General features: G+C 43.4%; 2 protein-coding genes across 9 annotated transcripts in view; one reads left to right on the forward strand and one right to left on the reverse strand.

The window, feature by feature from the left end:
- The first annotated feature begins 14,048 nt into the window (after positions 1 to 14,048).
- Positions 14,049 to 53,725, forward strand: ZNF157 (zinc finger protein 157). 5 transcript variants are annotated; one of them, XM_040468768.1, is made up of 6 exons: positions 14,049 to 14,622; positions 16,226 to 16,432; positions 28,000 to 28,078; positions 48,397 to 48,523; positions 48,819 to 48,914; positions 50,523 to 53,725. In XM_040468768.1, exons 4-6 carry the CDS (start codon positions 48,475 to 48,477, stop codon positions 51,743 to 51,745), a joined length of 1,368 nt encoding a protein of 455 aa, XP_040324702.1. In that variant the 5' UTR covers positions 14,049 to 14,622; positions 16,226 to 16,432; positions 28,000 to 28,078; positions 48,397 to 48,474; the 3' UTR covers positions 51,746 to 53,725. The 5 variants fall into 5 exon arrangements, with proteins under 5 accessions (XP_040324702.1, XP_040324701.1, XP_040324706.1 ...); XM_040468767.1 differs by lacking the exon at positions 28,000 to 28,078; XM_040468772.1 differs by lacking the exons at positions 16,226 to 16,432; positions 28,000 to 28,078 and having other exon boundaries at positions 48,733 to 48,914.
- Positions 53,726 to 67,295: 13,570 nt separating this feature from the next.
- The window catches only part of ZNF41 (zinc finger protein 41), a 46,311-nt gene continuing 41,907 nt past the window's right edge, over positions 67,296 to 71,699 (reverse strand). For all 4 annotated transcript variants that reach the window (XM_040468700.1, XM_040468697.1, XM_040468699.1 and 1 more), the window contains exon 5: positions 67,296 to 69,850. In XM_040468700.1, coding sequence (XP_040324634.1) covers positions 67,830 to 69,850 — 2,021 coding nt within the window. In that variant the 3' untranslated portion in view covers positions 67,296 to 67,829. The remainder of the gene's footprint in view (positions 69,851 to 71,699) is intronic.

Raw genomic sequence — 71,699 nt, forward strand, 5'->3', positions numbered from 1 at the left:
AATGCCACCTTCAGCTAAAGACAAAAGAAGTAAAGCACAGTAAACAGGGGTAGGGTTCTTATGCAGACTTAAGTCACTGTCTTCTCCATGGATAAGAGTTTCTAGAGATTGAGTCACCCTGGTACAACAAGGAAGACACTTTTATAAGTGGAGATTTCCTTTATACATGTAAATGTCTCTTACCAAATGGTAACTTCTACTCAATTTTCAGAGTTTCACCTGTGTCTGCTCTTTCTTGAAAATAAGCGGCTTAAATAATTCCCCTGCCAAAGAAGAACCTTTTGGGGTGGTAAAGTGTGCTCCCCTTAACTTACATTTCTAACTGTAGTCTCCATTAAGATTTCATCAACAGGTTTTGGTACCACAGTTCATGGGGCTCCTATATCAAGGAGTCCTGGAAACTTCTCCACCCCCTGACCATTTTACCTACTCTGCTACAATAAGCTTTTGGGTCTTCAGTGAGGGATCAAGCCAAGGGACTATGATCCTTTTGTCAATTTTTAAAAAATATTTTATTTTTTATTTAAAAAAAACCTTTTTTTCAACGTTTATTTATTTATTTTTGGGACAGAGAGAGACAGAGCATGAACGGGGGAGGGGCAGAGAGAGAGGGAGACACAGAATCGGAAACAGGCTCCAGGCTCCGAGCCATCAGCCCAGAGCCCGACGCGGGGCTCGAACTCACAGACCGCGAGATCGTGACCTGGCTGAAGTCAGACGCTTAACCGACTGCGCCACCCAGGCGCCCCAAAAAATATTTTATTTTTAAATGCTTATTTATTTTTGAGAGAGAGAGAGAGAACGCGTGCGTGAGAGAGAGTGGGGGAGGAACAGAGCTAGAGGGAGACACAGAATTGGAAGCAGACTCCAGGCTCTGAACTGTCAGCACAGAGCCAGACTCAGGGCTTCAACTCACGAACCGTGAGATCACGATTTCAGCCCAAGTTGGACACTTAACCGACGGAGCCACCCAGGCGCCTAAGATGTTATTTTAAGTCATCTCTACACCCAATGTAGGGCTCAAACTCACAGATCAAGAATTGTACACTCCACTGAATCGGCCAGGGGCCCCCTTTTGTCAACTTTTGACTTGATTAATCTGCCTAAGCATTGTCCCATGGAATTGCTTTAAACTGGGGTAAATAAAGCAGAATTGTTTGGGGCTCTTTAATATTGGGGCACCTGCGGGGGGGGGTCCCTTTGGCCCACCCAACCTTTGGTGGTGCTGTAATAAAACCTTTGTTTTATTCCCATCAATGTCTGTTTTATTCATTCCATTTCTTAATAACCATCAAAACAGGTCTATATTGCTGGGATGAGAGTCCTGTGACTCTCCCCTTTCTGTTTCCTCTTTGTTTTGCTTTTATAATTTTTGCTTTATTCACCTGACTTTTACATAACTGTTGAAAAACATTTCTACCTGGTCGGGATGAGGCCTCAGAATCCCCCCCTCTGAGTCTCCCCATTCACTTGTTAATTAACCTAATGTTTCTATTAGCATCTTTAAGATCCGGGAGGAGAAACTGAGACTGCAAATTCGCTAAGGCTTCCGGAATTGTTTTTAAGTTTTGCAACAATAAGGTTGTATGGGGTTTACCCTGTGAGGGGCCCCGCTTGAATCACAGCATTTCCCTTGACGTGGGTAGTGAGCTCTGAGTCCTGTATCAACCCAAACTTGCTTTTCCACTCTGTGGCACTCAAAAACCCAAGACCCAGCTCCTAAGTAAGTTATTTGCATAATCCGTTTGGTAAAGGCTCCTTGGGAAGCTAAGGGTACCGATCTACAAAATGAAACAACTCCTTCCCACTGATACCCCCACCCCCCCAATTTCAATAGTTTCTTGGCTTTGCCCTCCCCCCCATCTTGATTTTTACCTTGGGGTGGGGGGGCCCGCTTTGAGGCTAGTGGCTGAGGCTCACTGAAATCTGAGCTTGGACTAGCCTCAAAGTCTGACCCAGCGTTGTCTTCTTATTTTTTGTTTGTTTGTTTCGCTATTGTAAATTACAATAACCAAGGGATTGAATATTTTGCCTTTTTCTTATGCGCTTGCTTGTTAGTTTCTCATTGCTTCCTTATGCGTTCAGTGAACAACTGCTTGGGAGTTGGATCCATTTCTAAATTTCATTGGTAATCTCTTTCCAAACCACTTGTTTCCAGTCGGGGCCATTCTTAGCAAATCTCACTTGTCTGACACCAACAACGTTTGGTTCCTGGACCCAATGTGGGGGGGGGGGGGGGGAGGGGATTCTGACACAACACCAAGCCATTCTGATCCTATTTACCCGGAGATAGCACCGGATTCTACAGATTAAGGGTTCAGTCCTATAAGACTCCCCCTCCCCCCCTTCAGATGGCAGTCACAAGCTCAGGTTACCTGTACTTATGACCAACTGGCTATAAACCAGAGGTTCCCACGACCCCTCCTAAGGCTCAGTCAATTTGCTAGCTCGCATAACTCACATAATTAGCAGCTCACATAACTCAGAGGGACATTTTACTTACTAGATTACCGGTGTTAAAAAGAAAACCACTGGCCCAAAGTTAAATCACTTAGGGTTGAGGCCCTGAGTCAGGAAACCAAGACTTAATACCTAACCTAACTGCAGTTTCAATCCCCTGGTAATGTCACCTTTAACCAGTCAACATGGGAATCTCCTGGGCAGCACTAGGAAATGTACTGATAGACCCCTTCCGTTCCCCCTTAGGAGGGTGACCTTGCCTAAAACAACAGATTCTTTGCTAATATTTTCCTTTTTCCTACTCCCTCTCTACCTTTAAAAACCTTTCCCTTTCTGTAGCCCTTTGGAGCCCCCCTCTTCTTGGTAGACCCGATGCTACTCAATTCATGAATCAATTCATAAAGCCCATTAGATCTTTAAACTTTAGTCCATTAAAAAAAGGAAATAAAATGTACACGATTGAATTTTTGTTACTGTTTTAAAATGTATTTATTTATTTATTTATTTTGAGAGAGAGAGAGAGAGAGAGAGAGAGAGAAAACGCGAGCAAGCATGAGCAGGGGAGGGGCAGAGAGAGAGGGAGAGACAGAGAGAGACGCCGAGAGAATCCCAAGCAGGCTCTGCTCTGTCAGTGCGGAGCCCTACTTGGGGCTCGAACTCATGAACCATGAGATCATGATCTGAGCCGATATCAAGAGTCAGATGCTTAACCGACTGAGCCACCCAGGGGCCCCTTTATTTTGTTGTTTTTAAATTTTTGTTATTTAACACCGGTTTATTACAGCCGGACGGAAGAGATGCATAGGGCAAATTACGTGGGAAGAGACAGAGTTTCCATGCCCTCTCTAGGAGTGCCATTCTCCCTGAATCTCCATGTGTTCACCAACCCGGAAGCTTTTTATTTCCTCTTCTTAGCTGAGGATACTTTCACCAGATACAGAATTTGTAGTTGACAATTCTTTTCTCTCAGCACTTTGAAAAATGTGATGCCTCTTCCTTCTGGTCTCCACATGAGAAATATACTGTCATTTTTGTTGAAAAATTGTTTTTCATTACAAAAAATGGGGATATAGGGGCACCTGGGTGGCTCAGTCGGTTGGGCGGCCGACTTCGGCTCGGGTCATGATCTCACCATCCATGAGTTCGAGCCCCGCATCGGGCTCTGCGCTGACAGCGCAGAGCCTGGAGCTTGCTTCAGATTCTGTGTCTCCTTCTGTCTCTGCCCCTCTCCCCACTAGCACTCTGTCTCTCTTTGTCTCAAAAATAAAATAAAAACATTAAAAAAATCTAAAAACGGGGATATAATTGACATATAACATTGTGTGGGCTCAAGGGGTATAAATGTATTGATTTGATACATTTATGCATTGCTGTATGATCACCACCATAGCATTAGCTAATACCTTCATTCTGTCCCATAGTTACCATTCCTTTTTTGTGGTGAGAACATTTAAGATCTACTCTCTTAGCAATATTAAGGATATGATATAGTATCATCAGCTATATTCATTATGCTGTGCATTAGATCTCCAGAACTTATTTGTTAGTTGCAAGTGTGTACCCTTAAACAACATCTCCCTAATTGTCTCACCCACTCTGCTGTCATTTATTTGTTTGTTTATTTATTTAAAAAATGTTTTAAGGTTTGTTTATTTTTGAGGGAGACAGAGACAGAGCATGAGTGGGGGAGAGGCAGAGAGAGAGAGGGAGACACAGAATCCGAAGCAGGCTCCAGGCTCTGAGCTGTCAGCACAGAGCCCAACATGGGGCTCGAACCCATGAACCTCGAGGTCATGACCTGAATCGAAGTTGGACGCTTAACTGACTGAGCCAGTCAGGCACCCCTATTTATTTATTTTTTTAAGTAGGCTTTATGACCAGCATGGAGCCCAAAGTGAGACTTGAACTCACGATCCTGTGATCAAGACCTGAGCTGCAACCCAGACCCAGAGTCAGATGCTTAACCATCTGAGCCACCCAGGCATCTCCAATCTGCTGTCATTTAAATTGGTGTTCCCTTAGAGGCAATGCTTTGTCTCTGGTTGCTTTCAAGATATTTTCATTGTCTTTAGTTTTCAAAAGTTTCGTTATGATATATCTTGACGTGAACTTTTTTGGGGGTTTATCCTGTTGAGATTGCCTCGGCTTCGTGGATCTGTAGGTTTGTGTCTTTTGCCAAATTTGGAACATTTCATTACTTCATATACTCCTTTGGGGGCTCAGTTGAAAGAGCGCATGACTCTTGATCTTGGGGTTCTGAGTTCGGGCCCCACGTTGGGTGTAGAGATTACGTAAAAATAAAATCTTAAAACAAACAAACACCCAAATACTATTTTGGCCTCACTGTCTTTCATACTTTTGGGACTTCCATGATAATGAATGCTACGTCTTTTGTTATTGTCTCATAGTTCAATAGTTTCCGTCAATTTTCTCTCTGTTATGATTGGATTGATTCTCTTGATCAGCTTTCAAATGTATTGATACTATCTTCTGTCATCTCCACTCCACTCCTAAGGCTATGAAAAAAAGGACAACAGGCCCCAAATGGAGTCGTTTGTGCTAAACCCACATCACCAAATGGAGACTTAATAGCTAACCTAATTGTAGTTTCAGTCTTTCCCTGGGATGTAATCTAAACCAGTCAGTCTGGAATTTCCTGGTCAGCACTAGTGAGGTAATTGCTCATAGACCCCCAAAGGAAGGTGACCTTGCCTGAAACAATTTGCTCTCTAGTAACTTCCTTGTCCTGCCTACTAATACTTATAAAAAATCTTCTAGTTTGTGCAGGTCCTTTGTATTTGCTGGATGGAACGCTGCTAGATTCAGGAATCACTGAATAAAGCCGATGAGAGCTTTAAATTTACTCAGATGGATTTTGTTTTTTGCAAAGCCCATCCAGTGAGTTTTTCATCTCTTTTATTGTATTTTTCAGTGCTGTAATTTCCATTGGGTGTTTAAAAAACAACTTCTGTTTCTTTGCTGAGGTTTTTCTTGTTTTGCATGTGTTCTAAGAGAGTTTGTGGAATGTAGAATTGATTGTTGAAACATCTGATGATGGCTGCTTTAAAGTCCTTGTCTGATAATCTGAAATTCTGAGTCATCTCACTGCTGGCGTCAGTTGATTGTCTTTCCTCATTCAAGTTGTGATTTTCTTGGTCCTTGGAATGATGGATAATTTTCCATTGTATCCTGGGCATTTGTCTATGATGTTAGGAGACTCTGGGTCCTATTAAAATCTTTTATTTCAGCGGCCCGTTACCCGGTTTAGCATGAAGGTTTTGACCTAGTTTTTGTGTCATAGTTCCAATGGAAGTTTGTTTTTCTTTCTTTTTTTTAAGTTTATTTGTTTATTTTGAGAGAGAGAGGGAGCACAAGTGGGGGGGGGGGCACAGAGAGAGAGAGAGAGAGAAAGGGAGACTCCCAAGCAGGTTCCACGCTGTCAGCACAGAGCCTAACGCGGGGCTCAAACTCATGACTCGTGAGATCATGACCTGAGCCAAAGTGGGACGCTTAACTGGCTGAGCCATCCAGGCGCCCTGGAAGTTTATTTTTCAGAAAATTTGTGGTGCTATTTTCATCTGCTTGGTCTATCTGGTATCTCTGGGGGTTCCATTTATTTCTGCTGGTTTATACCTGAGGGGGTGGAAAAGATTTCTACAAGCCAGACCTCCGGGTGTCCCCCCCGTGGTAGAGGGATATGATGGGCTCCTGTGACCAGTGCCTTATGGTTGCTGAAGGGGAATCGTAGGCCCGCAAGGTCAAAGTGGCATCGGGGCCAGGATGCTTGTGGTGGCTGAGTCCCTTTTGCTGGTTCCTCCTGCCTGCCCCATTATCTCCGGTCACGTGACAGGTTTTCCAAGTCTGCCTGCCTGCTTGGATTCTTCGTGCTGATTTCACCCACTTGCCTTGTGCTTCCTGTTGGGAGAAGAAAATCTCAGGTCTGGGAGGCCTTCAAGGTAAAAGAAGTTTTCCTCTTGCTGTGGCTGCATCCGTCCTACAGCTTCCCCCTGCCTGTGGCAGTGCTGGTGGGAGAGGGCAGTCTCAGGCCCAGTAGAGAAAGAGAGAACTTCTCTCTTATTATAAACCGGCTCCCAATCCATCCCCTTGTGGTTACTGGGCTTGCCTCGTGTGGTCAGAGGGACTTCCATTTGATCCAGGGGGGAAATGAACCTACTTAAGCTGCCTCATGTTGCTCGGTTGGATGTCAGGAAATGCTGGGCCCAAGTTGCCTTCTGTTGGGTGGGTGATGATATGGGAAACAAAGGCAAAAGAAAAAATTAAATTGCCTTGCTACTTACAGCCCACTGACAAGTCCTTGAAACAGGCAGAATGACCTGGGGGGCGCCTGGGGGGCTCAGTCGGTTAAACCTCTGACTCTTGATTTCAGCTCAGCTCATGATCTCACAGCTCATGAGTTCGAGTCCCACATTGGGTTCTGTGCTGACAGTGCGGAGCCTGTTTGGGATTCTCCCCCACCCCTCTCTCTCCAATAAATGAATAAATAAAACTTAAAAAAGAAAAAATGACCTTCCTCTGTACCTCAGCTGCCTCGATGTTGATACTTTGCTAAGGGCAAAAGGCAATCTTAGCCCAATCCCCCAAGATCCTGTGAGTCTACTCTAAACATAGAAATTCCTTTGGAAATTTCCTTTATCTTTATTCCAACAAGATGTATGTTGGCAATCATACTCCAAGCATATGGCTCACTGATTAACATCTGAAGGGTCTCATGACTGAGGTTTTACTAAACATTAATAAGTGACCTTTTCCTAACAATAGCTGGCCCCCTCAGGGCCTTGGAAACCTTGTTTCCAAAATACCTTGGAGATTTGTGCTGTCTCTAATCTCCTCTCAGCTTGAAAGTATATAATTGGCCACTCACACCCTAATGCAGCTCTTTCTGCCCGTGGATTCTGTCCCCATGCTTTAATAAAACCACCTTTAAAAAAAAATGTATTTATTTGAGAGAAAATGAGCACAAGCACGGTAGGAGCAGAGAGAAAGGGAGACAGAATCCCAAGCAGGCTCTATGACATCAGCACGCAGCCCGATGCAGGGCTCGAACTCACGAACCTGAGCCCAGATGAGGAGTCAGACACTTAACTGTGCCACCCAGGCACCCCAATAAAACCGCCTTTTTGCACCGAAGACATCTCAAGAATTCTTTCTTGGCCGTCAGCTCCGAACCCCAACATTTCCACATCAGGGGGAATATAAGATGCCCTTCAGTTGTGCTGTACCTCCATTCCTGGGATCCTAAATGAATTCACTTTTTTTTTTTTTTTTTTACCACCCTTCATCCCTTTTCTTTTGATGTTTTCTTCTTTCATTTCTAGGGTTGATAGTTGTACTTAGCAAGAGGGAACAGGGAGAAATGGGCCTATGCTATCTTGTTGGGACTGGAAACTTCCATTTTTTAAAATATTTATTTATTTTGGGGAGAGTGCAAGTGGGGGGAGGGGCATAAAGAGGGGTCAGAGGATCTGAAGCGGGCTCCGAGCTAACAGGCTGACAGCAGCGGGCCCGATGTGGGGCTTGAACTCACGAACTGCAAGATCACAACCTGAGCCAAAGTACGATGCTCAACCTGAGCCACCCAGGTGCCCCTGGAAACTTCTGTTTTTTAACCATCCACACCTCAGGTCTGAACTCAAACCCAAGCTTCTGTTAACTCTTCCACCATTAGTGCTACTTTATTCTGTCCTTGAACGTGGACTTCTGTCAACAATCTTTTGTTGATCTTTTACAGATCTTCAACCCTGGTCTCTATGAGCCATGGTCTCTACCGCCCATGCCTACGTGGTCTACAACTCAAAACCATGCCTGTTTAGGGGCGCCTGGGTGGCGCAGTCGGTTAAGCGTCCGACTTCAGCCAGGTCACCATCTTGCGGTCCGTGAGTTCGAGCCCCGCGTCAGGCTCTGGTCTGATGATGGCCCAGAGCCTGGAGCCTGCTTCCGATTCTGTGTCTCCCTCTCTCTCTGCTCCTCCCCCATTCATGCTCTGTCTCTCTCTGTCCCAAAAATAAATAAAAACGTTGAAAAAAAAATTTAAAAAAAGAAAAACAAAAAAAAACCATGCCTGTTTAACTTGACCACCACCAGTGGCACATTGTCTAGAATTGTGCCACGTGATATGGCAGACACTAGCCACATGTGGTTATTCAGCACTTGAGATGAAGCAAGTGAGACTGAGAATTGAATTTTAAATTATATTTATCTTTATTAACTAAACATTTAAAATAGACAATTCAGTTATTGGAAAACTTAAAAAAAATTTTTTTTAACACTTATTCATTTTTGAGAGGCAGAGACAGAGCATGAGCAAAGGAGGGGCAGAGAGAGGGGGAGACACAGGGTCCGAAACAGGCTCCAGGCTCCGAGCTGTCAGCACAGAGCCTGACGCGGAGCTCGAACCCACAAACTGCGAGATCATGACCTGAGCCGAAGTCGGACGCTCAACGGACTGAGCCACCCAGGCGCCCCAATTATTCGAAAACATTTAACATATGTTGGGACCAATTTGTGAGTATTAATCTGTTTTCAAATGTAAATTTTATGAAATCTAAATACACATCAAATATTTCTGGTGAAAATTTAGTATTTTGTAACATGTTGCAGGTGCATCTGACTTCTCAGACTTATTACAACCAAAAGAATGCCAAATATCCCATTAGTAATTTTAAAAGTTGACTACAAGTTGAAATGATAATGTTTTGGCTTTGTAGTTTAAATAAAACCCATCATTACATTTCATTTGTTTCTTTTTCTTTTTAATGTGTCACCTGTCTGCAGCCCCTCATGCCAAGTTTCCTCCTCCTCCTCTTCACTTGGGTTGAGGCTGCTGTTTTGCATCAAAGTGATTTAGATTCTCTAGGCAAGAGTGAGAGGCTTCATTCTTATTGGTGTCATTTGGAACAGCAGGGTTATTTCTGCGTAGTAACATGGATGCTCACATTTTGCTGGCCATGGAAACCAAACCCTGCCTCTCACACGGAGTCATTGGCCAGCCGCACCCTCTGTCCAAAGCAATCTCAGGCCTTGCCCCCGCCCACTTCCACTTCCCTCCCATGGCATCATCTATCTATACCCCCTCAGACTATGCCCTGCCCCCTCCCTGCATTGGACAATGGAGACTTCTGCTGATTTACAGACCCAGCAGCCTTATTTGAGTGGGGAGGCCAGAGCCTGATTCTTCTGCTCAGCCATTCGTTAACTGCACCTTCTGTCTACAGCTTCTCAGGTGTCACTTTGGCCGCCTCATTTCACTTGGCATTGGGGGTTGCTACATGGTAACAGTTTACCATAGGCTGAGGAGGCTGAAGTCCAACTTCTCCTGCAGTCATTGGCTATTTGTCTGTAGCTAGTCAGGCTAGACCCTGACTCTCCTACTCGGCACATAGCAACAGGGGCTTCTCCCTAGTAACAGGCTTGCTGCTTCATCTCATTGGCCACCAGAAACGAGACCCCACCTCTCCTACACAGCCATTGGCCAGCTGTACCATTTATCTGCAACCCACGGACTGGGTCTAGACAAGAGAGCTCAAATTGCTGGTTTCGGTTAACTCTTCCACCACCGCCGTTCCTCCGGTTGGCACTTGAACTGGTCATTTGTTATCTAATCCAGCTTCATCGATGACTCCGGTCAAAATCTAAAATCCAAGCCCTTGTTGACATTTCTATCACCCTGGACCAATTTCCAACCCTATCTACTATGGTTCCAGTCTGACTCAGAGCTCTGATAACTCTTCCACTATCAATGCTTTTCTGGCATGGTGTAGCATTCAGCCTTCAATTAATTATTTCTTAATCAATGCCCCTTTGATCTGGAGCTTCAACCCAGATCTGTTAAATTAGGACTGATCTCAAACTTGACCTCGGTGAACCCTTCCAAACTTAATGACCTTGATAAAGCCTACCTGATAAAGACCACCAGGCTCACATCCATAGTTTGACCATAATGGGTTTATTAACTGGCTGCAGCAAGGGAGACCACACACCATGAGAACTGCGGGGGAAATCCCTCAGTCTTGGGCCAACAAGGATGGTAGATCACCCTGGTCTTGGCAAACAAAGGGGGAAATGGGATCACTGCAGGATTTGGGGGAAGAGCTGAGTTTAGTTAAAATTCAAAGGAAGCAGGGTTTTGATGAGCCCAAAGCAAAGCAAGTTGGTATGTAAAAGAGTCAATGTTCAGTCTGGACGGTGACGTGGATTCAGGGGCCTTTTTATTTAGAAACACTAAAGTAAAAATAGATGTGACACGTTGACTCCAGTTGCCCCTTATTTGAGCCTCTGAACATGGGCTGGAAAGTGAAGCTGTTCTTCTATGTTAAAGTGACTTGGATCCTCCAGGCACCAGGAGGATGTTTTATTCTTATTGATATAATTTCAAATAGCCAAGTTTCTGATAGTCTATGATTTTAGAGAAAAAGTTTTCCCAGCAGGTTTGGGACAAGGATGAGGCACTCACCTCAAAGTGCAAAATGTAAGGGAGTACCAGAAAACCTCAGTAATCGAGATAAATAACATTTTAGTGCAATGTTTTCAGAAGTCAAAATTAATGCAGAAATCCATGATGAACAAAATACCAAAACTTTAGATGCCTGTATTAGTTATCTATTGCTGTGTCTAATATCTCATTAGTAGATAATAGATATTAGTAGGTAACCAATTACCCTGAAACATAGAAGCTTAAAGAAAACATTTATTATCTCACAGTGTCTGTGGGGTTAAGAACTTGGAAGTGGCTTGGCTTACAGATCCTGCCTTAAGGTCTCTAACTGATGTTCCGGTCAGGTTGTTGGCTGGGGCTATAGTCACCTGAGGCTGGAGGCTGGCTCATTCATATGGCTATAGGCTAGGAGACTCAGTTCCTCACTGGCTACTGGTAGGCGTGGTTGGCACATGGGCCTCTTTTCAAAGGCTGCCTGAGTGTCATTATGACATAGCAGCTGGCTTCTCCCTGCGTGAGTGATATGAGGGATGGAGCGAGAGAGAGAGAGGGAGAGAGAGAACAATATGGAAGCCTCAATCTTTTCTCATCTCATCTCTGAAGTGACAAACCATCACTTCTGACCTTGAACCTTAGGCCTCCATTAACTATTCCATGTCCATATTTTAGGAAAATATGAAATTTTCAGCATCATCAATCTCCCTGGTTTGATCTAAAACCATCTGTTAATGATTTTGCCAGAAATCCCCATCTTGTTTTACGGGCCGTTAGCCCAGTCTTGTCAGCAGCCTTCCACCGTGAATGAACCTCTACCTTCAATGGTCCTCAGGTCCAGTTCTTGAAATTGGGCCTCTGCTATCCTTCAAACACCATTTCCCCTCTGGTTTGAACTGGAACCCAGACCCTCTGCAACATATGTCTGTTTTGGAAGTCTAATCAAAAGGACATTGATGGTAGAAAAGTTAACTATGGTCCAATAGTTGAGACATGGATCAGAGAGGCATTGATAGTGGAAAATTAACATATGACTAGTCTCTTTGTCTATCAAAAAAGGGCACATATGATAAAAGAGCATCTTGGATTCATGGTCAGAATACAGGGACACAGATGATGAAATCATTAATAGAACACATGAATTTAGATCAGAAGAATGCAACATAGGTATTGGTAAAGAAAGGCCCAGGTTTGAGATCAGCCCAGGAGGCATTGATGCTGGAGGTTAGCGGAATCTAGGATTTGAGTTGTTGGCCAAAAGTCATGACAATAATAAGTTATGGAAATTTCTTTAGAAGTGTGTGTCTTACAGCAATGTTCTCACATTTGCTACTCTGTCTTCCAGTCAATTCACAAATTCTGAGAGGCTGACACTCTAACTCTCCAGATTGTTGCACTGAGGCCCAGAGAGAAGATCTGAATATCCTTAGGACACACAGCAATCCACGCCCAAGCTAACTAGGCTTAGCACACAACACAAATCTGTTGTGTTTGAAATGCCTTCAGTAGGGAAAAGAGCCCTCCACCTCTTGTCAGAGAAGGCCTGCAGGACGGTTACATGTAGAAATAGGTTTTATTTTTTTTAAGTTTACTTATTCATTTTTTTGAGAGAGAGTGCGTGCGTGGGAAAGGGGCAGAGAGAGAGGGAGAGAGAATCCCAAGCAGGCGCCATGCTGTCAGCACAGAGCCCGGCGCTGGGCTCGAACTCACAAACCACAAGATCTTGAGCTGAGCGGAAATCAGGAGTTGGTCGCTTAACCAACTGAGCCACCCGGGTGCCCCAGGAGTAGGTTTCGAAGAATGTTTAAGATAAGGGTTCAGAGGTGAAGAACCCCTAGAATCCTCTCTTCTCTCCCAAGAGTAAGTAGTAACTCCTAAATTCCCATATAAGAGAGGCTAAGCGGCTGCAACCTGGTTGACAGGAGGAGTTGGGGGTGTGTCTTGGAGATGTAGTTTCAGCGAAAGTAAGCTTATAACGTTTTCTAAATATTTTTCTATTAACGATTTGCTTAAAAATATTAGTTGTCCTCTCTAAAGAAGACATCCGGATGGCCAACAGGCACATGAAAAGATGCTCAGCGTCGCTCCTCATCAGGGAATTACAAATCAAAACCACACTCAGATATCACCTCACGCCAGTCAGAGTGGCCAAAATGAACAAATCAGGAGACTGTAGATGCTGGGGAGGATGTGGAGAAACGGGAACCCTCTTGCACTGTTGGTGGGAATGCAAACTGGTGCAGCCACTCTGGAAAACAGTGTGGAGGTTCCTCAAAAAATTAAAAATAGACCTACCCTATGACCCAGCAGTAGCACTGCTAGGAATTTACCCAAGGGATACAGGAGTACTCATGCATAGGGGCACTTGTACCCCAATGTTTATAGCAGCACTCTCAACAATAGCCAAATTATGGAAAGAGCCTAAATGTCCACCAACTGACGAATCGATAAAGACATTGTGGTTTATATACACAATGGAGTACTACGTGGCAATGAGAAAGAATGACATATGGCCCTTTGTAGCAACGTGGATGGAACTGGAGAGTGTGATGCTAAGTGAAATAAGCCATACAGAGAAAGACAGATACCATATGTTTTCACTCTTATGTGGATCCTGAGAAACTTAACAGAAACCCATGGGGGAGGGGAAGGAAAAAAAAAAGAGGTTAGAGTGGGAGAGAGCCAAAGCATAAGAGACTCTTAAAAACTGAGAACAAACTGAGGGTTGATGGAGGGTGGGAGGGTGGGGAGGGTAGGTGATGGGCATTGAGGGGGGCATCTTTTGGGATGAGCGCTGGGTGTTGTATGGAAACCAATTTGACAATAAATTTCATATATTGATATTAGTTGTCCATATCAAAGGCTATTGTTATTATTATTTATTTCTAACTACTGTCATTTTAGTGGGGTAATGGAGGTAATGGAGATTGAGGGGGATTCAATTCCCCTCGATACCAATTCCAGCACATCAAAACAATGTACCACCATGCCTCTCCCCACTCTTCTCCAGTGGTATCGCCCAGGAGGGGGATCAACAATAACCTGAGTTTCCCCCCTCTTTCCAGTGGATCTCCAAGGAGAGGACTATACCACCCCGACTCCTTCCCTTTCTTGCCCAGAGGTATCTGTCAGGAGGGGGACTGTACCATTTTAATTTCTCCTTTCCTCTGAGTGACATCTTCCAGGGGGGAACTAATCTTGACTTTTACCCCTCTCCTCAGTGGTATCTTCCTTGAAGATGAGGGCACATCTCCCCTGCCCCCCGGCACTTCTGCTTCTGTCACGTTTGCACAGACCTATAGAACCCAGTTCCAAAGACCAGCTCTTCTGGAATGCTTGCCTTCAGAAGGTTTCTACCCCTGAACAACGCCCCCCCCCGCCCCCGCCTTCGGTGGAACAGCCCACTGTACGGAATGGGCGCTAAGATGGCGGCCCCCATGGAGGAAAGCCTGGGCACAGCCATATTCCTCGCCCAACAACGCCACTCGTGGACATAGTCTCTGCCGATCCCTAACTGCACCTTGCTCGGAGTGAGTAGACCACAGCATCACAGCCCTTACGATCGTGTGCGAGAACAACCACGCAGAAGGGGCACGGTCAGGGGTGAGGACAGGAAACGGAAGTGGCCCTCAGAGGACGTTTAAGTCCTGTTGGCGCGCGACGCTAAAGCGAGTGCACGAGGTTTTGTGGCGTGACAGTCATCAGTGAGTTTTGAGGTGATGGCTTTGTTGGCTTTTGGGAATGAGGAATTGTCAGTTTGTGAGGTCCATTGGTGGGGAGTTAAGGAATCTGGTGAATAGGAATCTGTGCAGGTCAGGGATAGGGGATTCTGGGGTGGTCAGGTTTTTAGATAGCTTGCTGCTTCTTGTTGTCAAGTCTTAATAGAGTGTGTGTTTAGGTTTTTCCTTATCAGTCTCCCCAGAGATTTGCTAATCTTATTAGCCTTCACAAAGAACCAACTTTTGGCCTTGTTCATCCTCTCTGATGTACCTTTGTTTTCTATTAATTTCTACTCTTATCTGTACCATTTTCTCTGTAACTTTTTAAGTCGAGACGTTACTTCATGAATGTTCACCCTTTCTTCATTGTTAAAAACCATGTAGAACGTGAATTGCTCTTGAAGAATCTCTTTAGCTGCATTCCACACATTTTGTACACACCATCTTACTATTATTGAGTTTTGTGTTTCTTTTTTGTTTATTCTTTACATTACTTTAATATAATGCTTTTGGCAGGGTTGACATTTTTATTACATTTTCTTATCCAAGGATATGGTATATCTGTGTGACTATTTTATATTTGTCAATTTTTGTTTAAATCATACTCGTCCAACTCCTTAAGTATATTTTGTGTATTTCTTGCTATCATTATTAATGGATTTTTGTTTTCCCGTTTTCATTTGTTTGATTATTGTTGCCATTACAGAGGAAAAATTATCTGCTCTTATAATTTTACCTGGTATCCAGCCCCTTATCAAACTGCTCTGAATGCTAGTAGTGTCAGGTTTTCTTTGTGTAAAATCATATCACTGGCAAGGAAAGCCACATTTCTATTAACTTGCAACATTTATTCTCCTTGTTTCATCTCTCATAGAGCCAGCAAAACAATTTTGAGTCGTGTCAGACATCCCTATCTTGTTCGTAATTTTAACGGCAATAGCGTCATCATTTTACCTTTTAGTATAATATTTCAGGGCTATGCTTGGTAGATGATTTTTTGTGATATTTAAGTGATTTACTTCTTTCCTAGTTTTAGTTGGAGTTTTATTAGTAATATCTGCAGAATGGTGTCAAATGCTTTTCTGGTGTAATTTAATAGCAGCATCCCCCCCCCCATGTATTGATTAATAAATAACATTAATGTTGAATCATCTTCTGGAAAGAAGAGGTTAAGAGCTTCCTGTAGAAGAATTTAAGAGGGATTTTTCACCCTATAAGTGGCAAAATAATTAAAGAGGGCAGAAGAGAGACCTTTCATTCAGGTTTCCAGGTTTCCTGCCTCCGCAGTCACCCACTAGGTCCCCATGGACAAGTCCTTCCTCTGTCCACCTCATAGGGCTTTAGCACCATTTGTTGCCCCAATTCTGCCCTCCCCACAAACCCCGATCTACCCTGAACCTGGAATTGAGGAGTAGGCTGGCTAGGTAAGGTGTGAAGCTCCCTAGGGAGCCACCCCAGAATCAAGGACTCTGAGGTCATCAGTGTGACTTCAGATATCATGATTGTTTTCATAATCCACCCTAACACTCAGAGTGGGCGGTGCTGAATTTTGTGGTGTGAATGTAGAATGACACTGATGACATGGATACTGTCCTTTTAGGATTTCTTGGTGTCCCTGTGGAGCTGTTGAGTTTCCTCCTTACTGGAGGCTGCGGGATCTTCCATTCATTCTGACCGCAGCCCACATACAGACTCCCCTCCAGCTTTGGAAGGTGGGCTGAGACCCAGGGTGAACATGCCAGCTACTGGGAAATCACCCCAGAGGTTCCCTGCCCTGGTTCCAGGACAGCCTGGCAGATCCTTTGAGGTAAGGAGGAGGAGCCTACTTAACACATTTTTTCTTTTATTTTTTTAAGGTAAATTTTAATTTTGAGATCACTGTAGATTCAAATGCAATGTACCATTTACACACTTTTCTCCAATGGGAACATCATGCAAAACCTTGGTACAGTATCACAACCAGGCTATTGACATATGGAACATTTCCATCACCACAAGGACCCCCTCATCTTGCCTTTTGCATTTTTTTTAATGTTTATTTATCTTTTGAGAGAGAGAGAGAGAGACAGAGCGCAAGTGGGCGAGGGGCAGAGAGAGAGGGAGACACAGAATCCAAGGCAGGCTCCAGGCTCCGAGCTGTCAGCACAGAGCCCGTCGCGGGGCTCGAACCCACGAACCGTGAGATCATGACCTGAGCCGAAGTCGGGCGCTTAACCCACTGAGCTGCCCAGGCGCCCCTCATCTTGCCTTTTAGTAGCCACTTCCTTCCTCCCCCTACTCCCTCCTTGACTCCTGGCTGTCACTAATCTGTGCTCTCATTCTGTAATTTTGTCATATCAAGCATGACATAGGAATGGAATCATACACTATGTAACCTTTTGGGACTGGATTTTACTCAGCGTAATTCTCCGGAGATTCATGCAGATTGTTGCATTTACGAATAGCTTGTTCTTTTTTCTTGCTGAGCAGTATTCCATGGTATAAATGTACTGCAGTTTGTTTAACCAACCTCTAGTTGAAGGGAATCTGGGTTGTTTCCAGTTTTTGGCTATTATGAATAAAGATCCTGTGATCATTTGTGTGAGGATTTTGTAGGAGATGAATGACAATTGCTGGATTGTATGCTAAGTGCATTTCAAACAATTAATGGACTTAATTTCTGTAGTACAGTTTTAGATTTGCAGATTAATTGAGAAAAGAGTACATGCAGATCCATTACCGCTCTGTATTCCCCTACAGTTTCCCCATTATTCTTTTAAATGTTTATTTATTTTTGAGAGAGAGAGAGAGCGCGAGCGAGCGCGAAGGGGAGATGCAGAGAGAGAGAGAGAGAGAGAGAGAGAGAGAGAATGAGAATCCCAAGCAGGCTCCGTGCTGTCAGCATAGAATCCAACGCGGGACTCAATCTCACGAACCATGAGATCATGACCTGAACCAACATCAAGATGGTGACCTGAGCCGAAATCAAGAGTCAGACCCATGTCCGACACTTAACCAACTGAGCCACCCAGGCACCCCTATAACTCATTTGTTTTTACCACTGAATAATATTCCATTGTATGAATGTGCCACAGTTTGCCTGTCCATTCACCTATTGAAGGACATCTTAGCCGTTCCCAGTTCTTGGCAATTATGAGTAAAGCTGCTATCAACATTCATATTCAGGTTTTTATTTTATTTTAGTTCTAATTTTTTGAGAGAGAGAGAGAGAGAGAGAGAGAGAGAGAGAGAGCATGTGTGTGCACGAGACGGGGAGAGGTAGAGGAGCCCAGTGTTGGAGTCTATCCCAAGACACTGGCATCGTGACCTGAGCCGAAATCAAGAGGCAGACGCTCAACCCACTGACCCAGCCGCCCCTATATGCAGGTTTTTGTGTCGACGTAAGTTTCCAATTCACTTGGGTAAATAACTAGGAGTGCAACGATAGGTCGTATGGTAAGACTGGCTTTGTGAGAAACTGCCAAGCTGTCTTCCCAAGTTCTTCACCATTTTGCATTCTCACCAGCAATGGACGAGAGCATTCCTGTTGCCCCACATCCTCGTCAGCATTTGGTGTTGTTGGGTTTTTGGATTTTAACCATTCTAGTAGGTGTGTGATGGTATTTCCTTGTTTTGATTGCAATTCCCTAATGAAAAATGATGGTGAACATAGTTTGTACGTGCTCATATGCCATCTGTATATCTTCTTCAGTCAAGTGTCTACTCAGATCTTGTCCATTTTTTTAATTGGATTGGTTGTTTCCTTAGTGTTGAGTTTTAAGAGTTGTTTGTATATTAAAAAAAATTTTTTTAACGTTTTATTTATTTTTGAGACAGAGAGAGACAGAGCATGAACAGGGGAGGGTGAGAGAGGGAGGGAGACATAGAATCTGAAACAGGCTCCAGGCTCTGAGCTGTCCGCACAGAGCCTGACACGGGGCTCGAACTCACGGACCGCGAGATCATGACCTGAGCCGAAGTCGGACGCTTAACCGACTGAGCCACCCAGGCGCCCCAAGTTGTTTGTATATTTTAAATACAAGTCCCTTATCAGACATGTGTTCTGCAAATACTTTTCTCTCATTCTTAAGCTTGTCTCTTTATTTTCTTAATGGTGTCCCTTTTAAAAAAAAAAAGGTTATTTATTTATTTTGAGAGACAGAGAGAGCGAGCTGGGGAGGGGCAGAGAGAGACAGAGAGAGAGAGAATCCCAAGCAGGCTCCTACGCTTGTCAGCTTGGAATCCGACGTGGGGCTTGATCTCGCGAACCGTGAGATCATGACCTGAGCTGAAATCAAGAGTTGGATGCTTAACCAACTGAGCCTCCCAGGCAGGCACCCCACAGTGTCTTTCATAGAGCAGAATTTTAAAATCTTAATAAAGTCCAACTTGTCAATTTTCCTTTTATGAATCATTCTTTTGGTGTTGTATTTTAGAACATCTCCAGACCCAAGTCACTTAGTTTTTCCCTTGTTATCTTGTAGAAGTTTTATAGTTTTACATTTTGCGCATATATGTCTAATATCCATTTATTTTTTTCTTTACTTATTTATTTTTTTCTTTCTTTCTTTCTTTTTTATAAATTTTTTTTAATGTTTTATTTATTTTTGAGAGACAGAGAGAGACAGCATGAGCAAGGGAGGGGCAGAGAAAGAGGGAGACACAGAACCTGAAGCAGGCTCCAGGCTCCAAGCTGTCAGCACAGAGCCTGACGTGGGGCTCGAACTCACGAACTGCGATATCATGTCCTGAGCCAAAGCCCGACGCTCAACCGACTGAGCCACCCAAGCGCCCTCTTTTCTTTTTTTTTTTTTAAAGTTTATTTATTTATGAGAGGGCCAGCATGAGTGGGGGAGGGGCAGAGAGTGAGAGGGGAAGACACAGAATCCGAAGCAGCCTCCAGGCTCTGAGCTGTCAGCACAGAGCTCAACGTGGGGCTTGAACCCATGCAAGATCATGACCTGAGCTGAAGTCGACACTTAACCGACTGAAACACCCAGGCGCCCCGTTCTTTATCCATTTATTTATTGATCGACACTTAGGTTGTTTCCATAGTTTGACTATTATAAATAATAATGAAATAAGCATAGGGATATATATATATATATATATATATCCTCAGTTTGTTCTCTATAGGTAAGTGTCTCTTATGGTTGGTTAAGCATCTGACTTCTGCTCAGGTCATGATCTCGCATTCGTGAGTTGCAGCCAGCATCGGGCTCTCTGCTGTCAGCCCGGAGCCTGCTTCGGATCCTCTGTCCCCCCTCTCTGTGCTCCTCCTCCGCTTGTGCTCTGTCTCTCTCAAAATAATGAACATTAAAAAAAGAATCTCTTTCTTTTCCCCTTCCCCTATGTTCATCTGTTTTGTTTTTTAAATTCCACAGATCAGTGAAATCATGTGGTATTTGTCTTTCTGTGACTGACTTCTTTCGTTTCACATGTCATTACAAATGGCAAGATTCATTCTTTTTGAGGCTAATACTCCATTGTATATTTATACCACATCTTCTTTATCCATTCATCAGTCGGTGGACTCTTGGACTGTTTCCAGAGTTTGGTTCCTGTTGATAATGCTGCTATAAACATCAGGGTGCATGTGCCCCTTCGAATCAGTATTTTTGTATCCTAAGATCCATTTAGAGTTAATTTTTGTGAAAAGTATAAGGACTATGTCTGGAGTTCTTTTTTTTTTTTTTGCATATGGATGTCCAGTTTCCACCCTATTTGTTTTCTCCATTGAATTGCCTTTGCTCCTTTGTCAAAGATCAGTGGATTATATTTGTGAATCTATTTCCTTTCTTTTTGTTACACTGATATATTTATCTCTTCTTTTACCAGTACCATGCTCTTTTTTTTATTGAGGTATAATTGACTTACAGCATTATATTAATGTACAACATAATCATTTGATATTTGTATGTTTTGCACAACGGCCACCACAATAAAGCCAGTTAACATCCATCACCGTACAGAGTTATAGAATTTTTTTTCTTGTGATGAGAACTTTGAAGATGTACTCTCATAGCAACTTTTAAATATTCAGTACAGTATAATTAACTCTGGTCGTCATGCTGTACGTTACATCTCCGTGAGTTATTTATTTGACCTTTGACTTCACCCATTTTGCCCACCTCCTACTCCCACATCTGGCAACTGCCAATCTGTTCTCTGTACTGTGATCTTGTTTTTCTTTTAGATCCCACATGTAAGTGAGATCATACAGTGTTTATATCTTTCCCTGTCTTGACTTATTTCACTTAGCACAATGCCTTCACGGTCCATCCACATTCTTGCAAATGGCAAGATTTCCCCTTTCTTTTATGACTGAATAATACTCCATTGTGTGCGTGTGCCCGCGCACACACACACACACACACACACACCCCATATTTTCTTTATCCGTTCATCTGTTGATGGACAGGCACCTCGGTTGTTTCCATATCTTGGCTATTGTAAATAATGCTTTACTGCACATGGGGGTGCAGATATTTCTTTGTTAGTGTTTTTTTTTCCTTTGGATAAATATTCAGAAGCGGAATTGCTGGATGATATGATGGTTCTATATTTAATTTTTTGAGGAACCTCCATACTGTTTTCCATAGTGGCTGCACCGGTTTATGTTCCTACCAGTGCTGGGCAAGGATTCCCTTTTCTTCACATCCTCATCGACATTTGTTATTTTTTGCCATTTTGACACTGCCTAGCAATTCTAACAGGTGTGGGGTGATAGCGTACTGTGGTTTCGATTTGTATTTCTCCTATGATTAGTGGTTCTTTTTAAAAGTAGGCTCCATGCCCAATGTGGGGTTCGAACTCACAGCCCTGAGATGAAGAGTCACACGCTCTACCAAATGAGCCAGACAGGTGCCCCTAGATTACTGACGTTGAGCATCTTTTCATGTACTTGTTGAGTATCTGCATGTCTTCTTTGGAAACTGTCTACTCAGATCCTCTGCCCATTTTTTTATAAAAATTTTTTTAATGTTATTTATTTTTGAGAGAGAGAGAGAGAGAGCGCGTGTGCGGGCGCGCGCGAGTAGTGGGGGGGCAGAGAGAGAGGGAGACACAGAATCTGAAGCAGGCTCCAAGCTCTGAGCCATCAGCACAGAGCCTGAGGCGGGGCTCGAACTCACCAACCGGGCTTGAACTCATGAACCTCGAAATCATGACCTGAGCTGAAGTCGGACGCTTAACTGACTGAGCCACCCAGGCGCCCCTCCTCTGCTCATTTTTAAATCGGATTTTTTTTTATTTTGCCTTTGAGTTGTGTGAGTTATTCATATATTTTGGATATGAACCCCTTATCAGATATACGCTTTACAAATATTTTCTGCCATTCGGTAGTTTGCCTTTTCATTTAGTTGATGGTTTCCTTTGCTGTGCAGAAGCTTTTTACTTTGGTGTGGTACCGGTAGTTTATTTTTACTTTTGTTGCCTTTGCTTTTGGTGTCAAATCCAAAAAATCTTTACCGTGGAGCTTAGTGCCTATGTTTTCTTGGAGTTTTATGGTTTCAGGCTTTAGGTTCAAGTCTTTAATTCATTTTGAGTTAATTTTTGTGCATGGTGAAACTTTGAAAAAAAGTTTCATTTTTTTTGCATGTGGCTGTCCCAGTTTTTCCAACACCATTTATTGAAAAAACTGTCCTTTTTCTTCACTGACTATTCTTGGGTCCTCTGTTGTAAATTAATTGGCCATAAGTGTGTGGGTTTATTTCTGAGCTCTCTATTCTGTTCCATTGATCTGTGTGTCTGTTTTTATGCCAATGCCACACTGTTTTGATTCCTATAGCTTTGTATTATAGTTTGAAATCAGAGAGCATGAGGCCCGCGGTGTTCTTTTTTCTCAAGATGGCCAGTCTGTTGTAGTTATTACAAGTTTTGTACATAGTTTGTTAGATTTATAAGTAAGTATTTCATTTTTTTGAGTGATTATAAATGGTTTTATATATATTTTTTTATTTTGGAGTCCACATTTTCATTGCTAACATAGAAATACAGTTGATTTTTGTATTATATTTTGTTTCCTATGACTTTGATGAATTCAATTATTAGTCCTAGGAGTTTTATTTTTTGTAGATTTTTTTGTGATTAAAAAAAAAGTTTTGAGAAAAAGAGTATGTGTGTGCATGGGGGAGGGGCATAGGGAGAGAGAGAGAGAGAGAGAGAGAGAGAGAGAGAGAGAGAGAGAGGGAATCTTAAGCACACTCCATGCCCCATGGAACCTGATGTGAGGGCTCTACCTCACGACTGTGAGATCATGACCTGAGCCAAAATAAAGAGTTGGACGCTTAACGGACTGAGCCACCCAGGAGCCCCAAAGTTTTGTGATTTTTCTACATAGACAATCATATCATCTGTAAATAGGGACTTTTTCTTTCTTCTTTTTTATTCTGTACGCCTTTCATTTCCATTTTTTGCCTTATTGTACAGGTTAGAACTTCTAGCACTAGGTTGAATAAGAATTGTGAGAATGGACGTTCTTGCCTTGCTGGTTAATCTTGTCTTTCACCATTAAGTGTGATGTTAGCTGCAGTTTTGTTTTAGATGCTCTTTATCAGGTTTAAGAAGTTCCTGTCTCTTCCTGTTTCTATTCATATTTTTTTTGTAGGAATGAATATTGAATTTTGTCAAATGCTGTTTTTTACATGCATTGATAGGATCATGTGATTTAAAAAATCCTCTTAATGTGGTGGATTACATGGATTGATTTTTGAATATTGAACCTGCCTTGCATTCCTAGAATAAACCCCAGTTGGATATGGTGTATAATTCTTTCTTTTTTTTTTTTTTTGAGAGAGAGAGGGCACAAGTGAGCGAGGGGCAGAGAGAGAGAGAGAGAGAGAGAGAGAGAGAGAGAGAGAAAGGGGCAGAGAGAGACAGAGAGAGATACGGAGAGAGAGAGAGAGAAGCGAGGCTCACCCGAAGCAGGGCTTGAACTCACCTGATGTGGGACTTGTGGGACTCGCCCTCACCCAGTGTGGGACTCGAACTTACGAACCATGAGATCATGACCTGAGCCAAAGTCAGATTCTTAACGACTGAACCACCCAGGCGCCCTATAATTCTTTTAATATATTGCTGAGTTATATTTGCCAATATTTTGTCAAGAATTTTTGCCTACATATTCATGAGTGATATTGGGGTGTGGTTTTCTTTTTTTATACTGTGTTTGTCTGACTTTGTAATCAGGGAATGTGTTAGCTTCATGTGGCTGCCGCAACAAATTGCCACACACTTGGTGGCTTAAAATGACAGAAATTTGTTCTCTCGCAGTTCTGGAGGCCTTAAGTCCAAAATAAGTATCACTGGGCCCAAATCAAGGTTTTGGCAGGGTTGTATTCCCTCCAGAACCTTCCTTGCCTCTTCTAGCTTCTGGGGGCTGCCCCTGTTCCTTGGCCTTCCTCATTGCATTCTTATGGCCACCAGCATCTTCGAATCTGTCACTGCCCTCTGTGTGTGTGGCAAATTTTCTTCTACGTTCCTCTTGTTAGGGTACATGTGACTGCGTTTAGGACCCACCTGGATAATTCAGGATACGCCTCTCATCTTGAGATCCTTAATCACACCTGCAAAGACCCTTTTACTCTTGCCATTTTTTAGAGCTGATATCCACAGGCTGTCAGGATTAGGATGCGGATATATTTGGGGGCCGCCTTTTAAGCTTATCACAGGTAAATAACTAGCTTTGTAGAATGAGTTAGGAAGACTTACTTCCTCTTCTTTTTCCTGTAAGAGGTTTTGCAATTGGTGTTAATTCTTTAAAAGAATTTGACAGAATTCTCCAGGAAAACTGTGTGGGCCAGTGATTTCTTTCTTTCTTTCTTTCTTTCTTTCTTTCTTTCTTTCTTTCTTTCTTTCTTTCTTTTTCTTTTCTTTTTCCTTCCTTCCTTCCTTCCTTCCTTCCTTCCTTCCTTCCTTCCTTCCTTCCTCTCTCTCTCTCCCTCCCTCCCTCCCTTTCTTTCTTTTTTCCTTCTTTTCTCTTCTTTTAAATTATGGATTAAATTTCCTTAGTAGTACTAGGGCTGTTCAAATTATTTCATTTCAGGCAATTTGTGATAGTTTGTGGGTTTTTTTTTTTAGGAAGTAGTTCATTTTATGTAAGTTATCAAATGTGTATGTGAAGAATTATTTATAATTTTATTATCCTTTTGATGTCTGCAAGGTCTGTAGTGATAGTCTTTGTTTCATTCCTGATTTTGGTAACTTGTGTCTTCTCTGTTTTTCAGTCTTGCCAAAAATTTGTCAATTTTATTGATCTTTTCAAAGATTTATTTCACTTATTTTTATCTATTATTTTTCCGTTTTCAACTTCACTAATTTTTGCTCTTTTCTTTAAAAAAAATTTTTTTTAATGTTTATTTTTGAGAGACAGAGAGAGAGAAAGAGACGGAGCATGAATGGGGGAGGGGCAGAGAGGGAGACACAGAATCTGAAGCAGGCTCCAGGCTCTGAACTATCATCACAGAGCCCGATGAGGGGCGCGAAATCGCAAACCATGAGACCATGATCTGAATCAAAGTCAGACGCTTAACGTACTGAGCCTTCCAGGTGCCCCTATTTTTTTCTCTTTTCTATTTCTTTCCTTCTGCTTGCTCTGGGTTTATTTTACTCCTATTGTTTTTCTTTTTTAAAAATTAAAGTATTGATATATAACATTGCGTAAGTTTAAAGTATACATGTGTTTGATACATTTATATATTGCAATATGATTACTACTGTAAGTTTGCTAACATCTCAATCACATCACATAATTATCATTTCTTTTTTGTGGTGGGAACAATTTAAGTCTAGTTTCTTAACAACTTTGAAGTTTATAATATTGTTTCCTATAATCACTTGCTGTTCCAAGTTTGTACCCTTAAACAGCATAACCTCAATATGGTTTCTTTTTCTAGGTTTTTGAAATGGACCTTAGGTTTTTATTTTTGTTTATTTTTTTATTAAAAAATGTTTAATGTTTATTTGTTTATTTATTTATTTATTTATTTATTTATTGAGAGAGAGGGAGAGAGAAATGTCAAGCCCCGACTCACAAACCGTGAGATCATGACCTGAGCTGAAAACAGGAGTCAGACGTTTAACCGACTGAGCCACCCAGGTGCCCCGGGACCTTAGATTTTTGGTTTGAGACTTTCCTCTTTCAAATGTATGCATTTAGTGCTATACTTCCCTCTCAGCACTGCTTTAGATGTGTTCCACGAATTGTAAGTGTATGTTCATTTTCATTTTGTTTATTGTATTTTTAAAATTTCCTTTGAGACTTTCTCCTTGTACCATAGATTATTAGAAATGTGTCATTTGGCTTCCAAGTGTTTGGAGATTGTTTTGTTGTCTTTCTTTTTTTAAATGTTTGTTTATTCTTGTGAGAGAGAGAGAGAGAGAGAGAGAGAGGAGGGGCAGAGAGAGAAGGACAGAGGATCCAAAGTGGGCTCTGCCGTGACAGCAGAAAGCCTGATATGGGGCTCGAACTCAGGAGCCAAGCTGTGAGATTACGACCTGAGCTGAACCAACTCAACCAACTGAGCCACCCAGGTGCCCCTCTCTTGTTAGCTTTCTGCTCTCTTGTGAGCTTTCCATTATTGATTTCTAGTTTCATTCCAGTGTGGTCAGGGAAAATTGCTCATTTTCTTTTCTTTTTTAAAAATTTCTATTAGAGAGAGAGAGCATGCAAGCGGGGTAGCGGGGTAGAGGGGCAGAGGGAGAAAGACTCTTTTTTTAATGTTTATTTATTTTTGAGAGAGAGAGAGAGAGAGGGGCAGAGGATCTGAGGCAGGCTCCGCGCTGACAGCAGAGAGCCCAATGTGGGGCTTGAACTCACAAACCACGCGATCATGACCTGAACTGAAGTCGGATGCTTAAGAGACTGAGCCACCCAGGCGCCCCAGAGAGAGAAAGAATCTTAAGCAGGCTCCACGCTCAGCGCAGAGCCCAATGCGGGGCTCTGTCCCACGACCCCGGGATCACGACCTGAGCTGAGGACGCTCAACCAGCTGAGCCACCAGGCGCCCCCAAATTGCCCATTTTCTGTTTTTTTCCGGTTTCATTAGCTTTTGCTTTTGTTTTCTACATTTAGGATTGATTTGTCTCTTTGGATGAATTGGCGTTTTTATCATTAGATGTCTTCTCTCTGCCTCTGGTAATTTTTTTCTCTGAAGTCTACTTTGTCTGATATTAGTATAGCTACTTCTTTCTTTTTTCAACTTTATTGAGGTATAATTAACATTATTTCTGCTTTCTTTTGATGAATGTTTGCATGATATATCTCTTTTCATACTTTTCCTTTCAGCCTGCCTATATTGCTATATTTGTAGTGACCTTCTTTCAGATACCATATGCTTGGGTCCTGTGTGTAATTTTTTTTTTCCAATTTCTGTCTTTTAATTGGTGCAGTTAGACCATTGCCATTCAATGTGAGTAATGATAAGTTAGGTCTTATTTTATTTTTTCTTCTGTGTTTGTTCTGTTTCATTTTCTGTTTTATTTTTCCCCGGTCAGTCATGGGAACATTTTTTAGAATTCCATTTTGATTTACTTAGAGTGTTTTTGAGTGTATCTCTTTGTATAGCTTTTTATTTATTTTTTATTTTTATTTTTTTGTTAAATAAAGTCTACCCCCCATGTGGGTCTCCACCTCATGACCCTGAGATCAAGAGTCACACACTCTGATGACTGAGCCAGCCAGGTGCCCCTGTATAGCTTATTATTATTACTGTTATTATTAATGTTTATTTTTGAGAGAGAGAGAAAGAGAAAGAAAGAGCAAGTGAAGGAGGGACAGAGAGAGAGGGAGACACAGAATCCAAAGTAGGCTCCAGGCTCCGTGATGTCAGTACGGAGCCCAACATGGGGCTCGAACCCACAAACCGTGAGATCATGACCTGAGCCGAAGTCATGACCTGAGCCACCCAGGTGTCCCTGTTTATCCATATTTTTGTTTCCTGCATCTGTTCTTTCTTTGTGGTGTTCCAAGATTCCTTCTGTTATCTTTCATTTTTTTTTTATGGTTTTTTTTTTTCAATCTTTTTTTTTTTTTTTTTTAATTTTTTTTTTTCAACGTTTTTTTTTTATTTATTTTTGGGACAGAGAGAGACAGAGCATGAACGGGGGAGGGGCAGAGAGAGAGGGAGACACAGGATCGGAAACAGGCTCCAGGCTCCGAGCCATCAGCCCAGAGCCTGACGCGGGGCTCGAACTCACGGACCGCGAGATCGTGACCTGGCTGAAGTCGGACGCTTAACCGACTGCACCACCCAGGCGCCCCTAGCCATTCTTTTTAAGGTAGATCTGCTCGGGACAAATTGTATTAGGATTTTTTTTTTTTTCCGCCTGAGAATGTCTTTATTTCTTCTTCATTCCTGAAGGTTATTTTCATTGTTGATAGTTCTTTTCTTTCAGCTGAAAAATGATGTGCTACGTCCTATGGCCTCTATGGTTTCTGATGTGAAATCTGCCGTCATTCAAATTGTTTCTGTAGGTAAGGTGTCATTTCTCTCTCATGGCTTTCAATATGTATTTTTTTAAATCTCTGGTTCTCAAAAGTTTAACGATAATATATCTTAGTGTGGATTTCTTTGGTTTTATCCTGTTTGGGATTTGTTCTGGTTCTTCAGTCTGTAAATGTATTTGTTTTGCCAAATTGGGACGTTTTTATCGTTATTTCTTCATGTACTTTTAAGGCCTCACCTCTTTCTCTTCTCCTTCCTGATTTCTGATGGCAAGATGTTGCTTCTTTTGTTATAGAGCTTTGCGGCACACCCCCCCCCGCCAGTCTCTTTAGTCTGTGCTATTTAGACTGGGTAATTTCTGTTCTGTGTTTCACTTCATTCATTCTTTCCTCTGTTTCCTCTGTTCTGCTGTTGAGGCCATCCATTGAGTTTTTTATTTTAGTTATTGTATTTTTCAGGTCTAACATCTCCATTTGCGTCTTCCTGGTATCTTCTCGTGTTTTCCTGAGACGCGCTCATTGAAGTGTTTTTGTGATGGCTGATTCAAAGTCTTCATCGGATAGTTTTCTCTGTTACCTCAGTCTTGATAGCAGTTGATTTTTTTTCATTCGGTTTGAGACTTTTCTGGTTCTTTTTAGTTTTTAAATGTTTATTTTACAGGGGGGGTGGGCAGAGAGAGAGGGAGACACAGAATCCGAAGCAGGCTCCAGGTTCCGAGCTGCCGGCCCAGAGCCCGACACGGGGCTCGAACTCACAAGCTTGTGAGATCATGACCCGAGCCGAAGTCGGACGTTTAACCGACTGAGCCACCCGGGCGCCCCTTTTCTGGTTCTTGATAATGAGTGATTATCCATCGAAACCGTTAGACATTTTTGATATGATGTTACGAGATTCTGGTTCTTATTTAAACTGGTTTTAGCTGGCTTCCTCTAACTTCAGTGCAGCTGGGGAAGAAAGAGTGACATGTCACCACTACCAGGCAGCAGAATAAGCCCAGGTTTCCCAGTTGGCTTCCCTTGAACCCGAGGTAGAGAGCTTCTCGTCACTTCTGGGCAGGCGTCAGGTTCCAGCTTTCCATTGTATCTTTCCAGACACCTCTCCTGACTCTCCGCTAGACCTCTGATACCACTACTCGGTAGGACGGGGGAAGATGCCTCATTACTGCTGATTTGCGATGGACGTCCAGGCTCCCCCTGGTTTCTCCACTGACGGCACTGAGTGAGGAGGCTCCTTGCTGCCCAGAAGGGATGAGCCTCAGCTCCCTGCTTTGTCTTTTGTGATACCACTCCAGTGTTGTAGAGGGTACAGCACTTTGTCAAAGCCACAAAGAAGTGGAACTATATGCTCCCCACTTGGCTTTTGCTGACGGGATGGAGCCGGGACCCATAGGTTTTCGTGCTTTTCTCCCACGATGCTTGGCTGGAATAAGTTGGTTATTATTTCAAAGTTTTCTGGGGGCGCCTGGGTGGCTCCGTCGCTTAAGCATCCAACTCTTGATTTCACCTCAGGTCGTGATCTCATGGTTCGCGAGATCGAGCCCCATGTCAGGCTCCATGCTGACATGGAACCTGCTTGGCATTCTGTCTCCGCCCCCCCTCCCCTCCCCTCCCCCCTGCTCATGCTCTCTCTCTCTCTCTCTCTCTCTTTCTCTCTCAAAATAGATAAATAATTATTAAAAAAATTTTTTTAAGTGTATTTATTTTTGAGAGAGACAGAGCGTGAGTGGGGAGGGGCAGAGAGAGAGGGGGACACAGAATCCGAAGCGGGCTCCAGGCTCCGGGCTGTCCGCACAGAGCCCGACACGGGGCTCGAACTCACGAACCGTGAGATCAGGACCCGAGCCGAAGTCAGACGCTTAACCGACTGGGCTACCCAGGCGCCCCAATAAATAAATATTTTTAAAAAATGCTTTCTTGCTAGGTTGTCCTTTTCCTGGTCCTTTGACCAGATAAAGCAGACTTTCTTAGTCCATTGGAATTTTTGGGTTGCCTGTGTCTCCAGCACCTACTGTGGGATATATGTGGTATAAAGAAAACTCAGGGGAATCACTGCTATGTTGTTCCTGGAGTTTTAAGTCCCCCACTGATCTGCCTCATCTCCAAGTGGCACAGTCTTCTTCATTTTATTTTCTTTTTAAAATTAAATATATTTTATTATGACCCAGACAGGGAGTACCACAGGTAGGAAGGAATTATTATTATTTTTGACTACTGAAATATATCTTATTTGTTTCTTAAACTTTTTAATTTGAGTATAGGTGACACCCGGTGTTACAGTAGTTTCAGGTGTACCCCATAGTGAATTAGCGGGTTTATACATTAAGCTGTGCCCACCGCCAGCCTAGCCTCCTTTTTTTGCCATACGGAGCTATCGCGATAGCGTTCATTGACTATATTCCTTATGCCGTGCCTTTTTTAATGTGGGTATAGTTGACACACAGAGTTACACTGATTAGTTTTACGTGTTCAGCATAGCGGTTTGACACGTTTATACATTATTCTCTGCCCACCACAAGTGTAGATACCATTATGCTGTGCCTGTCACTCCCGTGACTTCATCGTTTCATAACCCGAAGCCTGTGTCTCCCACCAGTTTGTTTGCTGTATTCATAGGTGTGATTCTGCTTTTTGTTCGTTTATTCATTTGGGGTTTTGTTTGGATTCCACATATGAATGCAATCCTCTGACGTTTGTCTTTCTCGGTCTTATTTCACTTAACCCAACACCGTCTAGGTCCACCCATGTCACAAATGGTTCGATATCATCCTTTTCTATGACTGTGTAATACGCCATTGTTATGCACCACATCTTCCTCATCCATTCATCTGTTAGTGATCACTTGGGTTGCTTCCATATCTTGGTTAGTGTAAATAAGGCTGCAGTACACAGGGGGGTGCGTGTATCTTTTCAAATTAGTGTTTTCATTTGCCTTTTCTTCATTTTCACTTCATTCCTGTAGTAGAATTACTGGGTCATATCGTATTTCGATTTGAAATCTCTTTTTCAGTAGGCTCCACACCCAACACGGGTCTTGAACTCATGACCCTGAGCTCAAGAGTCACATGTTCTACCAACTGAGCCGGCCGGGTGTCCCTCAGATTTTTTGAGGTACCTCCATACTGTTTTCCACAGTGGCTGTACCAGTTTACATTCCCACCAACGGTGTGTGAGGGTTGAGAGCTTTTCCTCTAAGATCAGGAAGAAGACAAGGATGTCTGCTCTTGCCACTTTAATTTAACATAGTACTGGAAGTCCAAGCGACAGCAGTCCTACAAGAAAAGGAAATAAGAGGCATCCATATTGGTAAAGAAGAAGTTAAACTGTCATTTGCAGATGACATGATGCTGTACATAGAAAATTCTCTTCTTTGTTTTATATATAGTGTCCAGGGTTCTTAGATGTACTTAGCAGGTGGACTAGGGAAGAGTACATTTACGTGTATTTTCCTGGAAGCAGAACTCGGCGTACTTTTTCTTAAGAGAATGAAAAGTACAGGGGCGCCTGGATGGCTCAGTCGGTTGAGTGTCTGACTTCAGCTCAGGTCATGATCTCATGGTCTGTGAGTTCGAGCCCCGCGTCGGGCTCTGTGCTAACAGCTCAGAGCCTGGTCCTGTTTCCGATTCTGTGTCTCCCTCTCTCTCTGCCCCTCCCCTGCTCATGCTCTGTCTCTCTCTGTCTCAAAAATAAATAAAACATAAAAAAAAATACTTTATTTTTATTTATTTATTTATTTTTTAATTTTTTTTTCAACATTTATTTATTTTTGGGACAGAGAGAGACAGAGCATGAACGGGGGAGGGGCAGAGAGAGAGGGAGACACAGAATCGGAAACAGGCTCCAGGCTCTGAGCCATCAGCCCAGAGCCTGACGCGGGGCTCGAACTCACGGACCGCGAGATCGTGACCTGGCTGAAGTCGGACGCTCAACCGACTGCGCCACCCAGGCGCCCCAAAAATACTTTAAAAAAAAGAAAAGTACAGAATTCATTTTCAATTCAGATTAAAATTACAGAACTTTACTTCTTTTGCTTATTTATTAAAATTTTTTTTAAGTTCATTTATTTATTTTGAGAGAGAGCGTGAGCTCAAGCTGGGGAGGGGGAGAGAAAGAATCCCATGCAGGCTCCACATTGCCAGCATGGAGCCTGATGTGGGGCTCGAACCCACGAACCGTGAGATCATGACCTGAGCCGAAACCAAGAGTTGGACGCTTAACCGACTGAGCCGCTCAGGTGCCCCTATTTATTTATTTTAAATGCTTATTTATTTTTGAGAGAGAGAGTGCGAGTGGGGGAGAGGCAAGGAGAAGAGGGGGACAGAGGATCCCAAGTGGGCTCTCCGCTGACAGCACTGAGCGTGATGTGGGGCTTGAACCCACGAACTACGAGATCATGACCTGAGCCAAAGTTGGACGCTCAACCGACTGAGCCACCGAGGCGCTCCCCCCAAAAAGTTTTAGAGTAACATACTTCTAAGCAAAGCATGCCATCTGAGAGGAGAATAGTGATATTGGGTGTATGAAATGCTACATAAGGAAGCTGATGGAGGTTACTGGTGTCACGCCTTTCGACTCTTTAGGCTTCTGACAGCTGGTTACCTTATGCAGGGAGTTTGCAACCAGTTAGTTGTTTATCTTTTGACTCTTCCGAGTTAGAGTGGGTTTTTCTTCCCCCCAGGGGAATGTGTAGATTGTAGATGATAGGTTATAGAATTATAGGTTGTAGAATAATTTACTTTTAAATTAAAACTTCGTCAACATACACCATTATGTTAGTTTCAGGTATACAACGTATTGATTCAGCAGTTCTACACATTACTGTCTGTCACCATACATTATTGCAGTATTAACTATATTCCCTATGCCGTACTTTGTATCTGTGTGATGTATTTATTTTGTAATTGGAGGTTTCTAACTCTTAATCCCCTTTATCTGTTTTGCTCATTTCCGCATCCACCTATACTCTGGCAACTACCAGTTTGTTCTCTGTATTTACAAGTCTGTTTGTTTTGTTTTCTAGGTTCCATATAGAAGTGGAATCATACGGTACTTGTCTTTCTCTGTCCGACTTATTTCGCTTAGCATAATACCTTCCAGACCCATCCATGTGATTGCAGATGGCAAGATCTCATTCTTTTCTATGGCTGAGCAGTATTCTAGTATGTATGTAGATATACGTATAGATCTACCTTATTTTCTTTATCCATTCATCTATGGGTGAGCACTTGGGCTGCTTCTATATCTTGGCTTGTGTAAATAATGCTGCAATAAACATAGGGGTGCGTATATCTTTTCAAAATAGTGTTTTCATTTTCTTTGTGTAGATATGCAGTAGTGGAATTACTGGATCGTATGGTAATTCTATTTTTAATTTTTTGAGTAATTAAATTACTGTCTTCCAAAGCGGTCGTAAATTTTTGGAGCACCACCATACTGTTTTCCACAGTGATTGGACCAATTTACATTCCCACTAATGGTGCACCAGGATTTCTTTTTCTCCACACCCTTGCCAATACTTGTTATTTCTTTTCTTTTGGGTACTAGCCATTCTGACTGCTATAAAGTGATATCTCATTGTGGTTTTGATTTGCACTTCCCTGACGATGAGGGATGTCGAGCATCTTTTCATGTGTTTGTTGGCCCTCTGTCTGTCTTCTTTGGAAAAATATCTATTTGGATCCTCTGCCCATTTTTAATTTTTTGAATAAATTTTTAATGTTTATTTATTTTATAGAGGGAGACAGAATGTGAGTGGGGGAGGGGCAGAGAGAGAGGGAGACACAGAATCCGAAGCAGGCTCCAGGCTCCGAGCTGTCAGCACAGAGCCTGACAGGGGGCTCGAACTTGCGAACTGCGAGATCACGACCTGAGCCAAGGTCGGATGCTTAACTGACTGAGCCACCCAGGTGTCCCATTCTGTCCATGTTTTAATCGGGGATTTTTTTGGTATTGAGTCGTTTAAGTTCTTTATGTATTTTGGATATGACATCTCATTTACAAATATCTTCTCCCATTCAATAGGTTGCCTTTTCATTTTGTTGATGGTTTTCTGTTCCATTGCTTCATGTGTTTTAACTCACACCCAGTAAACAGGATTAAAGAAATATTTAAAAATAGAGATTAGCTGGGGTCATGTGGGTGGCTCAGTAGGTTCAGCATCTAACTTTGGCTCAGGTCATGATCTCATGGTTTGTAGGTTCGAGCTCTGCATCAGGCTCCATGCTGACAGTGTGGAACCTGCTTGGGATTCTCTCTCTCTGCCCCTCCCTGACTTGTGCTTTCTCTCTCTCTCAAAATAAATAAATAAACTTAGATTAGTTGGAAAACATAAAGCAGTCCTATTTCCCCAACACAATATTTTTATGTTTTTAAATTCCAGTTAGTTAACATACAGTGTAATATTATTTTTTTTAAGTTTATTTATTTATTTTGAGAGAGAGAGAGAGTGTGTGTGTGTGTGTGTGTGTGTGTGTGGTGGGGACAGAGAGAGGGGGAGAGACAGAGAGAATCCAAGCAGGCTGAGATCATGACCTGAGCCGAAACCAAGAGTTGGAGGCGTAACCGACTGAGCCACCCACGTGCCCCCGAGTATACTCTCTAATACCCCCAGTAGAATTTTGGTTGAATTAAATCATGAGACAAACAATGATTCGTGCGTATATTGTTGTAGTCTTACTACATCACCACCTCTGTTGAGTAGAATTTGCATTCCATGTGTTTTCCTCTTCACCATCATCTTGAGTCCTTAATCTGTTGCCCTGCCTTTCTGAGGTCTTAACCCATGCTTTTCTGACACTCTGTCCTGGCTGGTTCTTTTTTAGTTTTTTCCTGGGTTACCAGATGGTGCACGACTTGAGTGTCCTGACAATGCTCTCAAATAAGTCTGTGCAGGAGGAACATTGCTAAGTTGGAAATTGCTAACCAATATCCAGATGACAAGTCATGGGTAAAGTACTGCCCCCCATGGTGTCCAAATGTCTCCATTGGACGAGTGTCCCATGAATGTGGCTGGTCTTTCTGCCTGTGCAGCAAACTGCCATGCTTTTTCTCGATCAGAGTTGGGAGGGAGCTGTTCTATAAAGGAAGAACCATCGGAAGACAGAATTGAGTGACTGCAGTAGTGTTTCTTTCTCTTGCATCAGACTCTTTCTTGATCTTCTGGACCCGTGGCAACACTTCCAGCCTCTGCACTGCCTACAGTGGCTCCATTGGCCTCTCCCTCTGGACCTACACTTCGTTCTGACTGTGCCTTTTAAGTCATTCTTCCTTTTTTCTTGCAGGGTGGCAAACATTTACAGTCAGCTAGCTCCCTCAGCCAGTTTCCTGCCTATAAAATTTTGGAAGTCTGACATCCTTGTCTCAGTTTTTTAAATGTTTACCAGTTTATTAAAGGATATGATAAACGAGCCAACAGCCAGATTAAGAGACACATAAGGCGAGGTATGGGGAAGGGATATAGAGCTTCCATGCCCTCTCTAGGCACACCAGTCTCCCCACCTTTCTACGTATCCACCAGCCCGGAAGCTCCCAGCCTTCTCTCATTTTGTCCTGTATCCATGCCTTTCAGTTCGAGCTGTCAGTGTTTCTGAACATATAACGTTCACAAAAGCCTTGTGACTCCCTCGTGTGTGTCCTCATTAGACAGAAGGGCCCCCAAAGATCTTTACTGGATAGTCTCATCTCTATTCCTGGATTTGGCTGAGATGGTTCAGTGGCACACCTAATCTCTTCAGGAGGAGATTGTCTGGCCACACCCTTGGCTTTCCACAGCTCTAGTTTCCAACAATGAATTTTCCAAGTTTAGCATTCATTACGAGATGGGTAGGCTGAGAATATACCGGATCATTCACTGTTGGTTCTTTTTTTGCTTAACGGTTCCTTACTCAATATGTTCCTTTTGTCTTACCTTTTACTATGAGCAGCAAGACAAAAACAGGCTACACCTTCAATGGTTCACTGGAAAATCTCTCAGTTAAGTTATCCAGGGTCATTCGTTACAAGTTTTAGTTCCCGCAATACTATAGAACACAATTCTACCAAGTTTTCCTCTACTGTATAACAAGGATAGTCTTTCCTTCCGTTTCCAATAACGTGTTCCTCATTTTCATCTGAAGCCTCACCAGAAGCACCTTTAATGTTTCTGTGTCTGTTCGTGATGCATGTATTCTCTAAGATGATAGAAATTTCCCTTGCCATCTTCTTTTTTAATTTTTTAGTGTTTATTTACCTCTGAGAGAGAGAGAGAGAGAGAGAGAGAGAGAGAGAGCATGGTGGGTGGGGGCGGCAGAGAGAGAGGAAGACAGAATCCGAAGCAGGCTCCAGGCTCCGAGCTGTCAGCACAGAGCCTGATGTGGGTGGGGCTCGAACTCGTGAAATGCCTGCCAGATCATGACCTGAGCTGAAGTCGGATGCCCAACCGACTGAGCCACCCAGGCGCCCCTCCCTTGCCATCTTTTTCACCTCCTTCTGAGCCCTCTCCAGCAGTGCCTTTCACGTCTGTATTTCTTCCAACAGTCTCTTCAGGGCAGTCTAGCCTTTTTCTCTTGCTTGCCTCCTTCTTCCAGCTCCTTATGGTTATGGGTATTCCTTGGTTTGTGGCTGTATCACTATAATTTCTGCCTCTGTCTTTACACGACCCTCTCCTTTGTGTCTGCCTTCTCTTTGTATATTATAAGGATTGCTTGTCAATGGATTAAAGGCCCAGCTGGGTACCCTGTATCAGTCATAGTTCTACCAGAGAAAACAGAGCCACTAGGGGATATATATGTACATTAACAGATTTATTGCAATGGGGCACCTGGGGTGCTTCAGTCGGTTAAGCGCCCGACTTCGGCTCAGGTCATGATCTCATTGTTCGTGAATTTGAGCCCCACGTCGGGCTCTGTGCTGACAGCTCGGAGCCTGGAGCCTGCTTCGGATTCTGGGTCTCCCTCTCTCTCTGCCCCTCCCCAACTCACACTATCTCGCTCTCTCAAAAATAAATAAACATTAAAAAAATTTTAAAAAGAGATTTATTGCAAGAAATTGGATTAAGTGATTGTGTGAGTTGGCTAATCAAGTCCCAAATCCATAGAGTGAGCCAGCAGGAAGGGCAAAGTGGAAGCTGGCAGGAGCCAGACATTGCCATCCACGGGTAGAGTTTCTTCTTCAGGGAGACTCCAGTTTTGCTCATAAGGCCTTTCCACTGATTGGATAAAACCCACTCCAGATTATCAAGGATAATCTTCTGTACTAAAATCAACTCATGGTAGATGTTAAATACATCTACAAACTAACTTCACAGCAACGTCCAGATTAGTATTTGATTGAGTACCTGGGGATGATAGCTAGCCCACTTGACACATAAAACTGACCATCACAGTCCAGCCCTTGTCAACTTCGCACCCACACACGTCACCCTAAGCCATACCCAGTCCCCAAATAAAGACAATAACAAGATCATCCTTCTGCCTAACATGATGCAACCATCCTGGTATTTATAAATACATTCTTCTATCCATCCCATATTCCCGTTGCCCTCAGCAGGCACCTCGCTGGGTCACGCTTCTTTACTTAGTACGGTGACCTAAACCTTCATTCCTTCAGGGTCCATCTATTAATAGTTGCCTGAATGGGGTTGTATAGTTGTCCACTGACTTTATTTTTTTTTTTCAACGTTTATTTATTTTTGGGACAGAGAGAGACAGAGCATGAACGGGGGAGGGGCAGAGAGAGAGGGAGACACAGAATCGGAAACAGGCTCCAGGCTCTGAGCCATCAGCCCAGAGCCCGACGCGGGGCTCGAACTCACGGACCGCGAGATCGTGACCTGGCTGAAGTCGGACGCTTAACCGACTGCGCCACCCAGGCGCCCCTGTCCACTGACTTTAATCACACAGCAGGATAGTATGCCTCAGGGGGCCTTTTATATATTTCGGGCATATCCCTCCATACCTCCATGGTGTATCAGCAGACTCCGTCTCCCTAGCCAACACGGGAACTCCCTTCCTTGCCTGTTGCTTCAGAGGCATGAGAAGCCCAAAGCTTCTGGGTGGCAGTCTTAGGTTCCAGTGAAACGGAATCACTCTTATGATTTTTAAAATTTATTTTATTTATTTTGAGGGGGAGAGAGAGACTCCCAAGCAGGCTCTGTGATGTCAGCGCAGAGCCCAATGTGGAGCTCGAACTCACCAATCGTGAGATCATGACCTGAGCCCAAACCAAGCGTCGAGCCACCCAGGCGCCCCAAGCATTCATCCCTTTGGAACTGAGATCTCTATACCAGCAGAGCATAAAGGTCACACGGATGAGCAGGAACATTTTTGCTCACTGATCATTATGGGCAATAGTCAGTGATATGCCGTTCCCATTTCCCCCCTCTGAATTCTGGATCCGTGACTCCCGTCTCTGGGAGAAACAGTACCATATATTAGATGCTGATTCCGAGCCTGTGCAGCCTCCTGGTGGATATCGTCTCAGCTCTGCAAGGTATTATCACCTAGTTAGAACTGCAGCTGAGCCTTCAAAAGGCCATTCTCTCATGCTGTCTTTATCAGATAGGTAATTTGCAAATCCTTTCCCCAGTCTTGGATTGTGTTTTCATTCTCTTCATGGAGTTTTGCCAAAAAACAAGACATTAATTTTGATGGAGCCTGATTTACTATTTTTTTTTTTCTTTTACGGGTCTTGCTTTTAAGCGCTGTATTTGGGAAACGTTCACCCAACCCAAGATCACAAAAATTTTCACCGTGTGGACGCGGCCCAGTGTAATCCACCTGCCACCAGGCAGCTGGCTGATAACCCCAGAGTGTGGGGCCATGTCAGAGACTCAGTGTTGGCCTCTGCTGCTGGCACCTTGGCCACTGTGCTGTCGCTGTGGCCAGGTCAGCCTTTGTGAGTGAGAGTCTGTGTCGCTGGTTCCATATATAGCCTCCATCCCTGTCACCATGGTCATTTGGTTCATGAGCCTACTGGGCTCCTGTCTCCATTAGTACAAGTTGCATACGCTTTCAAAATCATGTCTGAGTGTGGATCATAATGGCCAAAGGCATCAAGAGAGCTACCAGTCGCACAGAGAAAGACCCACACGCCACCTCCCTTCTGACGGCTCAAGACACTGCATCTCTGAAGGCAGCCCAAATACCCTCAAAAGAGCGCCCCCGGGGAAAACAAGCTTGGTCACTATGCCGTCATCAGGTTCCCCCTGACTACCGAGTCAGCCATGAAGAAAATAGAGGACAACACACTTGTGTTCATTGTGGATGTCAAGGCCAACAAGCCCCAGATCAAACAGGCTGTGAAGAAGCTCTGTGACATTGATGTGGCCAAAGTCAACACTCTGATCGGGCCCGATGGGGAAGAGAAGACATATATTCAACTGGCTCCTGACTATGATGCTTTGGGTGTTGCCAACAAAATTGGGATCATCTAAACGGAGTCCAGCTGGCTAAATCTAAATATAAGTTTTTTCACCATAAAAAAAAGAGCTACTGCTTTTTACGATTGAGACTGCTTACTTTTTTTCAGCATCTTATTCAAATATGACCTTCTTTTGGGTAATTTTGTAGATAGGAGCTTAGCAGTACCTATAGATGTGGAGCACGCACCCTGCAAAATCCCAAGTAATCTGATCAGGTGCTGCGTTTTTTGTTTAGTACCAGGGGTTAACAACGATGGTGTTTTTTCTAAACGTCTTCACTTACTTTAGTAACACTACATTTACCATGTTATCACCGTGGGATGTGAATTTAGGTTAGACAAGAGAAATTTCACAAGTGCAGTAACACGTGCTGGAGTATACCAAAGTTTGTGATGTCTGACCAAAGCAGCTTGCTCATAAATCATCGGTCACTTCCGTTTTAGGTAATTTATTAGCATTTATGGTTCTTACAGGAAAAATAAACATACTTCGCATGTTTAAAAAGTGTTTTTCGGGGCGCCTGGGTGGCGCAGTCGGTTAAGCGTCCGACTTCAGCCAGGTCACGATCTCGCGGTCCGTGAGTTCGAGCCCCGCGTCAGGCTCTGGGCTGATGGCTCAGAGCCTGGAGCCTGTTTCTGACTCTGTGTCTCCCTCTCTCTCTGCCCCTCCCCCGTTCATGCTCTGTCTCTCTCTGTCCCAAAAAAAATAAATAAACGTTAAAAAAAAAAATTAAAAAAAAAAGTGTTTTTCATTTGCCTTTGCATTAGCACTTAAAAGGTAGCTTTCTATTTCAAGAGGACTTTATTTATTTTTAATAATGTATTTATTTAGTAAGCATGAAGTGCAACAGTGATTTCAGGAGTAGATTCTTTAATGCCCCTCCCCCATTTAGCCCATCCCCTCTCCCACAACCCCTCCAACAACCCTCTGTTCTCTATATTTAAGAGTCTCTTATGTTTTGTCCCCCTCCCTGTTTTTATATTTATTTTTGCTTCCCTTCCCTTATGTTCATCTGTTTTGTATCAAGAGGACTTTAAAATTACTCTTTTCTTTAAAAAAATTTTTTTTGTTTGCTTATTTATTTTGAGAGAGAGAGAGAGCAAGTGGGGGACAGGCAGAGAGAGAGGGAAAGAGAGAATCCCAAGCAGGCTTCGTGCTGCCAGCACAGAGCCCGTCGCAGAGCTCGAACTCAGGAAACCGCGAGATCATGACCTGAGCTGAAACCGCGAGATCATGACCTGAGCTGAGTTGGTGGCTTAACCAACTGAGCCACCCAGGTGCCTGGCATTTAAAATTATTCTAATATAACAGCAGCATAAATATAATTCTGCACTCACAAACAGCTAAGCTAAGCTAAGATCCATAATTAAGTTATTCCATGTTTGCAAGTACGATCCTGAAATAAATACTACTTCTAAGGAGCCCTTTTATCAGCTTTTTAGGTTTGGTTTAAACACATATACACACATTTTCGGTTGTGGGGAGGCTTATGATGTTATATTCCACGCACTGTTCTGAAAGGGGCTTCAATAGCCAACCCTTCAATAGCCCAAAAAACTGAAAATACTTCAGGAGTTGCATGTTGTCCTCTTTAGAACTGATTTCATCGGAAGAGTTGAAGAAGCTGAACATTATACCACTATCAAGTGCATTTGAAAGGGACATTTTTTTTGGTGCTAATTTGACTCCCCTGGGGAACTAGGCACTAATAATTTAGTCACCAGCCAAATCAAGCCTGTATAAAAGGAAGCCAATATTCAATTACCAGGTAATTGACTCATTCTAATGATTTTTCTTTTCTTTTTAAGTTTATTTATTTTTGAGAGAGAGAGAGAGAGAGAGAGAGAGTGTGTGTGAGTGAGTGAGCAGGGGAGGGGGAGAGAGGGGGGAGAGAGAATCTCAGGCAGGCTCTGCGCTGTCAGCATAGAGCCCGACGCAGGGCTTGAACCAACCAACTGTGAGATCATGACCTGAGCCAGAATCGAGAGGCAGATGCTTGACCAACTGAGCTACCCAGGCACTAATGATTTATTTTGAACATGAACATACAACCTTCAAATGAGATGTCTAACCACCGCCACCAAGACCAAAACAGTTGCTCTTACTTTTTTTAAAATTTTCTTTTAAAGTAGGCTCCACGCCCAATGTGGGGCTTGAACTCGTGACCCTGGGATCAAGATGCTCTACCGACTGGGGGCACCTGGGTGGCTCAGTTGAGCATCCGACTTCGGCTCAGGTCATGATCTCGCAGTTTGTGCGTTCGAGCCCCGCCTTGGGCTCACTGCTGTCAATGTAGAGCTAGAGCCCGCTTCGGATCCTCTGTCCCCACTCTTTCTGCCTGCCCCTCTCCCACTCGTGCTCTCTCTCCCTCCCCAAAATAAATAAACATTAAAAATAAAGATGCCCTGCCAACTGAACCAGCCAGGCGCCCTGACATTATCTCTTCTTCTAAGGTTTAGGCCTTGCCCAGAACTCCTCATACATGGAATAGCTCATACCAAGAATCCTTGCTCCCACAGCAAAGCCTTGGGCTGCCACGCACGTGTGGAACGGGTGAACAGACAACATTTAGCTGGGGCTCCTGGGTGGCTCAGTCGGTTGGGCGTCTGACTTCGGCCCCGGTCATGATCTCACAGTTCGTGGGTTCGAGCCCCGCGTCGGGCTCTGTGCTGACAGCTCGGAGACTCTAGCCTGCTTCGGATTCTGTGTCTCCCTCCCTCTCTGCCCCTTCCCTACTCATACTCTGTCTCTCTCTGTCTCTCAAAAATAAATAAACATTGCACATTTAGTATTTGTCCTGCTCTTCAGGTTATGTAATCCACACATAATGATTGCTGCAAAACCCACCATTGCAATGGGAACAAATGGTGCCTCTCTAGCTTTTTGGGTAAGTTTAGATCCCCGATCCTCACAGTGGTTACAGAATCCTCCTTTCAGGAAACAATGCAAATTCCATCACAGATGGTTTATACAGGGCCTGAGGCCTTCTTCCGTTCCGAGAATGACAAGACCTCTCTCAAGCTCCAGCCAGTTTCTGGCTCTTACCCACGCTCGCAGGCCAACGATAGTTCATTTTGTGTTGCCTGTGGCATGTCAGGGATAGCTTCTGCCCCGGGTATTCTTACAAATTACTCCATATGAGTAGGCCCTTGGATTTTTGTCGCATCTATCAACTCTCCTCTGCTCCCCATATGTCACTATTGCATTTCAGCCAGTCCTGGCTTGATTTTCAGTTTCTGATACTATCATGATATCATCAATGTAGTGTCTTGTTATTTCTAGGACCTGCATCAAGTCCCAATCCCTTCTTTTTTTTTTTTTTTTAATTTTAGAGAGAGAGAGAGCGAGTGAGCACGCAAGTTGGGGAGAGGGGAGTGAGGGAAAGAGAGAATCTCAAGCAGGCTCCATGCTTGGCACAGAGCCCAACAGGGGGTTTGATCCCACAACGCTCAGATCATGGCCTGAGCTGAAAATCAAGAGTTGGATGCTCAGCTGACTGAATCACCTAGGTGCCCCCCCCTTCCTTTTTTTATATGAATTTTGGAATCAGCTTGTCAATTTTCTAACTCTTAAATCTCTTTACTGATTGTGATTGGTGTTCATAATAGTTGGTATTTTTTTTTTAATTAACGTTTTATTTTTTGAGAGACAGAGAGTGATAGAGCATGAGCAGGGGAGGGGCAGAGAGAGAGAGACACACACACACAGAATCCGAAGCAGGCTCCAGGCTCTGAGCTGTCAGCACACGGCCTGATGCGGGGCTGGAACCCATGAATGTAAGATCATGACCTGAATCGAAGTCGGATGCTCAAGTGACTGAGCCACCCAAGCGCCCCTGTTTATAATATTTCTATTTTAAGGAACCTACTGAGATTATCTTCTTTGTGCCCTACTACATGATCAATTTTTGTGAATGTTCCATGTGTGCTTGAGAGAAAGTATATTCTGTATGATCGGAGTGTAGTGTTTAATATGTATATATCCAAAAGTTTCACCTTATTATGTTGCTTGGGTCTTTTGTATCATTGCTTATTATTTTGTCCACGTAATCTGTCTTATGTTGTGAATGGTATGTTAAAAGTCTCCCATTAGAGGATGCTTCTTTTCCTTGTATTCTTGTAGTTTTTGGTTTATATAGGCTTTTGCGGTATCCCTTTGTGCATAGGTATTTACACATCTCTCTGTTGTTAGATCTTTATTTTGGACAGGGCTTTTAATATTACAAAGTATCTTCCTTTGTCTCATATAATTGCTTTTGGAATTCTACGTTGGCATCAGGATTTCAGTCCACGTTGGCATCAGGATTTCAGTCCCTGCTTTTATATTGTTTTCATTTGGTAAATCTTTATCCACCTCTTTAATTTTACCTTTTTTAAAAAATGTTTATTTTTGAGAGGGAAGGAGTGTGAGCGGGGGAGGGGCAGAGAGAGAGGCAGACCCAGGATCCGAAGCGGGTTCTGGGCTGGCAACAGTGAGCCTGATGTGGGGCTTGAACTCACAAACTGTGAGATCATGACCTGAGCCAAAGTCGGGCGTTCAACCGACAGCCACGCAGGTGCCCCAGTTTTAGCCTTTTTTTTTTTAATGTTTATTTATTTTTGAGACAGAGACAGAGCATGAACGGGGGAGGGGCAGAGAGAGAGGGAGACACAGAATCGGAAGCAGGCTCCAGGCTCTGAGCCATCAGCCCAGAGCCCGACGCGGGGCTCGAACTCACGGACCGCGAGATCGTGACCTGAGCTGAAGTCGGACGCTTAACCGACTGAGCCACCCAGGCGCCCCTTAGCCTTTTTGAATGACTGTGTTTTAAACATACCTTTTGTGCACAGTATTATTGGGCTCTGCTTTACGAGGCAACATGAAAACATTTTTCAGTTCGTAGGTGACGTAAACCCATTTACACTTATTTATGTTACTGTTTGATGTCATAAACAATACAGATATGTTTGGTCTCAACTTTTTCACTTTATCTTCTGATGTAATCACTGTGAGATTGTTATATTTGCTGTTTCTTTCTCTATTTAGTGTTCGCTCTACTTTTTTTTTTTTTTTTGGTTATTAGGAAGGTTGTATTTTCATGCTGATAATTCCCTTTGTGTTAATACTCCATATAGTACCCTTAGGCAGTCCTTGTTTCTTTCTTTTTGTTTACTTTATTTATGAAAGTTGTATATATTTGAGGTATACAACATGATGTACACATATACATATTGAAATGATTACTACAGTCGAGTTAATTAACCTATCATCTCTCATAGTTACCATTTTTTGTGTGTGATGAGTATACCTGTAATTTACTTTCTTAGCATATTTCCATTGTTCAATATAGTATTACTTAAGTATAGTCATCATGCTGTACATTAGATCTCTAGACTTTGTTTTTAAGATTTTATGTTTAAGTAATCTCCATACCCAACCTCGGGCTCAAACTCACAACCCTGAGATCAAGAGTCGCACACTCTGTGATTGAGCCAGGCAGGTGCCCCATGCATCTCTAGACTTTATTCATTCTACATAGCTGACTTTGTCCTCTTTGACCAACATCGCCACATTTCTCCCATACCCCTCTTAATGTTCTACTCTGCTTCTGTGAGTTTGACTTTTTTTAAAAAAAGATTTCACATATAAATGAGATCATACAGTACAATATTTGCCTTTCTCTGTCGGAGTCATTTCACTTAGCACAATGCCCTCCAGTTTCATCCATGTTGTTGCAAATGGTAGGATTTCCTTCTTTCTCATGACTGAATGATGTTGAGTTGTGTGTGTGTGTGTGTGTGTGTGTGTGTGTGTGTGTACACACCACATCTTTATCCATTCATCCATCGATGGACACTTAAGTTGTTTTCCATATCTTGAATAATTCTGCAATGACCATGAGAGTGCAGATATCTCTTTGGGAGAGTGATTTCATTTCCTTCAGATATATACCCAGAAGTGGGACCGCTGGATCATATAGTAGGTCTAGTTTTAATTTTTTGAGCAGCCTCCATACTGTTTCCCGTAACGCCTATACCAATTTACCTTGTTTTCAAAAAAGATTTTATTTTAAAGTAATCTCTACACCCAATGTGTGGCTTGAACTTCCAACCTCGAGATCAAGAGTTGTACGCTCCGCCAACAGGTGTCCCTACTTTTTTTTTTCTTTAGTAATCTTTTATACCATCTAATTTGTCTCTCACCTTTACCTACATGGCAGTCAACGATCTCATTCATCTTTTCTCTTTTTCTTTCTCTTCTTCCATTTTTTAGTTCTTTTTCTACTTTGTCGGGACAACTTAATATCTATACGTTATCCTTCAGCCCGTGACCCCAGCGTTGTGTTAGTCTTAACTTTACGGTAGTATGTAAAATGCCCAGTGTCAGGCTTTTGCCAAAATTTCCCCATTCATCGGTTTGGGTCGGATGAAGCTCACCGTTTGGTGTAGTGCTGGTCAATAGAACCCCTTGCAGTGATGAGTACGTTCTGTCTCTTTGCTGTCCAGGACTATAACTAGCCACGTGTGGCTACCAAATTGGACAGCGCAGCTCTGTTAAATTCCTGAGGAAGGGCACAAGTGTTTTTGAGAAATTGATGCCAGTTTAATTCTCTGGTCTTGTAAGTTATTTCATCTTTTTTGCCTGGAGGCCCTGAAGAGATATTTTCTTTGTCTTTAAATTCTAATTGTTTTGTTAAGTGCTATGTCAGAGTTGGTTTTCCGGGTCAATTTTCCTTGGTACCCAAGGGGCCTTTGATCGTGTTGAGATTTGCTCAATGATCCCGGGTATGTCGTAGCTTGGTGACTATTCCGTGTGTACTTGAAGAAACTTAATTTCTATGTTTCTGAGTGGAATGCTCTGCAGAGTCCTTTGGTTGCTGGGTGGTGTTCAGTTTTCCTATATCCCCGTTGATTTTCTGTCTACTGGTTACTTTGATTCCTAAGAGAAGTGTTGAAAGTCAGCGGTTCTAAGTGTGCATTTGCCCCTTCCTTCTTTCGGTTCTTTCTGATTTGCTTCATGTATTCTGAGGCTATTTTATTAGGGCAGTCTCCCCCACAGTCGTGCTCCCCCACACTCCCTCCCATGATCTTTTGGCTGGACAGTTAGGGATTTAGTCTGTCCGCTTTGGCACTCACTTTCTGTAAGGAAGTTTGTCCTTGGGGCCAAGGGGTGGGAGGGTAGAAAAAAGGCAATGGGGATCCTTCCCACACTCTCCAGACCACTATTCTTGCCAAAGAAAAGGATTTCTCTTCCTTAGAGTTTGAGGTGTCTGCTGCTACAAGGTTACAGGTTTTTTTTGTGTTTTTTTTTTTTTGTGTTTTTTTTAGCCCTGGGGCCTACTTTGGGGCAGGACTGCTTTAAAAAAAAAAAAACCAGGGGCGCCTGGGTGGCGCAGTCAGTTGAGCGTCCGACTTCAGCCAGGTCACGATCTCGCGGTCCGTGAGTTCGAGCCCCGCGTCAGGCTCTGGGCTGATGGCTCAGAGCCTGGAGCCTGTTTCCCATTCTGTGTCTCCCTCTCTCTCTCTGCCCCTCACCCGTTCATGCTCTGTCTCTCTCTGTCCCAAAAATAAATAAACGTTGAAAAAAAAATTAAAAAAAAAAAAACAGTATTTCTCCCATTTTCTGTGTCCCACGGGGCCCCCCCCCCCCCTTCAAGCTTCATGTACTTTTGGTGTCCCTGCTGACTCTGTACCTGGTGCTTCTCTCAAGCTCTTTGTGTTTTCTTAGCCTTCCAGTTTATTCTGGTGGTTTCAGCTAGTACTGAAATGCTATTGCCTCCCAATCGTTGGCCTATCCTAGCCTTCTCTTCTGAGCTTCAGAATCCTATAGCCACCTGCCAGCTGGACGTCTATCAGTATGTGCCATAAACAACCCAGCTCAGGTCCAAGATCTATTTCAATTTCTCCTTCTGCCAACCCAGTATCTCTCTTGTTTTGCTCATCTCAATGTATGGCACCAGCCTCAACCCATCTGCTCGCGCCATTATCCTGGGAGTAATGATCTGTGCCTTTCTCCCACTTAACAGGACTTCTGTCTAATTTTGAAATATAAATATATTGTGGGAGGGTCAGAAAATATTCTGATGGTATAGGGAGTCAGGCATTTTAGAGACTGATGATCTGTAGGAAAAAAAAAAACAAAACAGTTGAAAATCCCTCCCCTCTCTGGCCCCGGAATGTTTTTCTCTCCTCCGGTTCTATATGTAGTTTCATAGCTCACCATGTGTGTTTCATGTTTTCCTGCCTTTTTTTATGCTGTTGCCCCATATTTTTGAGGGAAACTGTATTCTTGTTGAAGGATTCCATGCTCCGTCTCCCCAAGTGAAGTTGGATCTGATAACACAGCCCACTGCACCCTGTACGCATGCCTAACGCAGCTCCCGTAACACCTCATTGCAAGACTGTGTTCATACCTAAGCCTCTTCGCTGGGTTTTGAGCTCTTTGAGAACAGGCACTCCATCTTATCCCTTTTTTGTTTTCCCAGCAACTGGGACAGGTCCGGGCACCTCGTGTTAACTCAGCAGTCAGCAGTCTTTTCTTCATGGATTGCTATAGTAACACAATAGCAGGGCCATTCTGGGTTTCCCCCCGCCCAACAAAATATAATATCGAGCAAGACACAGGGTCAGGTGTCCAATGTAGCTTCTTCTAGTTAACTCTTACTGGTGCTCTGTGGAGAGAATTAGTTTCACACATCTGTTTGTTTGTTTTTTTTTGAGATAGTATTTAACATTTTTTTTAATGTTTATTTTGAGAGAGAGTGTGTGAGCAGGTTGGGGAGGGGCAGAGAGAGAGGGAGAGAGACTCCCAAGCAGGCTCCGTGCCATCAGTGCGGAGCCCGACACAGGGCTCCATCCCACGAACCGTGAGATGATGACCTGAGCCGAACTCAGGAGTCGGGTGCGTAACCGACTGAGCCACTTAGGCGCCCCTCCGTGTGTCCCATTCTGATCATTGCAGCTTGTTGTTACAGGGATCTGTGTCATTTGAGGACGTGGCTGTGGATTTTACCCGACAGGAGTGGCACAGACTGGACCCTGCTCAGAGGACCATGCACAAGGATGTGATGTTAGAGAACTACAGCAACCTGGCATCCGTGGGTGAGGATTATGGTCCACGTAACTCCTGGTACCATAGGTTTCCTTTCTTGGTTACTGTAACGTGTATGGCCTTTGTAGACTTTAACAATACTTTAGGTTCTAGATTCAAGGGTCACAGATGCTTGATTAGGTTTGAGGCACCAGGAAGCGTGATGTGTGTTGTCACTTCCCCCAATGAAAGGTTTAAATGGGCCCCCTTCCTTGTGCAGCTCATGAAGATGCACCTTCCTCCTCCATCAGAGGCCCTAGCGCTCAGACAACTTGGCCCATGTCCTCTGCCATTTCCCATTAACAGGCCTCTGCGTGGCCAAACCAGAGATGATCTTCAAGTTGGAGCGAGGAGAAGAGCTGTGGATTTTAGAGGAGGAATCCTCAGGCCAAGGTTTCCCAGGTGAGTGAGCAGAAACGGGAAGGAAGAGTGCAGAAATTCACGCTTGGGGCAGTGGTTTCCAGTAGGCTCTTTCTAGGGGCCCTTCCTCTTTGCAAATGACTGGAGGGCAGAAGGTTTACACACTTCAGGTACCTAAATCACACCTGCCCTCATTACGTTCACACTTAAGTGCTCTGGCCTGTTTTATCTTGAGGTTTTTTTTTTTTTTTTTTTTTTACGCTTATTTATTTATTTATTTATTAAAAAAAATATTTTTTTTAATGTTTATTTTTGACAGAGACAGAATGCGAGTGGGTTAGGGGCAGAGAGAGAGGGAGACACAGAATCCAAAACAGGCCCCAGGCTCTGAGCTGTCAGCACAGAGCCCGACACGGGGCTCGAACTCACGAGCTGTGAGATCATGACTTGAGCCGAAGTTGGACCCTCAACCGACTGAGCCACCCAGGTGCCCCAAGCTTATTTATTTTTTTTTTAAATATTTTTTTTTATTTTTTTAATTTTTTTTCAACGTTTATTTATTTTTGGGACAAAGAGAGACAGAGCATGAACGGGCGAGGGGCAGAGAGAGAGGGAGACACAGAATCGGAAACAGGCTCCAGGCTCTGAGCCATCAGCCCAGAGCCCGACGCGGGGCTCGAACTCACGGACCGCGAGATCGTGACCGGGCTGAAGTCGGACGCTCAACCGACTGCGCCACCCAGGCGCCCCAAGCTTATTTATTTTTGAGAGAGACAGAGAGAGAGCACAAGCAGGGGAGGGGCAGAGAGAAAGGGGGACAGAGGAGCCGCAGCCGAAGTGTTGACAGCAGAGAGCGCGACGTGGGGCTCGAACCCAGGAACCACGAGATCGTGACCTGAGCTCAAGTCAGACGCTCAACCGACTGAGCCACCTGGGCGCCCCTCTTGAGTTTTGTGGTTATCTACCACTCTTACCTATCCCCGCCCGCCTCGTCTTACACGTTCTCAGCTAGTCTGTCTCCCTTTAGTATTCTCAGTTGCCTGCCCGCCTTCCACTGCCTTGGATGCCGTTCGTTGTGGGGCATTCGTTCGTACGCGCCTCTGGTGTTCCACCACCTCTTAAATGAGTGTCAGCTATGATCTGGTCACGTTCTAGGTGTAGGGATCTAGCACCTGGGAAACTAATATCACTGTCCCGGAGCTGGCAGTCCGATACATCACGTTTGGTGGTGAGAAGAAAATCAATGCAAGACACGAAAGATAGACAACGATGTGTCGTGTGCCTGTGGAGATGATATGTCCAGGGACGACTTTTTGGGGAGGTTAACATTGGTGCACCAACATCAGTGATATGAGAGAGACAGAGCCACGTAGGCTTTGAATATTCGGGGTGGAGAGAACAGTGTGTGTCAGGGCGATAGATCCTAAAAAGAGCAAAGAGGCCAGTGTAGCTTAATGGTGGGTGGTGCGAGTGGCCGGGGCCAATATCAGAGAGTTAGCTGGGGGCCAAATTATGTTGAGTTTTTTAGGCGAGGTGAAGCACTTTTTAACAGGCTATGTTTTGTGGGCTTTGGTAAGCACTTTCATTTGGTACCGTGACAAGGGAGACCATTGTGGAGTTTTAAGTAAGTGATCTGATTTGTTTTTAAAGGATCCCTCTCACTGCTGTGTGGCAAGAGTTCTGTCGGGGGTGGTGCCCTCAGGCATGACAGTGACCTTCAGCGTCAGAAGATTCAACCTGCGGATCAAACTGTTGAGTATGATGGATATGGAAAAGTCTTCTACAAGAACACAGGCTCTGTTGCACATGAAAGAACGCACGCAGGAGTAAAAAACTTTGGATGTCATGAATGTGGGAAAAGTTACTGCAGGAAATCGAACCTTATTGAACATCTGAGGATACACACAGGGGAGAGACCCTATAAGTGTGGTGAGTGTGCAAAAACCTTCAGTGCAAGGTCATACCTCATTGCTCACCAGAAAACTCACACGGGGGAGAAACCCTTTGAATGTAATGAATGTAGGAAGTCTTTTGGTAGGAAGTCACAACTCATTCTACACCAGAGAACACACACAGGAGAGAGACCGTATGCGTGTGCCGAATGCGGGAAAACCTTTTCTGAGAAGGCAACCCTTATGATTCACCAGAGAACTCACACAGGGGAGAAGCCCTATGAATGTAGCGAATGTGGGAAAACATTTCGAGTCAAGATATCCCTTACCCAACACCAGAGAACCCACACAGGGGAGAAACCATATGAATGTGGTGACTGTGGGAAAAACTTCCGTGCAAAGAAATCCCTAAACCAACATCAGAGAATTCACACAGGTGAGAAACCCTATAAATGTGGCGAATGTGGGAAGTTCTTCAGAATGAAAATGACTCTCAATAATCATCAGAGAACTCACACAGGTGAAAAACCCTATCAGTGTCATGAATGTGGGAAATCCTTCAGGGTACACTCGTCTCTTGGGATACATCAGCGAATTCACACGGGAGAGAAACCTTACGAATGTAGCAAATGTGGCAATGCCTTCTATGTTAAAGCACGCCTCATTGAACATCAGAGAATGCATTCAGGAGAGAAACCCTATGAATGCAGCGAATGTGGAAAAATCTTCAGTATGAAGAAATCCCTTTGTCAACACCAGAGAACTCACACGGGAGAGAAGCCCTATGAATGTAGCGAGTGCGGAAACGCCTTCTACGTGAAAGTACGCCTCATCGAACATCAGCGGATTCACACGGGAGAGAGACCCTTTGAATGTCAAGAATGTGGCAAGGCCTTCTGCCGGAAAGCGCACCTCACGGAACATCAGAGAACTCACGTGGGCCGGCCCTTGCCTTTTACTGTGGAGAAAGCTTCTTTGTGAAGACTCCCATCACCGTCTGACCAAGCCCTCTGGGTCCTCTGGTCACCGGCACACAGAGCACACCCGTAACAATTAGGCTCGGACACTGGTGTGAAAATACATCCTGATTCCTCTTAGGGGCTAGCTCGTTGTTTTCGTTTCATTTGGATTCCCCTAATTAATGGTGAGGTTGAATAACTTCTTACCTGTTGACTGGCCGTTAGGGTTCTTTTCTTCTGTGCTTTGACCGTTGTGTATCCTTTACCCATTGTTTTCTGACGGGCTGCTTATCTTTTACCTCCTGGCTTTACATGTTCTTGTTTTCGTTTTTCAATATATGAGAATGTACAAACCTTTTCTCAGTCATGTGTACGGCAGGTATCTTCTCCTGGACTGTGGCTGGTTATTTAATGTTGTTAACTCTCCCGTTGAGGTTTTATGTGCGAATATTATCAGTTTCAAGGTGATCACAATTCTCCTACACTTTTCCTCTAAAGTTAAGGTTTTCCTTTCAACATGTAGAATGTTAATCTCCCCTGAGGTTGTGTGTGTGTGTGTGTGTGTATAGCGTGAATTGTACAATATATAATACTATATTCCTCTGAACACTTTCCATAAATGGTACCACCCTGTGTTGAAAGTTCTGCAGCTTGCTTTTTTCATGAAACGTTACCTGTCCTTGATCTACCCATGCTGATAAATACAGGTCTGGTGTATTCATTTCTCTCCCCCTGGCGCAAGACATTTGTGTTGTTTCTGTGTTTAGCGTCTGGATCTAAAAGTGGAACTGATGGGTCATAGAGTATAGGCAGTGTTTAAGTTACTAAGCTGCTGTGCCCCTTGCTCCAACACCCCCCTTCTACGCTGTTCTTTGCGATGCTGGGGCTGTGACTCTACAAAACATGTTTCTGTCTTGCCAGCTGCTTCCCGTGGGGCCTTGCCAATCGGAGATAGTAACCGTGAACCGTGAGCGTGAGGAAGGAAGAAGGGCCTTGCTCCTTTTCTTTTCCTCCCTGTTAGCGCCCCCTTCATCTGAGTGTCAGCCCAGTATCGCTCCCTCCCTTGCGCAGAAGTTCCTCATGGTGGCAGTTGTTTAATTCAGCACTCACAGAACAGCCAATGGTGCCCCACCCCCTCAGAAACACTAGCGGCAGCTGGCTCGTGCCACCCCCTTGGGAGTTACCAGTCCCACCCACGTGACACCACTCCCCAGCCTTCCAGTTTTTCAACCGACTGAGCCACCCAGGCACCCCAGCCAACCTTCCAGTTTTTAATAATTCCAGTTTCTTCCCTTGTTACCTTAGCCTAGCTGCTTCCTGCAGTTGCTGCCTCCATGATAATTTTAATGTTCTCTTTCTGTCCTTTTCAGTTACATGGTTAATAACTTTGTGACTAGTCAAAAATTCTTTATAAGAAGTTCTTTTCATTAAAACAACTGGCATCGTTTCTGTCTCCTAGCTGGGTTCTTTTTTTTCTTTTTTAATGTTTATTTATTTTTGAGACAGCATGAGGGTGGGCATGAGCAGTGGAGGGGCAGAGAGAACGGGAGACACAGAATTCCAAGCAAGCTCGTGCCATCATCCAGAGCCCAGAGCGGGGCTCGAACCCGTGAACTGTGAGACTATGACCTTAGCCAAAATCAAGAGTCAGAGGCTCCACCGACTGAGCCACCCCAGGCGACCCCTCCTAGCTGGGTTCTGATTGCTACAGAAGTTTTGCAACTTTATTAAATAATTGAATTCCCCCCCCCCCTCCAAATTGTACTAATTTACACTCTCATGAGCAGTTTGAGACGAAGTTTACATTATCCCACGTATACACCAGGACTTATCAGTCTTTCAAATTGTTGCCAGTCCGGAAGATGTAAAATGGCTTTGAGCCTTCCCATCCATGAATATGGTTTGTCTGTTTATTTTTTAACTCAACTTTTTTCGACTTCCATTGTATGTGACGGTTTTCTCCCATAAATTGTCTTTAATTAAAGTTAACTTTTAACAGAAATTTTGCTTGTACCTGTATATACATATACATTTCAAAATATACTGATGTATTATGGGGTTTATATAAATATTTATGTGTAACACACACACATACACACAGAAGAGATACATACTTATATGTCCATAGAAAACTTTTTTCTTTTATACGTTCATTTCATTTTGCCCACATATTTGCCACCTTTCTGCATTCCGTCCACAATCATTTTCTTCTTTGCCTGAACAATGCCCTTTAGTGGAAGTCTGCCAGTGACAAACCTCTGACCTTTGAGAATGTGTTCTTTTTTTAAAGCTTATCTTTTAATTTGTTATTTAAGTAAGCTCTAGGCCCAGTGTAGGGCTTGAACTATTGACCCGAAGATCAAGAGTCACGTACTCTACTGATTGAGCCAGCCAGGTGCCCCGAGAATGTTCTCTAATGCAGCATTTTTGATGAGCAAAAGTGAATCCTTTACCTTTAGCATTTGGTAACGCTAGGTCATAGAAAATTGATGCTGGGGCGCCTGGGTGGCTCAGTCGGTTAAGCGGCCGACTTCGGCTCAGGTCATGATCTCATAGTCCGTGAGTTCGAGCCCCGCGTCGGGCTCTGTGCTGACGGCTCAGAGCCTGGAGCCTGTTTCAGATTCTGTGTCTCCCTCTCTCTGACCCTCCCCTGTTCATGCTCTGTCTTTCCCTGTCTCAAAAATAAATAAAAACGTTAAAAAAAATTAAAAAAAAAAAAAAAGAAAATTGATGCTACATTAAATACCTGTTTTTTTTGTTGTTGTTGTTCCCTGGATATTCCATAATAAATATGATGACCCACGGTATTTGAATTAACCATCAGATGCCCCCAAATATAGCATACACTTGAGTGTATATATTACACTTTATGCATTTTTTCAACAGCATGCCCTCACCCTTATTTACTGAGTATTAAATTTATCAAGATGTCATCTCAGTGATTCTTTTAATCTTCAGATCATCCATTTAAAAAATTCAATTCTATGTTTAAATTTTTTTAATGTTTATTTATTTTTGAGAGAGAGACAGAGGGTGAGTGGGGGAGGGGCAGAGAAAGAGGGAGACACAGAATCTGAAGCAGGCTCCGGGCCCTGAGGTGTCAGCACAGAGCCTGACGCGGGGCTCATACCTACGAACTGTGAGATCATGACCTGAGCTGAAGTCGGATGCCTAACCAACTGAGCTACCCAGGCGCCCCTCAAGTTTATGTTTCAGAATTATTATTCTGTTTTGGAAAATGTCAAACATAATAAAAGTCATCTATAATAACAGAAAGCAGATCAGCGGTTGCCTCTAGGAGGGGAATTAACTCCTGAAGGGTAGGAGGGAACTTCCTGGTTGATGGAACTATTCTATATCTTGATTGGGATGTGTATTAATAGTTATGAAATGAGTAAATTTAAGGTTTTTGCACTTGCTTGCATGTAAATTATGTCTCAAACTTTAAAAACAATAATAAAAAGTTCCCTGTTCCCATACCAGGAGCTGGATGTGGGCTGCCTGGGAGAAAAAGACACCGGCAATGGGAGACTTAGTCCCAGGGCTTTAGAAATGGCTTTGCTCCATGAAAATGACCTTCACTGAGGCCCCATGATGGGTTGTGCTGGCCTCGTGTTAGGGAACGTCATTTACATGGTGATCCCTCACTGCCAGCACTGCCGTGCGTATTTGACTCGCAACAGCTTAAGCACAGTCTCCTTTGATTCTCCATTGGCCACCACCACAGTAGTTTTTACCCCCAGAATATGTCCGCATGGTGACTACCAACACCCCATTAACTTAACAGCACTTCTTTTCACCCCTGCTAGTCTAGAGCACAATGTCTGTACAATGACCTACCATCAGCCCCAATATCCCGTCTTATCACAACTTTTTACTCCCACCAAGTCTACTGACCCCCCTCCCAGCTCGTCGCATCACGTCTCGCCACCCCTCTCAGTTGCCATGACAATTTTTGCTGACCTGTTTGCTCATCGCGGAGTCTCTTCACGCCTTTAGCCCCAGCTTTGTGACTGATGATCCTCCATTAACTCAATATCATGCTTTTTGTCTCGCTTTGGACTCAGCGTGGTGACTGCTGACCTCCCATTAGCTCACAGCAATGTGTCTTGTCACCTTCCTTTAGACCTAATGTAGTGTCTGTTGACCCATATCGGCAGTGTCTGTTGCCCCCCTACTGGCTACCATGCAATACATTCAACCCAGTGTGTTCTAATCACAGCGTCTGCTCTTCCTACTTTAGATCCTATCATTATGTTGATTGTTACTGGCCACCGAACGAACCCACAGCTCAGCACAGCACAGTTGCGCCAGTATCTATCTGCTGTTCCCCAGTTAGCCACCAGCGTGGTGACTTTGATCCTCCTGAGCCCCAGTAGACCATCTGCAGAACTTGGATGACCTTGTCACTCTGTCTTCGGAACCCCTATTTACGAACCTTCAAGTTTTTTAACCTTCAGACCCAGTGATGTCTGCTTAAAATAGCCCCCATCACTGTGTCTTCTCACCCAACACTACAGCCTGTCAGGGTATGGGCTGACCATACACCAGTGCCTTTTTATTTTTAGCCACTAGCTGAGGATGAACTCCTTGAGGATGTATCACCATGGTTTTTGTCCTTATAGTAGTCAAATCATTGTGTCTGTTAAATCTCCTCCCTTTAACCACTAATATTGTGTCTTTGACCAGTTGAAGCCCCAGTAAAGTCTGGTGGCCCCACATTGGCCCCCATCATGGTGTCCATTGATCCTCCATTAGCCAACAGTAGTTTCTTGGACACCCATGAGGCCCCAGCAATGTGTTTGCTGACCCTCCTTAGCTACCATCCCTCTGTCTGCTGATCCCCAATTAGCCGTAAGAGCAGAGACTAACTTCCACGAGCTTCCAGTACAGTATCTGCTGATTCCACATTAGCCCCATCTTGCCGATCACCCTTTAGCCATGAGTAGAATGTCTTTCACCCTCTGAAGTTCCAATCATGGTGTTTGTGACTGCATGAACCCTCATCACTCTGCTCCCTCATTAGCCACTAATACAGTGTCAGAATGCAACGATCCCCCAGCACAGTGCTCGTCACCCCATGTTAGCCTCAACACTGTGACTGCTCGCTAGTTCAGTCTTTGCCTCATGCTTCTCAGTCACGACATCTGCTGCTGACACCGGATTACTGCCATCCCTATGTCTACTAATGCTGGTCACAAATACGGTGTTTTTGGTCGTAAAAAATCAGCCCAGTGTCTGCTGACCTCACGTTAGCCTTTCGTCATTCTGCTGATTAGCCATTAGCCATCACTAAAGTGGTTTTGTCTCTATCTCAGCATCAGTTCATTTACCACCCGCATCCCTGTGGCTGCTGGTCCCTCATTATTTGCTAGTACGGAGTATTTGCCTCATGAGCCTCAGTATAATGCCTGGGACTCATTAGAGCCTACCCTACATTAGAGCCCTTCATGGTTCGGATGATCCTGTATTAGTCACCAGTATAGTGTCTGACCCCCGTTAGTCCCCTTGGCTGTATCTGCTGGCACTAGATTAGCTCCCATGACTGTGTCTGTTGAATTCCCACTAGTTATAAGTACAGTGTCCTTAATCTCTGTGATTACTCCCGTTTCTGATAAACCTATGTTAGGACCAGCCGCTGTTCCCTGATCTCTGTATCCCGGTTTATTGGCTGTTTCAATCCTTGTGATCGGTCTTTAGACTCTGGCGGTTCCCCAGTGCCTCAGACTATTTGATTTTTCTGTTCCTTGCGCTTCAGAGACTATCCCTTGGTCTTTTTTTGCTGTGGTCTCATCCTCAGGGTCTACCCCCTGTTCCTCTGGTTGTTTTGCAGTCCCTCTGATTGTCTTCCGCATACAGGGACTATTTTGTGGTCTCTCCAGATATTTGTTGATCCTACTGTTCCTCGGGTCCAAACACTGTCTCCTTGTCCCTCCAGCTGTTTCTTTGTTTCTCTGGCTGTTCCCTCAGCCTGAGATTGTTCCCTTATCTCTCGGGGCTGTCTCCTAGGTATTTCTGGCTGTCACATGCCATTCAGGAATGGTTTCCTCTTCCATTTGGCTGTTCTAGAGTCTCTGTCCCTCTGGCTGTTTGATAGCCTCTTTGTTGCACATCACTGCGGTGACTGATCCCTTGCCCTAAAGCTGTTTTCTAGTGACCTGGAATAGTTCCTCAGCCCTGGCCTGTCTGGAACCACAGACGGTTCCTGCTGCTTCTGGGTGTTCCCCAATGCCTGGAATAATTTACCTTCCTCTCCCAGTTGTTCCCTCAATCCTGGGTGTGTTCGCACCTGCTTATTTTCTGGTGTATCCAACTGTTTCTCAGCACCAAGGACTGTTGCATACACAGGATGTGGCTGGGGCTGTTAAACAGCAAAGAGTGTCAGCCTGCAGAGGGAGCACCTTCCTTCCAGGTAGCTCCCTTTATTTATTTATTGTTTAATGTTTATTTTTGAGAAAGACAGAGACAGAGCGTGGGTGGGGGAGGGGCAGAGAGGGAGAGGGAGACACGGAATCTGAAACAGGCTCCAGGCTCTGAGCTGTCAGCACAGAGCCCGAAGCGGGGCTTGAACTCACAGATTGTTAGATCATGACCTGAGCCGAAGTCGGATGCTTAACCGACCGACCCACCCAGGCACTTGCCTCCTTTAGTTGTGGCTGCCATGAAGAGGCATACCCTACAGACAAGCTTCCTACTTCAGAGTCCTTGTGTGGCTCCTGGTAGGAGATCTGTAGTCCTGAGGTCACTCCATTTCCTCCCATTACCCTTCTAGAAAATCCGCTAACGTGAGTAAGGTCAATTACCCACCCCTCCAAAGCCAGCATTCCACGTGTCTGGGTGTGAATCTCTGCTTAGGGGAGAGACTGATGACTGAGAGGAAGCACGCGGAGGGGTGTCAGCCCTGTGACATGCGGTACATGTCAGTGGGTACATGGCGGGGGGGCGGTACAGCTCAGTGGGTAGCCTGGGGGCCAGCCTTTCCCTCACCTGAGCCTCAGTACTTCTTCCTAAAACATGGGCCTCACAGTACATGATCAGAATCCTGAGGTCTGTACTAGGGTTGGAGGATGATTAATGGGTATTTTTTTCAGGTCAAAACATGAAACTCATAATAATAACTTCCTGTGTACTATTAGTACCAGTGATGTAAGTTCTCAACAGGCAACGTAGTATGATGAAGAACATAGATACTGGAGCCAAATCTGTATTCCAATCCTATCCCTTAATGGTTTCTCAGACACAGCATCAAAAGCACACACTATAAAACAAAAAGGAGATAAATAGGGTTTCATCAAAATGAGAGACACTTTTCTGCAAACGATACTGTCAAGACAGTGAAAACGCACAGAATGGGAGAGGGCACGTGAAAAGCTGCTCAACATCATTAGGCATCAGGGACATGGAAATCAAATCAAAACCACAATGAAAAAAAAAACCCACAATGAGGTAACACCTAACGCTCATTAGCATGGCTAGAATAAGAAGGATAGGTGATAACAAGTGTTGGCAAGGAAGTGGAAAAATTGGACCCATCTTACATTGCTGGTAGGGCATAAAGTGGGGCAGCCACCCAAGAGAAATGAAAACATGTCCACATATAGAAACCTAAGACCCAAATGTTCACAGCAGTATTATTCATAGTAGCCCCCAAGTGGAAACACAACTGTCCATTGACTGATGAATGGATAATCAAAATATGGTATATCCATACAATGGAATATTCTTCAGGAATAAAAAGGAATGATGTACTGATACCTGCTACAACATGGACGAAGTTTGAAAATATTACTTGAAAGAAGCCAGTTACAAAAGACTACATATTGTATGGTTCCATTTATAAGAAATGTCCAGAATAGGCAAGACTGTGGAGACAGAAAGTAGATTCAAAGTCCAAGTGAGTTGGGTGCCTGGGTGGCTCAGTCCTTAAGCATCTGACTTCGGCTCAGGTCATAATCTCATGGTTCGTGAATTCAAGTCTCACATCGGGTGAGCTCGAGCACTGCTTTGGGTAAGACAGGAGCCCTGGGTGACCCCCAACTTCTCTCTCTCTCTCTCTCTCTCTCTGCCCCTTGTGGGATTCTCTCTCTCCCTCTGCCCCTCGCCCTCTCTCTCAAAAAAAAAAAATGTTACAAAACAAAACAAAACAAAGTCCAAGTGAGCTTAGCTGGATACTCTGCTTAATTAATGGTCTCACAAAACCGAAGTTGACCACACTGGACTCTTATCTGGAGGCTCGCAGGAGGAATCCATTTCCAACCTAATTCAGGTTATTGGCAGGATTTAGTTTCTTGCAGTTGTAGTACTGAGGTTCCCGTTTCTTTGCTGGCTGTCAGCCAGGGGTGGTTCTCTGCTTTTAGAGGCCAAATGCATGCCTCGCCACAGGGGCCTCTTTGCCTTCAAAGCCTATTAGGATGTGCCAAATGCTTCTCATGCTTCCAACTTCTCTGATGACCTCTTATGCCACCAGCAGGAGAAAATTGCATTTTTGAAGTCCTCCTGCACTTAATTAGATTAGGCTCACCTGGATAACCTCCCTATTTTACGACCAACTGATTAACCTTATTTTCATTTGCAAGATCCCTTTTGCTACTTAATGTAATACAGTCATGGAGTTATCCGTCATCCTATTCACAAGTTCCACCCACATTTAAGGGGAGGAGCTTATGTAAGGGGGATTGGAATATTGGGGGTCATTCCCACAATTCTGCTTACTGTAGCCACTTTTGTGCTATCTGCTTGTTTAGAAATATCCCACTGGCATGTCTCCATTTATGATTCCCATTGGTAAATCTCCCCTTTCATAAATACCCACCCACTGGCAACTCTTTCATTCATTAACCTCTTGGGGGAAAAAAATCACTCCAGTCAAAAATATCCATTAAAATATTTCCATTCATGACCCCTGTTGACAAGTCTCCCCCCTGAGAAATAAAAACCATTGACATATCACCCATAGATGTCTGCCACTAAGAAATACTATTCATAAACACCCATTGGCATAGTTCTTATTCAACACTCCTGTTTAAAAATCTCTTTGTTTCCTTATTTTTAAAATGTTTATTTTTGAGAGAGAGAGAGAGCGAGCAGGGGTGGGGGAGGGGCAGAGAAAGAGGGAGACACAGAACTCGAGTGGGCTCCAGGCTCTGCACTGTCAGCACGGAGCCTGACGCGGGGCTCAAACCCGCAAACTGTGAGATCATGACCTGAGCTGAAGTCGGATGCTCAACTGACTGAGCCACCCAGGCGCCCCCAAAAATCTCTTTATCGATAGCCCTCATAATACATAGTCCATTGTTGCTTGCCCTTTGAAAAAAATCTATATTGTATAAAATATATATATTATAGAAAATATATAGAATATAAAAAATTCTATATAAAATCTGTATTAAATACCCACCTGATTGTATAACTTATTTATGACTTTTGATGACAGGTTGCCTTATTTTTTAAACACCGGCCTATTGGCAGGCTCCAGGCCATGAACTGCCAGATCATGACCTGAGCCGAAGTTGGACACTTAACCGACTAGCCACCCAGGTGCCCCAAAAAGTTCTTTTTTTTTTTAAAAATTTTTTTTCAAGTTTTATTTATTTTTGAGAGAGAGAGCATGAGTTGGGGAGAGGCAGAGAGAAGAGGGAGACAGAATCCGAAGCAGGCTCCAGGCTCTGAGCTGTCAGCCCAGAGCCCGACGCGGGGCTCGAACTCACAGACCGTGAGATCATGACCTGAGCTGAAGTCAGATGCTCAACCGACTGAGCCACCCAGGCGCCCCCCAAAAGTTCTTCATAATAAGGTACAAATAGAGATGGACCAAAGGGGAAGAGTAATCAAATAAGCACAAAAACATGAAAATGTATATAATGGCCTTATGGGATGGATGTTTTACTGTTGCTGATGTCATATAAATGCTAAACGTAGATGCCCAAATATATTTTGCTGCGAAAGAGCCATGGCCAGAGGTCTGGGGGGTGGCCTGTATAGTAAATAATTTAACCTTACTCAAAGAGAAGGCTGGCCTTTGCCTTCAGCTTCTGGGAAATAATCTCTTAGGCCCTTGGAATGTCATGCCTGATAGGAATGTCTTTGTTTATGTGGGGTCTTTATGCCTTTCAGATCATAACTACGTGATTTAGGGTGAGGGCTCAGAGTCATATGAACAACATAATGAAGTGTGGGGGCTTTGGTTTGTGAAGCTCGGCCTCCTGAGGGTTGGAAACTGAAACCAGCCATGTGAAGGCTGTGGTCGCCAAGGGCTGGAGTGAGTTTCCCTGGTTGCCAGTGCTCCCTCCATGCCATTGTCACGTATCAATGCCGGGAGAGTAATGTCTTGATTCCATGGGCAGAGGAAAACTAGAAGCTGTTCTTTCCAACTGGAAGCTTATTTTCCTGGACTCTGTTCTATTCACTTCTTCCCCTGACTGATTTCAATCTCTGTCCTCTAGCTGTAATAAATGTAACCGCGAGTTATAACAGTTTTCAGTAACTTCTTAGAGTCCATCTAGTGAATTATTGAAACTTAGGGTGGTCTTGGAGACTTCTGAATTTGCAGTTGCTGTCATAAGTGAGGACAGTCTTGTGTGGGGACTGTTTTCTCTAACTTCTGCACAAGAAAAACATATAAACAGCAACTGGCTTTCTATATATTGGTGATTAACAATAAAAATTTTAAATTAAAGGGGTGCGTGGCTGGCTCAGTGAGTAGAGCATGAGACTCTTGAGCTCAGGGTCCTGAGTTCAAGCCCCACGTTGGGCATGGAGCTTACTTTAAAAAAAAAAAAAAGTTATTTATTTATTTACTTTAATGCTTTTACTTTATTTTGAAAGAGAGAGAGAGAAAGGAGAGACAGAGCGCAAGACGGGGAGAGGCAGAGAGAGAAGGGGACACAAAATCCAAAGCAGGCTCCAGGCTCCAAGCTGTCAGCACAGAGTCCGATGTGGGGCTCAAACTCACGGACCATGAGATCATGACCTGAGCCGGAGTCAGCTTCTTAACCAACTGAGCCACCCAGGCGCCCCTATTTATTTTTTTTAATGTTTATTTATTTTTGAGAGAGAAAGAGAGAGAGAGACAGACAGAGAGGGACCATGAGCGGGGGAGGGACAGAGAGAGAGGGATTCAAAGAATCTGAAGCAGGCTCCAGGCTCCGAGCTGTCAGCACAGAGCCTGATGCAGGGCTCGAAGTCGAGCTGAAGTTGGACGCTTAACTGACTGAGCCACCCAGGTGCCCAAGAAATTTAAATCGAAAACCAACACCACACAATAAAGTGGAAACAAGACAACACCAAGTAAAAAAGCATCAAAAATGTGAGATGCTTAGGGAAGTTTGTCAGAAGATACAAAAGATGTATACGCTGAAAGCTGCAAATGTAATAAAATGTAACGACATTAAAGAATACTTAAAGCAACGGAGAGATAGACCTTATTTATGAGTCAGAAAACAACATTGTTAAGATTTCAATTATCCCCAAATTGATCTACAAATTCAAAGTCATCCCAATAAAAACCACAGCAGCTTTTTTGTTGTTGTGGAAATGGACAAACCTATTCTACAATTCCTATGGAAATGTAAAGGACCCAGAATAGGCAAAGCAACTCTGAAAAAGGAACAACTTTATTTTGGTATCATTTACATTCCGTATTTAAATTGTACAGGTCAATGACTTTTTTTTAAACAAAAGTTTCTTCTTCAATGTACAACAAGCTCCAAGACAACAGTTCATTGTAGCTATAGGCGGCAACAGATGTTATGGCAGGGGATCCAGGTGTTTAAAAAGGAATGGAATTAAGGATCGCCTCAGTGACCTTTATTAAACTTATACCTAGTGGGGCAACCGTCACCACGATCACGTTCTAGAACATGTCTCTGACCCCAATAAAAATCCTTGTACTAATTTATAATTCATGACCATTCCCATTTTCATCCCCAGACAACCACTAATCTACAGATCTCTATAGATTTTTTTCTGGACATTTCATGTAAATACAATATACAAATACAATACTTGATCTTTTGTGTCTTGCTTCTTTCACTTATCATACTATTTTTGAGGTTCATCCATGTCGTAGTATTTATTAGCATTGGTTCCTTTTTATTGCTGACTGTACCACATTTGGTGTATCCGTTTGCCAGTTGATGGACATTTGGACTGTCTGTACTTTTTGCCTTATATAAATTAGGCTATTATCAATAAGGGCAAGTTTGTGTGAGCACATGTTACATATCTTTTGGGTGGATACTAGGAGTGACATCGCTGGGTCCTATGGTAAATTTATGATCGACTTTTAAGGAAACTGCCCCTTTTCCAAAGTGGCTATACCACTTTCGTGCATGTACACCAGAAATGTATGAAAGTTCCTAATCCTCCATATCTTTGCCAACATTTGTTAGGATGGTCTTTTTTAATTATAGCCATTTTAGCGCATGTAAAGTGGTTATTTCATTGGGGTTTTCATTAGAATTTCCCTAACGATGTTGGGCATCTCTTCATGTGCTTTATGTGCTTACTTTATCCTCTTTGATGAAATGTCTCTTCAAGTCTTTTGTCCATTTTTAAAATGGGTTGTTTGTCTTTTTATTGAGCTGTAAGTGTTCTTTATATATTCTGGATAGAAGTCCTTTATCAGATACAGGCCTTACAAATGTTTTCTCCCAGTCTGTGTTTTGTCTTTTCGTTTCCTTAGCTGTGTCTTTTGAAGCACAAACCTTTTCGGTTTTTGGTTTCATGGAAGTCCAGTTTATGATTTTTTTTCCTTATGGATCATGTTCTTGGTGTCCTATCTAAGAATTTCTTGCCTAAACCAAGGTCACAGAGTTTCTCCTGTTTTCTACTAAAATGTTTATACTTTCTACTTTTCTACTAAAACTTTTATACTGTAGCTTTTATACTTATGTCTGTGATCTATTTTGAGCTCATTGTTAGAATGGCAGGAAGCAAGATTTAAATTTATCTTTTTGCACGTGGATATCCAATGATCCCTGCACCAAATGTTGAAAGGTTTTTCCTTCCCCATTGAATTGCCTTCACACTTTTGTGGGGAAAATACATGTTTATCATAGTATGAGGGCTTGTTGCCGGACTGTTTTCTGTTCTGTTAATCTATGTGTCTGAAATTGGTAGGTAAATGTCCTCCCGCTTTGTTTGGCAGATTCCTTTTCACTATTCTTGGTCCTTTCTACTTCTCTCTATATTTTGAGGATTCGTTTATCAATTCTGGGGAAGAAAGGCTGCTGGAAGTTTGATAAAATGGTACTGAATCTGTAGGTCATGTGATTTTTCTTTTTTTATTTTATTTTATTTTATTTTATTTTTTATTTTTTGATTTTTCTTCTTCAGCTTGTTAATATGGGAGATTACACTGATTTTTGAATGTTGAGGCAGCCTTGTGTTACAGAACAGACCTCACTTGGTCATGATATGTAATTTTTTTATATGTTGCTAGATTCAATTTGCTAGTATTTTGCTGAAGACTTTCACATCTATATTCATGAGGAATATTGGTCTGTAGTCTTTGTGATTGTTGTTATGTGTTGGTATGGCTTAAGTATCAGGGTAATCCTGGCCTCACAGACTTGGCGAGTGTTCCTTCTTCCTCTTTTTGAAAGATTTCGTGGAGTGTCAGTGTTATTTCTCCTATAAATGTTTAATGCAATTAACCAGTGAAACCATCTGGCTTTAGGCATTTTTGTGTGGGAAGATTTAAAGTTACTAATGGCTTACTATTGTTGCTGAAATATAAATGGCGCAGCCATGCGAGGACCATGACGAGGTCTCAGATCTCAGATATCAGTTAACTGTCTTGGAGAGATACTACGTTGAGATTGGAAGACAAGAAATAAAAATTAAAATCACATTGAGATATCACTATATACTAACCATAATGGTTATATGTGTGTGTGTGTGTGTGTATACACACACACACACACACACACACACACACACACACACATATATGGGCTAAAATGAAAAAGACGGAAAACACCAAGTGTTGGCAAGAATGTGGAGCACAAGCAGAACTCGTATACTGTGCTGGTGGGAGTGTATATTGGTACAGCCACTTTTGAAAACTAGTTTTAGAAACTAAAGCTGAGCATACGGATACCGTATGACTTGGCAGTTCAAATCCTAGATATATATACCTAACGGAAATTCGTAAATATGTTCATTAATAGATAGGCACTAAGATATTTATAGCACCACTATTCCTAATGGCCCCAAGCTGCAGACAACCCAAATGTCCATCACCAGAGGAATAGATAAATATATTGTAGTATATTCACACAATGGAACATAACGTGACAATGAGAATGAATTATCTACAACTACATTTGACCAAATGGATGAATCTCACATTTATAATGTGAATTTAAGAAGACAGACACTAAAGAGTATATTACTAAAATAGGAAATATAATTGTTGGACTCAATTTATATAAAATACCAAACAGACAAAACCATCTGTGCTGTTACAAGTCAGGATAGTGTTTAGCTTGGGGATGGGGGACAAGGCCTGGAATGCTTCTGGAGTGCTGGGCATGTTTTCCTTCTTCATCTGAGTATGTTCACTTTGTGAGAGATCACTGAACTGTTTGCTCATGCTACCTGCATTTTCTGTGTACATTATACTTTAATAAAAAGGTTTAAAAACAAAATAAAATTGCATGCGAGAAAGCAAGTCCCTTTTCTTATGAGTGTCATAAAAAACCATTTAAGGCAAAATGAGAAAGTGTCTGTATATCAGTGCCTAAAAAAAAGCAGTGCTCTTTCTAGAGAAGTCTCGCAGTTATTCAACTATAATCATATCCGAGACTAACCAAATACAGTGCAAGATGACTTTATCCTGTAGCAATCTACACAAAACTGCTCTTAACGTGCGTGTAGAATGCGAATGTATCTTATGCAAATTGAAAGGAAAACCAAATCAAAGTTTTAGGTACTGAAACCCAATTTGTCAACCACTCCTTTCCAAACAGGAATCCCAAAGAAAGCAGAAGCCTCAGTGGATGAGGGTCAGCATCTAAGGGGATGAGAAGTCTGTGGTCTGCCAGCTTCCATAAATGATAGCTTTTGGGATACAGGTTAGAACGCATGCACGTCTTTTTTGGATGTGAACCGCCTGCTGCCACAGCATGGAATTAATGAGGGAACAATTGCCACTTTCAGAGGTCTGTAAAGGCTTAACAACTATATTTCTGTAACATCCACTACAGCCGTGCCTAAGTTGCCAATTTAAACCTAAAGCGAGACTTTCAGCTTAAAAATTCTATTTCATTTTTAAAAAATATTATATTTCGGGGGCGCCTGGGTGGCTCGGTCGGCTGAGCGTCCGACTTCGGCTCAGGTCACGATCTCAGGGTTCATGAGTTCGAGCCCCACATCGGGCTCTGTGCTGACAGCCCAGAGCCTGGAGCCCGCTTCGGATTCTGTGTTGGATTCTGTGTCTCCCTCTCTCTCTCTGCCCCTCCCCCCCCCACAAATAAATAAACATTTAAAACATTTTTTAAAATATTACATTTTTAAAATTCTATGGTGAAGGGAAGAGACAGAACAGCTCCTCATGGCAATCTTTTTTGTGTGTCTTAAATGTCAACGATCACAAAAACTTGCGGCTTCTACTCACAGACCTGCGTTCCCAAATAGTTTTCTGCCTTGACCTTGGTGCTCTAAAAACTCTTCTCCCCGCCCTAGGAATCTGAAAAAGAAGTGGCCAATATCGAGTACTTTTACACCCCGGGGGACGAAGAACTCATCAGTGCCGAATTTATCAAGTCCTTCATCCAAAAAGTGAAACATAACAGGTTCCAAGTCATCTCCTGGGGTCTCTGTTTGTACCGCTTGTAGGAGCTTGAGGGTCTGTGGATGAATCATGCACCCAGATAGGACTATTGCTCAAATGCTTTATCAAAGCGTCTCCCTACGCGTCTAATTGCGCGTCAGCTTGCGGCGATACAGGTACTTGTACTTCCCGGTGACTGAAGGGTACTTGGCTTTGCTTGCCTTCTGTTCACGGAAGCTGTAGTGTCACGGTCACTCCTCTTCCCGTCTAGGAGACATCTGGCGCGTACCGAGTTGCGAGGTCCAGCTGAAGGCGTTTGCCGTCAGTGCCTTTATAGCTTTTCTCCACTGTGCGTTTTCTGGTGTTTAATGAGGTTTGATCTGTCGGTGAAGGCCTTCTCACATTCTGTACAAGCGTAGGGTTTCTTTCCTGTATGAATGATCTGATGCATGCTCAACGTTGCTTTCTGGATGAAGGCTTTCCCACATTTACTGCATTCATAGTGCCTTTCTCCAGTGTGAGATTTCTGATGGATGGTGAGGCGGGACTTCCAGGTGAAGGTTTTCCCACAGTCACCGCACTTATAGGGTTTCTCTCGGGTATGGATTTTCTGGTGTGTTATCAGATTTGACCTGTCAGTGAAGGCCTTCCCACATTCAGCGCATATGTTGGGCTTCTCCCCTGTGTGAATTTTCTGATGCACACGGAGTTGTGACTTCTTAGTAAAGCACTTCCCACAGTCACTGCATTCATAAGGCTTCTCTCCAGTATGAATTCTGTGATGTGCAATGAAGTGTGATTTCTGGATGAAGGCCTTCCCACACTCAGGACAAACGTAAGGTTTCTCTCCTGTGTGGATTCTCTGATGCACACTTAGTGTTGATTTCTGGATAAAGGCTTTCCCACATTCATTGCATTCATAGTGTCTCTCTCCGATATGAGACTTCTGATGTATTTTGAGGCGTGACTTCCATATAAAGGCTTTTCCACAGCCATTGCATTTATAGGGTTTCTCTCCAGTGTGAGTTTTCTGGTGTTTAATGAGATTTGACTGGTCACTGAAAGCCTTTCCGCATTCAGCACACATGTAGGGTTTCTCTCCAGTATGAGTCTTCTGATGTGTAGTGAGGTTTGTCCTATGAGTAAAGACCTTTCCGCATTCTGTACATATATAGGGTTTTTCTCCTGTGTGAATTCTTTGATGCACATGGAGTTGTGACTTCTTAGTGAATGATTTTCCACACTCACTGCATTCGTAAGGTTTTTCACCGGTATGGATTCTCTGATGTGTATTGAAATGTGATTTCTGGATGAAAGCCTTCCCACATTCAGTGCATACATAAGGTTTCTCTCCTGTGTGGATTCTCTGATGCATTCTGAGCGCGGACTTTCTTGTAAAGGCTTTCCCACATTCACTGCATGCATAGTGTTTCTCTCCAGTATGAGTCTTCTGATGTATATTAAGGTCTGAATTCTGGGAGAAGCCTCTTCCACATTCACTACATTCATAGGGTTTTTCTCCTGTATGAATTCTCATATGTCTAAAGAGATACGATCTGTGGAAAAAGGCTTTTCCACACTCACTGCACTTATACGGTTTCTGCCCAGTATGAATTTTCTGATGTGTAATGAGGTTTGACTTGAGAGTAAAGGCCTTCCCACACTGAGTACATATATAGGGTTTATCCCCTGTATAAACACTTTGAGGTCCATTAATCTGTGGCTTCTGAGTGAGGGTGTTCTCACTTTTATTGCATTCATGGGATTTTCCCTCAGCATGCATTCTCTGATGCTCAAAGAGATGTGACTTCTGGGGGAAGCTCTTTACACACTCAGTACAAACATAAAGTTGCTCCCCGGTCTGAATTTGCTGCTGGGGGATGAGAACTTGTTTGTTGCCAAGATGCTTTTCACATTGATTAATTTTGCAGGCATTTGCCCCTGTGGCAGCATTCTCGGGGGAGGAAGAGCTGTGGGCAAAATTGTTATCATTTCCAAAAATCTTATCAAGGTTCTTTGTCGAATTGCTTTTATTATGGTTATGTAGGTTTAAAGTGTGCTTCAAACTCTTTCCAAATGTGTCATAGTTATGGAGTCTTTTAATTGAAGGAACAAGCTTGGAACTCACGTGAATTATTTTTTCAATATTTTTACATTCACAGCTCAGCACTTTCACAGGACTTAAAGGGTTATTTTGGCTTCCTGGATACCTCTCTAGCTCGCTATTATTTTGCCACAATTCTTCTAAAATGGAACACAATGGAGCTTTTCTTATAGATTGACCAAATTTCTCACAGGGGAGTGGAACTTTTCCAGAAATTCTCTGTTGTTGTACTTTCCCAATATCCTCACCTAAAACGAAAAAGAAGAAAGTAAAAATGACTCAAAGGGCAATCAGCCCAGGGTACATGTAGTTCAGACGAGATGGGGCGCGTTTGGGGTGGTCTGGCCGTGGACGGGGTATGAGGTGGACACAGAAATGGTAGGGTCCATATGACAATAATGAAAATAGTAATAATGTAGTAATACAAAATTCTTCTAAAGCACTTACTATATGCAAAGTAATTTTATAGCATTTATGATGCACCAGGCACTGTTCCAAGTGCTTTATGCATAAATAGCTCATTCAGTCCTCACTAACCCCTAAGAGGCAGCTGTCATGACCAGTCAGATGAGAAAACAGAAGTACAGAGAAGTTGTGTAACTTGCTGAAGACCAAATCGCTAATTAAGTGAGGGAGATGGGCTGTGACCCTGGGAATTCATATCCATCATGTAGGAGGTCTTGATAATGAGACTAACCAGAAGAAGAAACCTAAGTCTGTTAAGGGGAATCCTAGCATGGAAGAAATATTTCAGATTATATGTCTTTATTACTTATCAGCTCTAAACCTTTCTCTCTCTCTTTTTTTAAAATTTATTTAGTTTGAGAGAGAGCCGGAGTGTACACGTGAGCGGAGTGGGGGGCGGCACAGAGCGGGAGGGAGAGAGTCCCAAGTAGGTTCTGCAAGCCTGACGCTGGGGCTCGATCTCATGAACCGTGAGATCGTGACCTGAGCCGAAATCAACAGTCGAACGCTTAACTGACCGAGCCACCCAGGCGCCCTTGCTCTGAACCTTTATAACCTCTCTGCTTTGTCTTGCTTTTCCTCTGAACCATAGGAGCACCAACATTACATTTCTGTGCCTCAGAGACCCATTCCTCTGCAGCTATACCCAACAGTGTTGCAACATCAACCATCCAAATAGTAAATAGGTATCTGTGCTCCAAATCTATAGCCAGCTGCATGTTTTCCTTGGTCCCAGGGATATATGCTTTCAACAAGAGCCAGATAGGAGAGGAAAAGCCACCTGAGGCAGAAAGTACAAGCCGTCCGCCCACAACTAATTGCACTTGCATTTACCAGCCTCGCTTTGTCCTCACCAGCGAAAAGTATGAGCAGAAGAGGTATGTGCAGCTTCCAAGCCGGGCCTGAAGTCAGTGGGAAAAACTCCTCTTTTCTCCTTTCTCCTTCCCACTGGACTCAGCAGTGAGCCAACATTAACCTCGCAGCTGACAATGGTGCCCTGGGGGATGGCAGGGCAATGACTTGGAACATGGCCCCTGAATGACCCGTCGGGTAGAGTTGACCTGTTGACTGCATCCGTTCACCTCCGAATTCTTACATAAGAGAATTTATACTGAGTTTGTTGTTTGGTTTCTCTGCATATTCAAAATATATTGTCCTTGCTATTAGCTCTAATTTCAGTACACTTCTAGGGAGGTTCTATCTGCTGTGAGTGTAGAAAGCCGACAGGGTGCCACTCATATTGATACCTAATTTGGCCCAGTTTTCTGCTCCAACAGAAAGGCTGAACATGTTAACATTTCTTCCCTTTCCAAGTATGATGTATGGTCCTTTGAATTTCCCTGAGCAGACACTTGCAAAATCCTGCCAAAAGAGAGCAAGATATCCTCTGCTGCCTATCTCCCCAAATTCAATAACTGGAAGTTTGCCCAACATTTTCCAGGCTCTGCCTCAGTGAACTGAAGAATAAACGTGCCAGGTACCAACCTATTGCCTCTCAGCTCTAAATCCACTCCCCTTTGCTTGCTCTACAAAAATGGATGTGAGTCTCTTTAGATATGTTTCCTTTGGCAACTGGCATGATGTTGGGCCTTTTTAGCACCGGGTGATGGAGAAACACTGCAGGAGGAAGGG

The sequence above is a fragment of the Herpailurus yagouaroundi genome, unplaced genomic scaffold (genome assembly GCF_014898765.1).
Source record: "Herpailurus yagouaroundi ecotype Mexico unplaced genomic scaffold, PumYag 67793, whole genome shotgun sequence".
NCBI classification, from domain to species: domain Eukaryota; kingdom Metazoa; phylum Chordata; class Mammalia; order Carnivora; family Felidae; genus Herpailurus; species Herpailurus yagouaroundi.

Excerpts from the sequence above, each read along its gene's own strand:
- ZNF157 (XM_040468767.1), top strand. The coding sequence starts at position 16,361 with ATGCCAGCTACTGGGAAATCACCCCAGAGGTTCCCTGCCCTGGTTCCA. Across the intron at positions 16,433-48,396 it reads AGCCTGGCAGATCCTTTGAG|GGATCTGTGTCATTTGAGGA; the intron begins GTAAGGAGGAGG and ends TTGTTGTTACAG. Across the intron at positions 48,915-50,522 it reads CTCAGGCCAAGGTTTCCCAG|GATCCCTCTCACTGCTGTGT; the intron begins GTGAGTGAGCAG and ends TTGTTTTTAAAG.